The 71,041-nt window shown below is 41.9% G+C and overlaps 1 protein-coding gene and 4 long non-coding RNA genes across 14 annotated transcripts; 2 read left to right on the top strand and 3 right to left on the bottom strand.

Annotated features, from left to right (window-relative positions):
• Positions 1 to 9,222: 9,222 nt before the first annotated feature.
• LOC139606035 (uncharacterized) lies at positions 9,223 to 47,166 on the top strand. Of its 6 annotated transcripts, XM_071457994.1 has the most exons (13): positions 9,223 to 9,347; positions 43,003 to 43,050; positions 43,272 to 43,298; positions 43,387 to 43,491; positions 43,638 to 43,655; positions 43,878 to 43,925; positions 45,387 to 45,413; positions 45,502 to 45,606; positions 46,070 to 46,105; positions 46,195 to 46,266; positions 46,393 to 46,440; positions 46,530 to 46,643; positions 46,744 to 47,166. In XM_071457994.1, exons 2-12 carry the CDS (start codon positions 43,009 to 43,011, stop codon positions 46,599 to 46,601), a joined length of 600 nt encoding a protein of 199 aa, XP_071314095.1. In that variant the 5' UTR covers positions 9,223 to 9,347; positions 43,003 to 43,008; the 3' UTR covers positions 46,602 to 46,643; positions 46,744 to 47,166. The 6 variants fall into 6 exon arrangements, with proteins under 6 accessions (XP_071314095.1, XP_071314100.1, XP_071314098.1 ...); XM_071457997.1 differs by lacking the exons at positions 9,223 to 9,347; positions 43,003 to 43,050; positions 43,272 to 43,298; ... (3 more) ...; positions 45,387 to 45,413; positions 45,502 to 45,606 and adding exons at positions 39,241 to 39,380; positions 40,444 to 40,479; positions 40,569 to 40,616; positions 40,738 to 40,779; positions 40,898 to 41,017 and having other exon boundaries at positions 46,518 to 46,643; XM_071458000.1 differs by lacking the exons at positions 9,223 to 9,347; positions 43,003 to 43,050; positions 43,272 to 43,298; ... (3 more) ...; positions 45,387 to 45,413; positions 45,502 to 45,606 and adding exons at positions 39,544 to 39,603; positions 40,444 to 40,479; positions 40,569 to 40,616; positions 40,738 to 40,779; positions 40,898 to 41,017 and having other exon boundaries at positions 46,518 to 46,643.
• On the bottom strand, positions 15,040 to 39,570 carry LOC139606036 (uncharacterized). 4 transcript variants are annotated; one of them, XR_011684533.1, is made up of 5 exons: positions 39,039 to 39,174; positions 37,479 to 37,585; positions 16,386 to 16,477; positions 15,969 to 16,034; positions 15,040 to 15,860 (listed from the first exon to the last, which is right to left on the bottom strand). It is a non-coding gene; the product is annotated as an uncharacterized lncRNA (long non-coding RNA). The 4 variants fall into 4 exon arrangements; XR_011684534.1 differs by having other exon boundaries at positions 37,475 to 37,585; XR_011684535.1 differs by lacking the exons at positions 15,040 to 15,860; positions 15,969 to 16,034; positions 16,386 to 16,477 and adding an exon at positions 36,360 to 36,581 and having other exon boundaries at positions 37,475 to 37,585.
• LOC139606154 (uncharacterized) lies at positions 19,307 to 19,842 on the top strand. The gene is made up of 2 exons (XR_011684559.1): positions 19,307 to 19,587; positions 19,713 to 19,842. It is a non-coding gene; the product is annotated as an uncharacterized lncRNA (long non-coding RNA).
• LOC139606037 (uncharacterized) lies at positions 29,169 to 33,648 on the bottom strand. Of its 2 annotated transcripts, XR_011684537.1 has the most exons (4): positions 33,520 to 33,648; positions 31,980 to 33,294; positions 31,800 to 31,844; positions 29,209 to 31,070 (listed from the first exon to the last, which is right to left on the bottom strand). It is a non-coding gene; the product is annotated as an uncharacterized lncRNA (long non-coding RNA). The 2 variants fall into 2 exon arrangements; XR_011684536.1 differs by lacking the exon at positions 33,520 to 33,648 and having other exon boundaries at positions 29,169 to 31,070; positions 31,980 to 33,500.
• Positions 41,728 to 42,621, bottom strand: LOC139606038 (uncharacterized). The gene is made up of 2 exons (XR_011684538.1): positions 42,514 to 42,621; positions 41,728 to 42,326 (listed from the first exon to the last, which is right to left on the bottom strand). It is a non-coding gene; the product is annotated as an uncharacterized lncRNA (long non-coding RNA).
• Positions 47,167 to 71,041: the final 23,875 nt, after the last annotated feature.

Here is a 71,041-nt window from a genome sequence, read left to right on the forward strand (position 1 = left end):
CTCGTTAAACTGTCTGTTCCTGATGAGAGGAGCTGCTGTGATTGGCTTTATCGAAGCGTCCCGTAGATCCACTTTGCTGCTGAAACATATGCTTGAGCAAGAATCAGTGAAAGTGAAAATCATTTGATCATTATGTTGGGCGTCATTTTGGTATTGACATGATTCTAGAGGCGGAAGGAGCGTGCGTAAAAGCCACAATTACTGCCATGAGGCAGTTACAATGATATATAGTGTTCAATTGACTGGGGAAAAACAATGATTGCCACAGCCGAGAGAAACCAAAAGACTAATAATACAATCACAAATAAAAACAACTACATAAACCACAAGGAAACAAAACAGCAGTGGCAGTCAATGTCTCTCCTGCCTCATTATTGCGCAGTCACCACACGGCTGGCTCAACACATGGCAAAGGGAATCGCTGTAACACTGGACCTGAAACAGAATAAAGCACACAGCAGCAAAGCCTCGACTTCAAAGCAAAATGAGCGGGATCCTCCTTTGATACGTCCCTGGCTTGGTGACGTCACATTCGATATGACTACTTCACCCTCGGAAGATTTTAAATAGGAGCCGTTTCTGCCATAGGTCTCATTCCACACTCCCAGAGAGGACACGCGTCTGTGACGTTTGTCGCTTTTCAGCGTTGCCGGTCTCAGACGTGGTCCGGACCAGAGCGTTCATGAGTCCTCTGTGGGAGCTTGTGGTGGGCAGCCCTTGAGGAGCACCGGGACACTTCCCAGTTGCCTCAGTGTTGAGTGTTGCCTTGGCCTGCGCCGCGACACGGGCCTGCTCCCTGTTGGTGTCCCATCCAACTCACGCGACAGCCTGCGGGTCCTCGGAACGCAAAGCTCCTCGCAAAAACAGAGCATACACTCTTACACAAAAAACACAGGGGAAAAACACTTACAAGTCAATAATACGGCCAGGACCTCAGGAGCTCAACTTATACTTAAACGTATACTTTTGTCTGTGGAGGGAGGTTTCCTGCTGAAGTGTTGGCTCGTTAAACTGTCTGTTCCTGATGAGAGGAGCTGCTGTGATTGGCTTTATCGAAGCGTCCCGTAGATCCACTTTGCTGCTGAAACATATGCTTGAGCAAGAATCAGTGAAAGTGAAAATCATTTGATCATTATGTTGGGCGTCATTTTGGTATTGACATGATTCTAGAGGCGGAAGGAGCGTGCGTAAAAGCCACAATTACTGCCATGAGGCAGTTACAATGATCTATAGTGTTCAATTGACTGGGGAAAAACAATGATTGCCACAGCCGAGAGAAACCAAAAGACTAATAATACAATCACAAATAAAAACAACTACATAAACCACAAGGAAACAAAACAGCAGTGGCAGTCAATGTCTCTCCTGCCTCATTATTGCGCAGTCACCACACGGCTGGCTCAACACATGGCAAAGGGAATCGCTGTAACACTGGACCTGAAACAGAATAAAGCACACAGCAGCAAAGCCTCGACTTCAAAGCAAAATGAGCGGGATCCTCCTTTGATACGTCCCTGGCTTGGTGACGTCACATTCGATATGACTACTTCACCCTCGGAAGATTTTAAATAGGAGCCGTTTCTGCCATAGGTCTCATTCCACACTCCCAGAGAGGACACGCGTCTGTGACGTTTGTCGCTTTTCAGCGTTGCCGGTCTCAGACGTGGTCCGGACCAGAGCGTTCATGAGTCCTCTGTGGGAGCTTGTGGTGGGCAGCCCTTGAGGAGCACCGGGACACTTCCCAGTTGCCTCAGTGTTGAGTGTTGCCTTGGCCTGCGCCGCGACACGGGCCTGCTCCCTGTTGGTGTCCCATCCAACTCACGCGACAGCCTGCGGGTCCTCGGAACGCAAAGCTCCTCGCAAAAACAGAGCATACACTCTTACACAAAAAACACAGGGGAAAAACACTTACAAGTCAATAATACGGCCAGGACCTCAGGAGCTCAACTTATACTTAAACGTATACTTTTGTCTGTGGAGGGAGGTTTCCTGCTGAAGTGTTGGCTCGTTAAACTGTCTGTTCCTGATGAGAGGAGCTGCTGTGATTGGCTTTATCGAAGCGTCCCGTAGATCCACTTTGCTGCTGAAACAAATGCTTGAGCAAGAATCAGTGAAAGTGAAAATCATTTGATCATTATGTTGGGCGTCATTTTGGTATTGACATGATTCTAGAGGCGGAAGGAGCGTGCGTAAAAGCCACAATTACTGCCATGAGGCAGTTACAATGATATATAGTGTTCAATTGACTGGGGAAAAACAATGATTGCCACAGCCGAGAGAAACCAAAAGACTAATAATACAATCACAAATAAAAACAACTACATAAACCACAAGGAAACAAAACAGCAGTGGCAGTCAATGTCTCTCCTGCCTCATTATTGCGCAGTCACCACACGGCTGGCTCAACACATGGCAAAGGGAATCGCTGTAACACTGGACCTGAAACAGAATAAAGCACACAGCAGCAAAGCCTCGACTTCAAAGCAAAATGAGCGGGATCCTCCTTTGATACGTCCCTGGCTTGGTGACGTCACATTCGATATGACTACTTCACCCTCGGAAGATTTTAAATAGGAGCCGTTTCTGCCATAGGTCTCATTCCACACTCCCAGAGAGGACACGCGTCTGTGACGTTTGTCGCTTTTCAGCGTTGCCGGTCTCAGACGTGGTCCGGACCAGAGCGTTCATGAGTCCTCTGTGGGAGCTTGGGACACTTCCCAGTTGCATCATTGTTGCTTGTTTCATTCCTGCAAACTTCAGAAACTGAAAAGTTTCACAAACATCACACAAGCGTTGATTCTGACCACGATTCAATCACACTGAGTCATTTTCAGTTGTTTCAGGCCTGCAGACCTCACAAACTGAAAAGCTTGACAAAAAACACAGAAGTGCTGATTCTGACCAGTATTCACTGACACTGAGTGGTTTTCAGTTGACTTTTTTCTAAAATTTGTGTGTCATTCCTGCAAACCTCAGAAACTGAAAAGCTTCACGATAAACACAATAGTGTTGATTCTGACCACTTTTCACTCACACTGAGTCATTTTCAGTTGACTGTGCTTTAAAATTACTGTTTCATGCCTGCAAACCTCAGAAACTGAAAAGCTTCACATAAAACACACTGTTATGTTAGAAACCAGAGAACACAAATGCACTCCAGGCCTGAATGGGGCAAAGTTACAAGTGATGATGTTAATGAGCTCTTCTCTGGTGAAAGAGCTCCGGAAACCATGGGTGTTATTTCTGCCATAGGTCTCATTCCACACTCCCAGAGAGGACACGCGTCTGTGACGTTTGTCGCTTTTCAGCGTTGCCGGTCTCAGACGTGGTCCGGACCAGAGCGTTCATGAGTCCTCTGTGGGAGCTTGTGGTGGGCAGCCCTTGAGGAGCACCGGGACACTTCCCAGTTGCCTCAGTGTTGAGTGTTGCCTTGGCCTGCGCCGCGACACGGGCCTGATCCCTGTTGGTGTCCCATCCAACTCACACGACAGCCTGCGGGTCCTCGGAACGCAAAGCTCCTCGCAAAAACAGAGCATACACTCTTACACAAAAAACACAGGGGAAAAACACTTACAAGTCAATAATACGGCCAGGACCTCAGGAGCTCAACTTATACTTAAACGTATACTTTTGTCTGTGGAGGGAGGTTTCCTGCTGAAGTGTTGGCTCGTTAAACTGTCTGTTCCTGATGAGAGGAGCTGCTGTGATTGGCTTTATCGAAGCGTCCCGTAGATCCACTTTGCTGCTGAAACATATGCTTGAGCAAGAATCAGTGAAAGTGAAAATCATTTGATCATTATGTTGGGCGTCATTTTGGTATTGACATGATTCTAGAGGCGGAAGGAGCGTGCGTAAAAGCCACAATTACTGCCATGAGGCAGTTACAATGATCTATAGTGTTCAATTGACTGGGGAAAAACAATGATTGCCACAGCCGAGAGAAACCAAAAGACTAATAATACAATCACAAATAAAAACAACTACATAAACCACAAGGAAACAAAACAGCAGTGGCAGTCAATGTCTCTCCTGCCTCATTATTGCGCAGTCACCACACGGCTGGCTCAACACATGGCAAAGGGAATCGCTGTAACACTGGACCTGAAACAGAATAAAGCACACAGCAGCAAAGCCTCGACTTCAAAGCAAAATGAGCGGGATCCTCCTTTGATACGTCCCTGGCTTGGTGACGTCACATTCGATATGACTACTTCACCCTCGGAAGATTTTAAATAGGAGCCGTTTCTGCCATAGGTCTCATTCCACACTCCCAGAGAGGACACGCGTCTGTGACGTTTGTCGCTTTTCAGCGTTGCCGGTCTCAGACGTGGTCCGGACCAGAGCGTTCATGAGTCCTCTGTGGGAGCTTGTGGTGGGCAGCCCTTGAGGAGCACCGGGACACTTCCCAGTTGCCTCAGTGTTGAGTGTTGCCTTGGCCTGCGCCGCGACACGGGCCTGCTCCCTGTTGGTGTCCCATCCAACTCACGCGACAGCCTGCGGGTCCTCGGAACGCAAAGCTCCTCGCAAAAACAGAGCATACACTCTTACACAAAAAACACAGGGGAAAAACACTTACAAGTCAATAATACGGCCAGGACCTCAGGAGCTCAACTTATACTTAAACGTATACTTTTGTCTGTGGAGGGAGGTTTCCTGCTGAAGTGTTGGCTCGTTAAACTGTCTGTTCCTGATGAGAGGAGCTGCTGTGATTGGCTTTATCGAAGCGTCCCGTAGATCCACTTTGCTGCTGAAACATATGCTTGAGCAAGAATCAGTGAAAGTGAAAATCATTTGATCATTATGTTGGGCGTCATTTTGGTATTGACATGATTCTAGAGGCGGAAGGAGCGTGCGTAAAAGCCACAATTACTGCCATGAGGCAGTTACAATGATCTATAGTGTTCAATTGACTGGGGAAAAACAATGATTGCCACAGCCGAGAGAAACCAAAAGACTAATAATACAATCACAAATAAAAACAACTACATAAACCACAAGGAAACAAAACAGCAGTGGCAGTCAATGTCTCTCCTGCCTCATTATTGCGCAGTCACCACACGGCTGGCTCAACACATGGCAAAGGGAATCGCTGTAACACTGGACCTGAAACAGAATAAAGCACACAGCAGCAAAGCCTCGACTTCAAAGCAAAATGAGCGGGATCCTCCTTTGATACGTCCCTGGCTTGGTGACGTCACATTCGATATGACTACTTCACCCTCGGAAGATTTTAAATAGGAGCCGTTTCTGCCATAGGTCTCATTCCACACTCCCAGAGAGGACACGCGTCTGTGACGTTTGTCGCTTTTCAGCGTTGCCGGTCTCAGACGTGGTCCGGACCAGAGCGTTCATGAGTCCTCTGTGGGAGCTTGTGGTGGGCAGCCCTTGAGGAGCACCGGGACACTTCCCAGTTGCCTCAGTGTTGAGTGTTGCCTTGGCCTGCGCCGCGACACGGGCCTGCTCCCTGTTGGTGTCCCATCCAACTCACGCGACAGCCTGCGGGTCCTCGGAACGCAAAGCTCCTCGCAAAAACAGAGCATACACTCTTACACAAAAAACACAGGGGAAAAACACTTACAAGTCAATAATACGGCCAGGACCTCAGGAGCTCAACTTATACTTAAACGTATACTTTTGTCTGTGGAGGGAGGTTTCCTGCTGAAGTGTTGGCTCGTTAAACTGTCTGTTCCTGATGAGAGGAGCTGCTGTGATTGGCTTTATCGAAGCGTCCCGTAGATCCACTTTGCTGCTGAAACATATGCTTGAGCAAGAATCAGTGAAAGTGAAAATCATTTGATCATTATGTTGGGCGTCATTTTGGTATTGACATGATTCTAGAGGCGGAAGGAGCGTGCGTAAAAGCCACAATTACTGCCATGAGGCAGTTACAATGATCTATAGTGTTCAATTGACTGGGGAAAAACAATGATTGCCACAGCCGAGAGAAACCAAAAGACTAATAATACAATCACAAATAAAAACAACTACATAAACCACAAGGAAACAAAACAGCAGTGGCAGTCAATGTCTCTCCTGCCTCATTATTGCGCAGTCACCACACGGCTGGCTCAACACATGGCAAAGGGAATCGCTGTAACACTGGACCTGAAACAGAATAAAGCACACAGCAGCAAAGCCTCGACTTCAAAGCAAAATGAGCGGGATCCTCCTTTGATACGTCCCTGGCTTGGTGACGTCACATTCGATATGACTACTTCACCCTCGGAAGATTTTAAATAGGAGCCGTTTCTGCCATAGGTCTCATTCCACACTCCCAGAGAGGACACGCGTCTGTGACGTTTGTCGCTTTTCAGCGTTGCCGGTCTCAGACGTGGTCCGGACCAGAGCGTTCATGAGTCCTCTGTGGGAGCTTGGGACACTTCCCAGTTGCATCATTGTTGCTTGTTTCATTCCTGCAAACTTCAGAAACTGAAAAGTTTCACAAACATCACACAAGCGTTGATTCTGACCACGATTCAATCACACTGAGTCATTTTCAGTTGTTTCAGGCTTGCAGACCTCACAAACTGAAAAGCTTGACAAAAAACACAGAAGTGCTGATTCTGACCAGTATTCACTGACACTGAGTGGTTTTCAGTTGACTTTTTTCTAAAATTTGTGTGTCATTCCTGCAAACCTCAGAAACTGAAAAGCTTCACGATAAACACAATAGTGTTGATTCTGACCACTTTTCACTCACACTGAGTCATTTTCAGTTGACTGTGCTTTAAAATGACTGTTTCATGCCTGCAAACCTCAGAAACTGAAAAGCTTCACATAAAACACACTGTTATGTTAGAAACCAGAGAACACAAATGCACTCCAGGCCTGAATGGGGCAAAGTAACAAGTGATGATGTTAATGAGCTCTTCTCTGGTGAAAGAGCTCCGGAAACCATGGGTGTTATTTCTGCCATAGGTCTCATTCCACACTCCCAGAGAGGACACGCGTCTGTGACGTTTGTCGCTTTTCAGCGTTGCCGGTCTCAGACGTGGTCCGGACCAGAGCGTTCATGAGTCCTCTGTGGGAGCTTGGGACACTTCCCAGTTGCATCATTGTTGCTTGTTTCATTCCTGCAAACTTCAGAAACTGAAAAGTGTCACAAACATCACACAAGCGTTGATTCTGACCACGATTCAATCACACTGAGTCATTTTCAGTTGTTTCATTCCTGCAGACCCCACAAACTGAAAAGCTTGACAAAAAACACAGAAGTGCTGATTCTGACCAGTATTCACTGACACTGAGTGGTTTTCAGTTGACTTTTTTCTAAAATTTGTGTGTCATTCCTGCAAACCTCAGAAACTGAAAAGCTTCACGATAAACACAATAGTGTTGATTCTGACCACTTTTCACTCACACTGAGTCATTTTCAGTTGACTGTGCTTTAAAATGACTGTTTCATGTCTGCAAACCTCAGAAACTGAAAAGCTTCACAAACATCACACAAGTGCTGATTCCGACCAGTATTCACTCACACTGAGTGGTTTTCAGTTGACTATCTTTGAAAATGAATATTTCAGGCCTGCAAACCTCAGAAACTGAAAAGCTTCACAAAAACGACACAAGTGCTGATTCTGACCACGATTCACTCACACTGAGTCATTTTCAGTTGACTGTGCTTTAAAATTAGTGTTTCAGGCCTGCAGACCTCAGAAACTGAAAAGCTTCACAAAAATCACACAAGTGTTGTTTCTGACCAAGGCGTTCAAATGATTTCATGACCACAGAGGTCAGGGCAATGGGTCTGTAGTCATTTAGTCCCGTGGGCCTTGGTTTTTTGGGTACAGGGATGATGGTGGAGGATTTGAAGCAGGCTGGCACGTGGCAGGTCTCCAGTGAGGTGTTGAAGATGTCCGTGAACACTGGAGACAGCTGATCAGCACAGTGCTTCAGGGATGATGGAGAGACAGAGTCAGGACCGGCTGCTTTGCAGGGGTTCTGCTTCTTAAAAAGCCTGTTGACATCTCTCTCCAGGATAGAAAGAGACGTTCCTTTGGTAGGGGAGGAGGGGGGTTCTGATGTGGCTAGTTGTGGAAGTGCCAGGGCCCTTGCTGAAGTGGGCGAGGAGAAGCTGGTGGTCTGGAGGTGGTGGCTGGACTCACGGGGGTTGGTGTCAGGCCTGTCCCATTGTCTTTCAAAGCGGCAGCCGTTGGCCAGACGGAAGTCGTTAACGGAGTGGGGGGGGGGTTTAGGTTTGTAGTTAGTGATCTGTCTGAGCCCTTTCCAGACAGAAGCAGAGTCGTTGGCTGAGAACTGGAGCTGAAGTTTCTCAGAGTACAGTCGTTTAGCTTCTCTCACCGCTTTGCTAAACCTGTACTTGGACTCTTTAAACTTGTCCCTGTCCCTGCTCCTGAAAGCTTCCTCCTTTTGCCTCCTGAGCTGACTGAGCTTAGCTGTGAACCAGGGTTTGTCATTGTTATAACTCACCCTTGTACGTGATGGGATACAGCAGTCCTCACAGAAGCTGATGTATGACGTCACAGCCTCTGTGAACTCATCCAGACTGAACACCTCCCAGTTAGTGCAGTCCAAACATGCCCGCAGATCCTCTATGGCTTCACTGCTCCACTGCTTCGATGTCCTCACAGCAGGTTTACACAGTTTTAGTTTCTGCCTGTATGTGGGAATCAGGTGGACCATCACATGGTCAGAGTGGCCCAGTGCAGCCCGGGGGACGGCGTGATCAGCACCACTGATTGTGGGGTAACAGTGGTCCAGAGTGTTCCCCTCTCTGGTCGGGCAATTAACAAACTATCTGTATTTGGGCGGTTCGTGGCTGAGGTTACCTTTGTTAAAGTCACCAAGGACAATAACTACGGAGTCCGGGTTGGTCCACTCCACACAGTATCTGCTGTGGCCTGTGGTGGGATGTAAACACCGACCAGAATGAATGAAGTGAACTCACAGGGGGAGTAGAAGGGCCTGCAGTTTATGATGAAAGTCTCCAGGTCAGGAGAACAGTGCTGCAGGATCACTGTCACGTCTTTGCACCAGCCACTGTTTTCATAAAAACACATTCCTCCACCTTTCATTTTGCCGGACTGAAGAGCTGGAAGCCGGCCATCTCCAGCGCAGAGTCTGGATCGATCCACACAGCCACATCTCCGTGAAGCACAGAACGGAAGATGAAGAAAAGTCTCTGTTCTTCTGCAACAGTAGCTGAAGTTCATCCAGCTTGTTGGGCAGTGAACGCACGTTGGAGAGAAAGATACCTGGGAGCGGTGTGCAGAGTGCGCGCTGGTGGAGACGCACCACAGCACTGGCACTTTTTTCTCTCCTCTGGCGTTTCACTGCGAGAGCAACGGTCAGTGCACCTTTGACCAAAATGTCCAACAATTCCACAGGTGAGTCGAGAAAGATGGGGAAAAAAATCCACTGGAGTTGTTTCTCTTATGTTAATGAACTCTTCTCTGGTGAAAGAGCTCCGGAAACCAAGGCAGACAACTGAATTTACAAAGAAAATAAGGCAAAAGAGTGCGCACCAAAACACAGAGGCAGCCATCCGCAGCGCCATGGCAACATAAGCGAACATAAGTGACACACGGTTTACTCACCACTGCTTTGTTTAATATTTGTGACTGAGGCTAATACTAAGATGTGTCCTCTGTTTTCATGTGATCTGCATCTTCACCCCCACTCTCAATGATGGACTCCAATCCTGTGATGAGCTCCAAGCTGAGGCTGGTTCATGACCCCGACCATCCAGGAAGAGGCAAAACTCATCTGTGACCAAGACTACGAGGACATTTGTTGCTCTGTTTATATTTGTATTAATGTAAAGATACATTTGGTGGACATTTGTTCATAGTTTGCTTGCTTTAATGATGAGTATTGTTGATGAACTTCTTTTATTGTCTAAAATCTAAAATCTCAAAAACAAAGTGGATATGTTAAAGTGTCAGACTTGGGTTTGGGTTGTTATATGAACACTTGTCTACACTGTGCATATAGTTTGCTGACTTTATATGATAAACTCTTATTTTCAAAAATAAAATCTCAATTTGAGTGGATGTGTTTAAAACTGATCTGTGTCTTTGTTTCACATGATTTAAAATCTCATCTCTTTATAGATCCCCTTCTGTCTGTTTTCTACACTGACCTCCACAAATGTTACCTGCTCACCCTCCAACCTCACCTCTCACCACACACATGCTAATATGGCTGCAGCCACATCTTTTGTTTGGGTTAAAGGCTGCCTGCTCATGCTCTGTGTGCCTCAGGCTGTGACAGTTGGTTACAGACAGCTGTCTTTCAGAACTTCACTGACATTTGTGGTTTATACTACACCACAAACACATGGAGTATTTTGTCTGGTAGTTGACACAAGAACTCAGGTTTATGGCCTCTCTTTTCTGCTGACCTTTGACCTTAGCATTTTTGGCAAATCTTAATGTACAGACTTTTTTTTATTAATCAGCCTGTGGAATCACAGTGTCTCAGACCAGACAGAAAAAACTTAGGTTGAATAAACTTCATGATGACAGTAATGACAAGAAAGCAGAAACCGTCTGTCCCAGCCCCTGCCTCTCGGCGCCCCCTCGATGCTCTTAGCTGAAATGTTTGTGTTACATTTACAAAATCAAACAAACACACCAGAGCTGACACAGGAACTCAGTTGATGACCTGTCTTTTCTGCTGGCCTCTGACCTTTGTATTCTTGGCAATGTCGAACATGTCTTTCAAATGTACAAAGATCAGCCCTGTTGTTACAGAAACAAATTGTTTCCCTCAGCCAGGAATAGTGTAAGGACTCTTCTTCAGTTTTCTTCTGAACTGGGACTATGACTTATCGTGGCAAACGCTGATCCTGACCCTGATCAAGAACGAAAGTCAGACTGAAGAAAAAAGAAGCTGAATCAGTCATAGTTGAGACTGGGAGAAAGTCCTCCTCCATTCACCCCATACAGTCAGGTCCATAAATATTGGGACATCAACAAAATTATCATCTTTTGGTTCTAAACACCACCACAATGGATTTGAAATGAAACGAACAAGATGTGCTTTAAATGCAGACTTTCAACTTTAATTTGAAGGTATTTACATCCAAATCAGGTGAACGGTGTAGGAATTACAACAGTTTCTATATGTGCCTCCCACTTTTTAAGGGACCAAAAGTAATGGGACAAATTAACAATCATAAATCAAACTTTCACTTTTTAATACTTGGTTGCAAATCCTTTGCAGTCAATTACAGCCTGAAGTCTGGAACGCATAGACATTACCAGACGCTGGGTTTCATCCCTGGTGATGCTCTGCCAGGCCTCTACTGCAACTGTCTTCAGTTCCTGCTTGTTCTTGGGGCATTTTCCCTTCAGTTTTGTCTTCAGCAAGTGAAATCCAATCAAATCAAATGACTTTAATGATCCCAAACTGGGAAATTGTTGCGTTGCAGCAGCAGCATAACTTACAATATATACAATACGATACAGAAAGTAACAAAAAAGAATGTACAATATTTCAATAAGGGCACAATAAGGGCTGTTAGGGCTGAGAGTGTATTTACACTATTTACACATGAAGGGCTGTGGTGTTGTCTGCACCACTGGTGTTGGCATACAGCAGATCCAGGGTTTTATTGTCTCTGGTGGGGCAGTCAACATACTGGTGGAAAGCTGGTAGTAGCCTGTCCAGTGTGACATGGTTGAAGTCCCCAGTTATGATGGTGAAGGCATTGGGGTCTGAACCCGTGTAACGGTGGAGGTGATGACGTCACAGACAGTCACTTCATCGGCTGTTGGGGGGAGGTAAACAGCAATAACAATGGCGGACGTGAGCGCCCGTGGCAGATAATACGGCCGCATTCCCACAGCCAGCAGTTCAATGTCCGGGCTACAGAGACGTTCCTTCACGTGCACATGTCCGGGACTACACCACTTCTCGCTCACGTACAGTGCAATCCCTCCTCCCTTCCTCCTCCCGCTGCTAACAACGTCCCTGCCCGCCCGAACAGTGCTGAAGCCGGGTACCGCCACGCTGTGGTCCGGGATGTGCGAGTGCAGCCATGTCTCAGTGAAACACAACACACTGCACTCCCGGTATTCCCTCTGAGTGTTAACCAGCGCGGCGAGCTCGTCCGTCTTATTCCCCAGAGACCTCACGTTCCCCATGATAATCGCCGGTACAGCTGGGCGACATCTCCTCTTCTTCGCCCTCAGCTTGGCTCCAGCTCTGCACCCCCGGCGCCTCCTCCGCAGCTCCTCCGGGATCACTGGCCTCGCTTCGGGCAGCAGCTCAGGTTTGCACAGCGCGATCAGCTGGGCCCGAGAGTAAACAATGCCGGCACCGTCGCGTCTGTTACCCTCCGTTGCTATGGATGCCAACAGCAGCCAACAGCAGCCAACAGCAGCCAAACAGCAGCCAACAGTAGCCAACAGTAGCCAAACAGCAGCCAACAGTAGCCAACAGTAGCCAACAGCAGCCAAACAGCAGCCAACAGTAGCCAACAGCAGCCAAACAGCAGCCAACAGTAGCCAACAGTAGCCAAACAGCAGCCAACAGTAGCCAAACAGTAGCCAAACAGCAGCCAACAGTAGCCAACAGCAGCCAACAGCAGCCAAACAGCAGCCAAACAGTAGCCAACAGCAGCCAAACAGCAGCCAAACAGCAGCCAACAGTAGCCAAAAGACGGCCAGAAAAGTTTAAAAAAAGAGAAAAGTCATTGTCTCTAGTGATTTGACAATGACTGACAGAAAATGTACCCGTGGACAGGACGGAAATAAAAAAGAAAGTACAAGAAAGTACAAAAACAAAAACAAAGGAGCCGCTGCAACAAGCTGCCACTTAGAACGGCGCCATCTTGGGAAAAAAATGTCTGAATTGGCTGAATATGAGCAGATAATATTGCCCAAAACACTTCGGAATTCATCCTGCTGCTTTTGTCAGCAGTCACATCATCAATAAATACAAGGGAACCAGTTCCATTGGCAGCTACACATGCCCACGCCATGACACTACCACCACCATGCTTCACTGATGAGGTGGTATGTTTTGCATCATGAGCGTTTCTTTTCCTTCTTCATACTCTTCTCTTCCCATCACTCTGGTACAAGTTGATCTTTGTCTCATCTGTCCATAGGATGTTGTTCCATAACTGTAAAGACTTTTTTAGATGTTGTTTGGCAAACTCTAATCTGGCCTTCCTGTTTTTGAGGCTCACCAGTGGTTTACATCTTGTGGTTGAACCCTCTGTATTCACTCTGGTGAAGTCTTCTCTTGATTGTTGACTTTGACACACATACACCTACCTCCTGGAGAGTGTTTTTGATCTGGCCAACTGTTGTGAAGGGGTTTTTCTTCACCAGGGAAAGAATTCTTCGGTCATCCACCACAGTTGTTTTCCGTGGCCTTCCGGGTCTTTTGGTGTTGCTGAGCTCACCGGTGCGTTCTTTCTTTTTAAGAATGTTCCAAACTGTTGATTTGGCCATACCTAATGTTTTTGCTATCTCTCTGATGGGTTTGTTTTGATCTTTCAGCCTAATGATGGCTTGCTTCACTGATAGTGACAGCTCTTTGGATCTCATATTGAGAGTTGACAGCAACAGATTCCAAATGCAAATAGCACACTTGAAATGAACTCTAGACCTTTTATCTGCTCCTTGTAAATGGGATAATGAGGGAATAACACACACCTGGCCATGGAACAGCCGAGCAGCCAATTGTCCCATTACTTTTGGTCCCTTAAAAAGTGGGAGGCACAAATACAAACTGTTGTAATTCTTACACCATTTACCTGATTTGGATGTAAATACCTTCAAATTAAAGCTGAAAGTCTGCAGTTAAAGTACATCTTGTTCGTTTCATTTCAAATCCATTGTGGTGGTGTTTAGAGCCAAAAAGATGAGAATTGTGTCAATGTCCCAATATTTATGGACCTGACTGTATGTTGCATTTAACTCACTATCAACATGTTGGAGTTGTAAACCTGATCCAGTGTTTAAACATTACACACCAAATTAAAACTTTCACTTCTAAAAGTAAGTTGAAAAAAAAAGAGATACATTTTAAGGTGAAATCTTTCCAAATGAGGGGGTTGAGACATGTGGTGATATAAAAACAATGCAGAATGTGTGTGTCTGTGGAGCTTCTGTGGAGGTGCTTTGCAGTTCTTTAAAATCACAGGGCCAGTGGCTGAGTCATAAGCCTGGGTGCTGGAGCTCTAATACAGGGGAGGAGAAGCATGTGTGTGGCTGTGGAGGTCTTATGGAGGTGCTGTGTGGCCCTTTAACATCACAGAGCTTCTGCTGACCTTTGACCTTTTGCATTTTTGGTAATTGCAAGCATGTCTTCTTAATGTACAGACGTGTTTTATTCATCAGCCTGTGGAATAATAGTGTCTCAGATCAGACAGAAAAAACTTAGGTTGAATAAAATTCAAAATGACATTAATGACAAGAAAGCAGAAACCCTCTAGTGTTGTCAGTGGTGCAGCGGGACCTTGTGTGGGCAAGTGATCAAAAATAGTCTTGTATTTCATGCTGGAAAAATCTGGAAAATGTTTGTGTTTGTGACATTTACAAAATCACAAACACACCAGAACAAAAGTTAAAAAACATACCTGAAATTGAACTATTTGGAAAGCCTTGAGTCTGTCCTGAACCATCAGTGTTTATGAAGTTCTAACAGCTTTTGTTTTAATAGGAAAGAATATAACAATGCAAAAATAAGTGACATTTTAGTACTGACTATGTATAACTCCTAGCAGCACAGGGCTGATGGTAATGGCACTGGGGGGATAACGTAGCTGCTGTAAGTTTGCCATTCTAGCAGGACTGACCAGGCAAACGGCAGCCAGTGTCTTCACCTCATCATTTTCTCCTGGTTTACAGGAATTTATTATCTGTATACATGCCCAGTGCAGCCGGGTGTGTTACATATGCAGACATTATTTTGTAAGTACACTACAGGCCAATAGTTTGGAAGCAAGGGCAATACAGGCCAAACATTTGGAAGCAACTTCAAGTGTCTATTCACAATGCCTTTCTTAAAAACCAGTATGAGTTCTTTGGATTCTGGGATGTATTTACCGCATGATCAGACTATGCTTTCATTGATATGCACCATTTTCCTCAATTTACCTTTAGGGATACATTGATGTTACCAGACCATTACTGAATAAATGTTAACAAAAGAAAAGAAAGTTTGCATTATTCACTTTAGCTCTTTGGCTTTTGAGGGTTTGCATACAAAAATCCCAATAAATCTCAACTGTGTTCATATCTCTGACAAACTACCACAGAAATGGCTAGAAAGAAACAGCTGAGTAAAGAAACAAGAGTACAGATTTGTACATTAAGGGAAAGAAGGATACACTGAAAGAGAAACTGCAAAATGCCTAATGGTGTCCAACAAAGGAGTTCACTACACCCTGAAGAGACTAAAGGAAACTGGAAGTTATGATGATAGAAAAAGGTCTGAAAGAAAGCGGGTTACTACAAAAGCAGAGGATAAACATATCATTGCCAGTAAGAGAGATCGGCAAAAAACAGCACCACAAATGAGGAAGGAAATCAACATGACAAGGTCAAAACCCATATCTCTGATGAATGTGAAAAGACATTTGAGAAAGGCTGGTCTGAAGGCAAAAAAACACTACTATGGGGATGTTTTGCAGGTGATAGAGTAGGAGATTTGTTTGAGGTAAAGGATATCGTCAAGAAGGAACAGTACCACTCCATCCTCCAGTATCATGCAGTTCCATCTGGACTAAGACTTGTGCGCAAAAGTTTGTTTTGCAGCAAGATAATGACCCTAAGCATTATTCCAAGCTCTGTCGGGGTAACCTAGACAAAAAAGAAGAGGAAGGTGTTCTTCGAAAGATGGTTTGGCCCCCTCAGTCTCCAGACCTCTCTCCAATTGAGCTTGTGTGGGACAAATTGGATCGATCAGTCAGAAAAGTGCGTCCCACGAATCAGCAGTCTCTCACTGATGAACTTAAGAAAGCTTGGAAAACAATTCCTGTCACATACCTTAAAAAACTTGTGGAACGAATGCCTCGTATATGCCATGCTGTTGTTAAAGCCAGAGGAGGTTACCTTGAAGAAAGCAAAGTCTAAGCAAGAAAAACCCAAATACCTACAGTAAAAATGTATTCTGATAAGTGACTCTTTATATAATAATCATGTTTATTTTGTTGCAAAGTATACCAATGAAACTATGATCTTTTTTCTACAAATTTGATCTTGCTTCCAAACTTTTGGCCTGTAGTGTACATACCTGGTGTCTTTATGCAATGCAGTAGGCAAGTAGGTTCATTTCACAATGTTTTAAGGCCTTATCTTTTCTGAAGTTTAAAGCCAATTGGTACCAAGAGGAACCCCCATCTATTCCAACTTTGATCATCCCCTTAGTGAAGATAGGTAGGTAGATACGGTAAATTAACATACCAAGTATTCCCTCACCAGCTTCTCTGGATCTTCGTTCAAGTAGACACATGTACTTTGAGGATGCATTCTCGTCTCACATCAATGCTGTCAGTCTGCAGACTAGAGAATATGTAAAACAACAAAAAACTTTTCAGAAACACTATCTCAACCAAACAGCAGAGTGGATGAGGAGGTCACAACATTAAAAGCCATTTGTTTTCAATATACACTTTTGCAACTTAATGTTTATTGTTCGAGTTTAAGCACTTTAAAGTTATCATTTGAATATTGTTTGAATCTGGATAGTTGCCTAGTTGGATGTAATCTGTTTGATTTGATTATTCAATAAAAAAAATACAAGTTCAATACTACATTACCCACAATGCTGTGTGGTTTTCTACCCAGAATGCTTTTCCCTACCATGATATAGGATGCTGTTCATGAGTGATTCCTGCAGTAAACGTTTCTTCTTTTATAACACAGTCCAGTTGCCCATTTTTTGCTGGCTAGGTTGATAGAACATGCATTTTTAAGCAATCCTAACTGTTGACTGCACAATGGAAACTTTTTTTTATTTTGTGCTTAAAAGTGCATTGTTGCACTACAGATAGTGTTAGATGCACAGAGAGCTGTGGCTACTTCTGTTATCACAGACTTATCCGTTGTGGGACTAGGTTTCTGAAAAACACCTTCAAGAATGTTCATGGAGAGGGGCAATGTTGCTGAACTTAACAAGTAGTGCAGTTCTTCTAAGAACTCGTTCATCTTTGTGCCTGGCACGTGTGCAAAATGCTCTAACTTGAGCAGTGCTGCAGCAACATTTTGCTCAATTACTTTGGACAAGTTCTTAGTTACATGCACGTCACTACCTGAACATGCACTGTCTGCTTCAACTGCCGAGTTATTGTGGTCACATGAATCTTCCTCAGGATTATCAGAGGATTCTTGTGAAACTTCAGTACTTGTAATGACACCTGGCTTGAAATCTTTCAATGTGTGTGGGTTGTGTTTCCTGTTCTTGTGTGAGTGAAATGTTCCATATATATTTGTTTGAAAACTGCAACCCCAAAACATACAAGTCACAGTTTCATTACTCCTCAGATGAGTGCCAATGTGTACAAAATAATCCTCCTCTGTCGGAAGATTGTGACAAGAGCACAAATGACAACTGAATGTTGACAATTCCAGCGGCTCCTGAGAGTTTCGTTTAGGGTGGATTCTACTTAAATGCATGTGCAAAGCATTCCATGTTTTAAAAGTACACGGACAGTTTGAGTGTGGGCATGGGTAACGCAGCATTTTTACACTCCTGGTATAACCACTGACATAACAAAACCTAGAAGGACTTTGTTATGGCACATGCACGCAAATCAACATGTTGCTAGGCAACGCAGTGATTGTTGACGTCCCTCGGGAGGGAGAGTAACAGTTTTATTGTTCTCACCTGTCTGGACGTCATTTTGTGCCTCATGCACTGCAAAGTCCTCCACAGTGTGCTCCAGGTTAGAGTTAGAGTCATGTTGATGTCAGCGTCCACTCAGCCTCTGTCCTGCTGCGCTCCTCAACATGTTGAACATTTAGAGCTGAATGAGACTGTCCACTCACACCCTCACTGACGGTGAAACACTCCTCAATAAACTCCCAAGTCACCGCTGGAGGATCCACGCAGGACAATTCAACATTTACCGTATTAGCCGGACCCGGCATGCACCTGCAATACTAAAGATGTGTTTGATTTTCGTCACTTGATATGCCTGCTGGGCAGTGCACAAACCAGCAATTAAAAACGGTAGATACGACCTGTTTTTACAGTCTATGTCCGAGACACAATAATGTTTACTTTAGACCATAATGGCATTGTCTTTAGTTTTATTGCATTGTTGTGTATTGTTTTACTGTTAGCTACTGCTAGCACCGCCCTGGTGCAGCTAGTAAACACACACACAAAAATGAATGAAATTAAACTTAAAAACACACAAACTCACCACAATTTAATAAAGGGTGGAGGTAGGGGGGAGGTGACAGTCCCCAGTGAGGGAGTCCTGACTAAGAGGTAGGTTCTGACTCAGCTCAGACAAATTCATCTTTGGCTGTTTGACAGAAAAAAGGGCCAGGGTTGTGGCAGGCAGCAGGGTTCCAGTATGGACCTGAAACACAAGGAAAACAGGGACGGGTCAGAGGTCAAATCATGCCTTTAAATTTAGCCTCTTCTTTCAGTCTAGCATTGTCTGATTTAGTTGAGTGAAATATCAAAATAAACCTTAGATCCAACCTTCTATGAATGTAATGAAAACAAAATCTAAATAAAAACACTGAACACTGAACAGAGAACTGTTTACTTACCTTGTTTTATTTACTCCTTACCTGCTTTAAGTAAAGAATGCTGCACATCAAATGAAAGCTTCGAACATCTTGGATTAAATACACGTTACATACGCGCCTTGTGTCGCAGCCGCTTTGCAGAGAAAAGAGAAAATCCTCCTCCATTCAGCCCATGTGCTGCATTTCACTCACTATCAACAAGTTACAACAAGCCCCGCCCCTTTCTCTGACATCACACTGTGTTTGGTAAACCCAATGAAGTGTAGTCAGTGCTGCAGCGGGACCTTTTGTAAGTGATCAAAAACAGTCTCGTATATTGTGCTGGAAAAATCAGAATTATTGACATCATACATCAAATTAACCCTCACATTTTGTACTTTCCAACAAACACAAACCTTCAAAGCTAACAAAACCTGTAAAATCTGTAACAAAATCAGACAAAGTCAAAGGAAACACCCGGAACAAAAGCTAAATAAGATGACATCTCTTTTTCTTCTCATTTACAGCTAATGATGTCTCACAGCAGTGGACAACCGTGGACTGTAAATATACTTTCTTCTGGGTTAAAGGCTGCTGCTGCTGCTGCTGCTGCTGCTGCTGCTGCTGCTGCTCCTGCTGCTGCTGCTGCTGCTGCTGCGGCACATGTCAGGGTGTGACAGTAAGTGAAGTGCTTAGTGACTGGTGTAACTTAGGTAATGGTCAAGTTACAGCTGTCACTGAGAACTCTGCTTGGCCATGAACACCATGAAGGATAACTAAATGATTTCTAACAAAGACAAGAACCATCTGATCCATTTATCAGCTGTTGTCTTTACTTCTTGTTCTCACTGACAGGTCACAATGTCAGATGACAGCCCCCCAGGCAGATGAGAGATGAGATCGGGGGCAGTGGGGACCACCTGTAAGTCCACCTTAAATTAATTCACTCATCTGTGTTGTCTCACCTGAGTTTGTTTGTATTCTGTGAAACCTGTGTTTCTACACTGTGGTTTTCCCATGTCAGCTTTGTATTGTACCATTTTACAGGACAGTGAGGACGTCCCCCGACCCGCTCCACCTCCTTTATCACCTCCACCTCCTTATCAACCTCCATCACCTCCACCATCTTGTTACATGGAGAGGAGGAACAGGAGGAAAATAATTATTAATATTTTATTTTATTTAAAAAGCCATATTTGTCCTGTTTCATTTCATACATCCTGGCTGTTTAGAAAGAATCTGATTTACTTCTGAACTGGGGCCATGACTTATTTTAATACTGATCCTCACCATGATCAAGAATGGAAGACCGAGTTTCAAAGAACAACATAAATCTGTCAATCAAACATCAGCTCACATATTCGAGACTTGGAGAATATCCTCCTCCATTCAGCCCATGTGGTGCATTTTACTCACTATCAACAAGTTACAACAAGCCCCGCCCCTTTCTATGACATCACACCCTGGTATAAAGCTGTTATAGTGCTTGTTATTGGTACTAGGAGCAAGTGTAGATATTTTTCATGTTGCTCTTGTTAACCTCTGGTGTTTAAAAGATTAAAATGCCAGAACAAAACAACTCAAAATATAGCCTGTGAATATTCTCATTTGTCCAGGTCATAGTATCTCAAAGGAGTTTTAAATCGAAAGGAACTGGACCAGTCCCAGCCTGGTCAGGTGCAAGAAAGAACTGATGAAGCTCTTGGATGAGAGGTGAAACGTCTTCCTAAAGGCATGATCTGACCTCTGACCCTAACCCAGGCCCTGTTTTCTTTGTGTTTCAGGTCAATACTGCAACCCTGCTGAGTCTGGACATACCTCTCAGTATGTTTGTGTGTTTTTTGTATATAGTTCAGAGTGGTAAGTTTCATTTTGTTCATTTTTTATACACATTATGTTCTTTTTTTGAGGTCAGTGGACCACACACCTGTATTTTTCCTTTTGTTTTATTAGATTTGTCTGATTTTATGTTGTAAACAGTTCAAATTCATTCATTTATTCATTCTTGTGTTTTTTTTTTTAATTAAATGTTCTTAAATAAAATAAAAAAAATTCAACACCAGCTCAGTCTCAGTCATTTATTATTATATTATTTGTTCTGGTAAAGGACCATTTTAATCTCACCTGAGAGAGGATGCAGTTGTTGTCTGTCACCTGTTTGTTCACACATGTTGATAGTGAGTAAAATCCAGTCTCAACTATGTGAGCTGATGTTTGATTGACAGATTTATGTTGTTCTTTGAAATTCTGTCTTTCATTCTTGATCATAGTGAGGATCAGTATTAAAATAAGCCATGGTCCCAGTTCAGAAGTAAATACGGGCAAAGGTAAATCAGGAAGACATGTTGGAAACGACGAAGAATGCAAAAGTCAGAGGGCAGCAGAACAGAGTGGTCCTAATCCACAGTTCCTGGGTAAGTATTTTTTGTTAGAAATCATTTATTTGTCCTCCCATGTGTTCTTCTGGGTTAAAGGGAGCTGCTGCTGCTGTGTAAGGAAAGAGGAAAGAAATGGAAATAAAAATGCATCTCAATTTACTTCTGGGAAGCCATTTTTCAGGATTGAAGAAAGCAGGTGAACTTTACTGAGACCGCACTTTAAGGCAAAACAAAGAAAGAACATGAACAGGGGTGCACCTTCTGTTAACACCCACTATCATTACAGGAATTCATTTGTATTGAAAAGGGTTAAAAAAAATTAAAACATTAAAATCACAATAAATGAGAATTAAATATTTAATTGGCATATAAAGAGTTAAAAAGGGCATGGAATAAATTTTATAATACAATAAAAACAACAATATACAATACATACGATATAACAACACCAAAACCTAAAATACTGACCGTGAAAACCCAATATACAGTTAGGCCCAGAAATATTTGGACAGTGACACAAGTTTTGTAATTTTAGCTGTTTATGAAAACATATTCAGGATACAATTACATAATCTATATGGGCTTAAAGTGCAGACTCTCAGCTGTAATTTGAGAGTATTCACATCCAAATTGGAGCAAGGAATTACAGCTCTTTAATACGTAGCTGCCTCTTTTTCAAGGGACCAAAAGTAATTGGACAATTGACTCAGAAGGCTGCAAAAAAAAAATAACCTGTCATCAATTAAGCAGTTAAAAGGTCTGGAGTTGATTCCAGGTGTGGTGTTTCCATTTGGAAGCTGTTGCTGTGAACACACAACATGTGGTCAAAAGAGCTCTCAATGGAGGTGAAACAGACCATCCTGAGGCTGAAAAAAAAGAAGAAATCCATCAGAGAGATAGCAGAAATGTTATGAGTGGCCAAATCAACAGTTTGGTACATTCTGAGAAAAAAAGAGTGCACTGGTGAGCTTGGGAACTCAAAAAGGCCTGGACGTCCATGGAAGGCAACAGTGGTGGATGATCACAGAATCCTTTCCATGGTGAAGAAAAACCCCTTCACAACATCCACTCAAGTGAAGAACACTCTCCAGGAAGTAGGTGTATCAGTATCTGAGTCTACCATAAAGAGAAGACTTCATGAGAGTAAATACAAAGGATTCACCACAAGGTGCAAATCATTAATCAGCCTCAAAAATAGAAAGGCCAGAATTGACTTTGCCAAAAAACACCTGAAGAAGCCAGCCCAGTTCTGGAACAACAGCATTCTTTGGACAGATGAGACTAAGATCAACCTGTACCAGAATGATGGGAAGAAGAAAGTCTGGAGAAGAATTGGAACAGCTCATGATCCAAAGCACACCACATCTTCTGTAAAACATGGTGGAGGCAGTGTGATGGCATGGGCATGCATGGCTTCCAATGGCACTGGGTCACTTGTGTTTATTGATGATGTGACAAAAGACAGAAGCAGCCGGATGAATTCTGAAGTGTATAGGGATATACTTTCTACTCAGATTCAGCCAAATGCAGCAAAGTTGATTGGACGGCACTTCACAGTACAGATGGACAATGATCCAAAACATACTGCAAAAGCAACCCAGGAGTTTTTTAAAGCAAAGAAGTGGAATATTCTGCAATGGCCGAAAGCAGAAAAGAGAGAGAGAGAAAGACCAGGAACAGCTGTGTAGGTCATGGTGTTATCAATAATAATGACAGGTAACAGTGGTTAATAGTAAAGATGAGTAGTGGTGGATCTGGATCCTGCTGCTCCCGAGGCAGAGAGACCTGCAGAATGAGGACAGAGAGAGGGAGAGAGAGGAGAAGCACAAACTACGGGAGAGAAGAAAAATACAAAGTTAATGGCATGAAGTCATCGAGAGAGAGAGAGAGAGAGAGAGAGAGAGAGAGAAAGAGAAAGGACAGTTTTAAGCCTGGTCTTAAAGGCAGAGAGGGGGTCTGCCTCCTGAACCCACACTGGGAGCTGGTTCCACAGGAGAGGAGCCTGATAGCTGAAGGCTCTGCCCCCCATTCTACTCTTACAAACTCTGGGAACCACAAGTAGACCTGCATTTAGAGAGCGAAGTGTCCTGCTATATTTTCTAATACATGAAATCTGAAAAAAAAAACATCAATCCAATGAGTTTTTTTTTTTTTTGTTATGTGAAGAAAAAAAAACCTCTTCAAGATAGAGAAGGACAAGGGAAAAATGTAGAAATAAATTACCACAAATATGACCTAATATGAGTGGCTAGGGTTAAGATCAGCGCCTGGGGACGGCCACAGGGGGGCGTTGCTCTCTAGGGCTAGGGTCAGACAGAGGTAGGTATATGGGTGAATATGGCAAAGGACTCTCAGCAGTTTGACTCTCATTAGCATACTAGGCCTGTGATTGGTCAGAACAGCTGTAGCTTCTGTGGAGCAGGGCGGAGGTGTGAAACTTGGTTTCTGGGGAGGTCGGCGCACCTCCAGCGGACTGCTGCCGACACCTGATGCAAATGTTGATCGTTTAGGGGGATTTCATGCTCAATGAAAGAAGTCAAAGAAAAAAAAAGTGTCAGCAGAATGGCTTTGGGAGCACATTTCAGGCCACTTTGAGTGGACTGGGATGAGTTGGTAGTGTGGCGTTTGGCGGCGGTGCTTTGTCATGTGTCCTGTTGTCAGAAATCGCTATAGTCTGCAGATTGTAGCAAGATCTGACAGGCGCGGTCAAGTGACTTTAGATATGGCGGCGTCGTTGGGACTTCCTCTGCCACAGGAAGTGTTCCTTCAAAATAAAACGACGCAAAGCTCGACGATGGTTTGCCCAGCTCCACCGTTCTGTCCTAACAGGTGAGTGGTCAAGACGAGCCACGGCACGTTTAGTTTGTTTACAAGAGCTAGAAATGTTCATGATTTCATAAAAAAACAAATCAAATGAGGTTAAGAGTAGGCCATTTCTGCTTGAGATGAGGAAAGAGTGAGGTTTAAAAGAAATAAAAATATGAATAACACAATTGGTTGGCATTAGGCACTCTCTCCTCTCGGGTTATGTTTAGGAAAGACGCCATGTGATGGTCAAAAGAAATAAAAATAGAAATAATAAAATACCCCATACAATTGGAGAGGTCAAAGGTCAACTCCAGGTTTATTTGAGCCTGTCTAATACACTCTCCCACAGCTGTTGAAAGGAGTCCTGGCTCAGCGGTGTGAGGGACCCGTTTTCGTTTTTTATCAAAAGAAAAATGATATGATTCATTATTTTTAAATTTGTTTTTAATTGTTTTGTGTGTGTGTGTGTGTGTGTGTGTGTGTGTGTGTGTGTGTGTGTGTGAGAGAAAGAGACAGAGAGTGAGTGAGTGTTTGTGTGTGTGTGTGTTTGTCTGTGAGAGAGAGAGAGAGAGAGATATGTTGGTAAAATTCCTCATCTTTTCATCTTTTCATTATTCTAGGTTGTGGCCAGCAGCAACAAAAAGAAGCGCTGCTGAGCGTGTTGGCCCAAGATGGATAGAAAAACACAATATACATGCATCAAGTGCAAGAAATGCATGCAAAACACACAGCAAGTAACTGTGCCACTCATGTGTTGTGTAGGCTTGTATGAAAAGGCAATGTGTTCAGTGGGGCTGATGTGTTGACATGGTTACTGTACAGAGTTGAAGAGATGGTAACTCTTGTGATTAGTGGCCCCGTGTCTCCATCTGTTGGACAAAACAAATCATTGCATCCACCTTGGGAAAAAACAGCAATCATTCAACCTGCAGTTACAGATCAGTAAAAAGCACTCATTTTAGCCTCAAAACAGCCCATGAAATTGAAATACAGTCAATTTAAGCCCAGCTCTAATGTTAGCTGAAGGCAAGGTTCCCTGAAAGCAAGTATTTGCTTGAGGTCAATGGTTTTGAGGTTTTAATGTTGTATGTTGTATATTGTATGTATTGCATGTTGCTGTTTTTTATTGGATTATAAAATGTATTCCATGCCTTTTTTTTAAAACTCTTTATGTGCCAATTAAATGTTTAATTCTCATTTATTGTGATTTTCATGATCCCAAATCAATTTGGAGGTTGTGCAGCTATCGTGTGTCCACAGCAATGAACAAAATGATTTATTGAAACCTGCGTGCTAGAAGAAAAATAAGGCCAATATATTTTTGATGTATCGGCACTGGCAACTGCTTTATATGTCACTTCTGTTGTGAAATCCTCCCTAATGAAATGTATGTAAAGCCCTGATATATTTTCTAATACATGAAATCTGAAAAAAAAACATCATCCAATGAGTTTTTTTTTTGTTATGGAAAGAAAAAAAAACCTCTTCAAGATAGAGAAGGACAAGGGAAAAATGTAGAAATAAATTACAACAAATATGACCTAATATGAGTGGCTAGGGTTAAGATCAGCGCCTGGGGACGGCCACAGGGGGGCGTTGCTCTCTAGGGCTAGGGCTGGGGTCAGACAGAGGTAGGTATATGGGTGAATATGGCAAAGGACTCTCAGCAGTTTGACTCTCATTAGCATACTAGGCCTGTGATTGGTCAGAACAGCTGTAGCTTCTGTGGAGCAGGGCGGAGGTGTGAAACTTGGTTTCTGGGGAGGTCGGCGCACCTCCAGCGGACTGCTGCCGACACCTGATGCAAATGTTGATCGTTTAGGGGGATTTCATGCTCAATGAAAGAAGTCAGAGAAAAAAAAAAGTGTCAGCAGAATGGCTTTGGGAGCACATTTCAGGCCACTTTGAGTGGACTGGGATGAGTTGGTAGTGTGGCGTTTGGCGGCGGTGCTTTGTCATGTGTCCTCTTGTCAGAAATCGCTATAGTCTGCAGATTGTAGCAGGATCTGACAGGCGCGGTCAAGTGACTTTAGATATGGCGGCGTCGTTGGGACTTCCTCTGCCACAGGAAGTGTTCCTTCAAAATAAAACGACGCAAAGCTCGACGATGGTTTGCCCAGCTCCACCGTTCTGTCCTAACAGGTGAGTGGTCAAGACGAGCCACGGCACGTTTAGTTTGTTTACAAGAGCTAGAAATGTTCATGATTTCATAAAAAAACAAATCAAATGAGGTTAAGAGTAGGCCATTTCTGCTTGAGATGAGGAAAGAGTGAGGTTTAAAAGAAATAAAAATATGAATAACACAATTGGTTGGCATTAGGCACTCTCTCCTCTCGGGTTATGTTTAGGAAAGACGCCATGTGATGGTCAAAAGAAATAAAAATAGAAATAATAAAATACCCCATACAATTGGAGAGGTCAAAGGTCAACTCCAGGTTTATTTGAGCCTGTCTAATACACTCTCCCACAGCTGTTGAAAGGAGTCCTGGCTCAGCGGTGTGAGGGACCCGTTTTCGTTTTTTATCAAAAGAAAAATGATATGATTCATTGTTTTTAAATTTGTTTTTAATTGTTTTGTGTGTGTGTGTGTTTGTCTGTGAGAGAGAGAGAGAGAGAGATATGTTGGTAAAATTCCTCATCTTTTCATCTTTTCATTATTCTAGGTTGTGGCCAGCAGCAACAAAAAGAAGCGCTGCTGAGCGTGTTGGCCCAAGATGGATAGAAAAACACAATATACATGCATCAAGTGCAAGAAATGCATGCAAAACACACAGCAAGTAACTGTGCCACTCATGTGTTGTGTAGGCTTGTATGAAAAGGCAATGTGTTCAGTGGGGCTGATGTGTTGACATGGTTACTGTACAGAGTTGAAGAGATGGTAACTCTTGTGATTAGTGGCCCCGTGTCTCCATCTGTTAGACAAAACAAATCATTGCATCCACCTTGGGAAAAAACAGCAATCATTCAACCTGCAGTTACAGATCAGTAAAAAGCACTCATTTTAGCCTCAAAACAGCCCATGAAATTGAAATACAGTCAATTTAAGCCCAGCTCTAATGTTAGCTGAAGGCAAGGTTCCCTGAAAGCAAGTATTTGCTTGAGGTCAATGGTTTTGAGGTTTTAATGTTGTATGTTGTATATTGTATGTATTGCATGTTGCTGTTTTTTATTGGATTATAAAATGTATTCCATGCCTTTTTTTTAAAACTCTTTATGTGCCAATTAAATGTTTAATTCTCATTTATTGTGATTTTCATGATCCCAAATCAATTTGGAGGTTGTGCAGCTATCGTGTGTCCACAGCAATGAACAAAATGATTTATTGAAACCTGTGTGCTAGAAGAAAAATAAGGCCAATATATTTTTGATGTATCGGCACTGGCAACTGCTTTATATGTCACTTCTGTTGTGAAATCCTCCCTAATGAAATGTATGTAAAGCCCTGATATATTTTCTAATACATGAAATCTGAAGAAAAAACATCATCCAATGAGTTTTTTTTGTTATGGAAAGAAAAAAAAACCTCTTCAAGATAGAGAAGGACAAGGGAAAAATGTAGAAATAAATTACAACAAATATGACCTAATATGAGTGGCTAGGGTTAAGATCAGCGCCTGGGGACGGCCACAGGGGGGCGTTGCTCTCTAGGGCTAGGGCTGGGGTCAGACAGAGGTAGGTATATGGGTGAATATGGCAAAGGACTCTCAGCAGTTTGACTCTCATTAGCATACTAGGCCTGTGATTGGTCAGAACAGCTGTAGCTTCTGTGGAGCAGGGCGGAGGTGTGAAACTTGGTTTCTGGGGAGGTCGGCGCACCTCCAGCGGACTGCTGCCGACACCTGATGCAAATGTTGATCGTTTAGGGGGATTTCATGCTCAATGAAAGAAGTCAGAGAAAAAAAAAAAGTGTCAGCAGAATGGCTTTGGGAGCACATTTCAGGCCACTTTGAGTGGACTGGGATGAGTTGGTAGTGTGGCGTTTGGCGGCGGTGCTTTGTCATGTGTCCTGTTGTCAGAAATCGCTATAGTCTGCAGATTGTAGCAGGATCTGACAGGCGCGGTCAAGTGACTTTAGATATGGCGGCGTCGTTCGGACTTCCTCTGCCACAGTAAGTGTTCCTTCAAAATAAAACGACGCAAAGCTCGACGATGGTTTGCCCAGCTCCACCGTTCTGTCCTAACAGGTGAGTGGTCAAGACGAGCCACGGCACGTTTAGTTTGTTTACAAGAGCTAGAAATGTTCATGATTTCATAAAAAAACAAATACTGATAAAGATAAGTTAATCAGATTTGATATAGAGGTGTCGATTAAAGGAAAAACTCCTTGCTGGAACGGGGTCTAGAAGACAAGTTGATGGTTTAGATGAAGAAACTGTTGAAGTGAGCTCAGGGAGATGTACAGGAGAGAAACAGTCAAAATATAAACCAGTTACAGTGGACTCTGAGGCTGTTGAACTGGACAGTACATCTGAGCCAGCTGTGGGGAGGAGATGGTGAATTTTTTCTCTAACAGAGACAATTTTATTTGTAAAGAAGCTCATAAAGTCATTACAACTGAGGGCTAAAGGAATAGATGGATCAACAGAGCTGTGGCTGTCTGTCAGCCTGGCTACAGTGCTGAACAGAAACCTGGGATTGTTCTTGTTTTCTTCTATCAATGATGAATAATAGGATGTTCTGGCTTTACGGAGGCTTTTTTTATACGCCAATAGGCTGTCTTTCCAAGCCTTTAGAGATTCTTCCAGGTTGGTAGAACACCACCTTCTTTCTAGTTTCCTTGAATTTTGCTTTAAAGCTCGTGTTTCTGAGTTGTACCATGGAGCTAGCCTTCTCTGACTCACCACCTTCTTCCTCAGAGGGGCCACAGTATCTAGAGTTGCACGCAGTGAGGCTACAGTCCTGTCAACAAGATCATCAACCTGTGTGGATGTGAAGTTAAGAGAGCTGTTCCCTACTGCATTGATACATGGCAGTGGGCTAAGTACTGATGGGATTCTTTCTTTAAATTTGCTAATGGTATTGTCAGAGAGACACCTGCTGTAATGGATTTTTTTCCCAGATGCTGTGTAGGCCATGACTGAAAACTCAAATGTTAACAGAAAATGGTTAGGCGTGATTACAGCCGGTTCAAGCCTGAGAGTTTCTCCGTGCGGCTGATCCCCCTCTCCTAACTGATCACACCCGTGTTGTCGACTGGCATTTCTTCTGACGACTTCCAATCCCTCTCCTTGGGTGAAGAAGACTTAGTTCCACTGTGATCTCAGTCTGCTTTGCCTACCTTTGGTTCCTGTTCTACTCTCAGCAGTGGTACTTCCCTGGATTTGCATTATTCTCTATTAGGCATACCATCAAAATTCACCAAGATGATTCCAAACGGTTATTTAATCTTTGAGGATGAGAGTTTCCTGAATGCTCTGAGAAAGAGTGGTCAGTTCTGTGATGAAAGACCAAGCAAAGGGGCTTAATATTTCATTTTGGTGCTGGGGGCTGTTTGTCCTATGGGTGGAAGGACCGTGCACCTTCCTTCCCCTTTAATCAGAGTTATAAGTTATAAGGAGAAATAAAAATATGAAATGACATCTTTTACACCTGTTGCCAGTGCTGCTTTTGAATAAGCTCTTGTCCCCTAACCCTAATCCTCTGGGTGAATTTTTCAAAGTCTGGGGACCTTCAGTTTGAATTTTAGAATGGGGACTTTAGGGATCTTATTAGGGGCCCTAAAGAGAGGACTCAAGTAGGTTTTTGGGGATTTGGGGCCCCTTTGGGTGCCGGTTCTGGCCCCAGGGGCCCCAGGAAGAAAGACCTGCCGAAGGGGCTTAATATTTCATTTTGATGTTGGGGGCCTTTAGCAACTTCTGACAACAGGAAACCTGAGTAAGAGAGCATGTGTGTCCGAGGATGACCTCATTGCACTAGGATTAACACACTTGTCACAAAGTGTGTGTTAGAAGCGTCTGTAGTAGTGGTGCGGGGTTCTGCAGTGCAAGGGCAGGTCCACATTTTCACTCACCCATTTTGCCCTATTCACTTTGAATGGCGGACATTTTGACCGATATATCCCGAAAGAAGCATCGTAGAGCCACGCAACCAAGTCCCATCTACCCATTTTCGGGGTCATTGAACATGTCTGTCTTGGTCCCATGTTGATATGACTTTCCCTTCAAAGGTGATATAGTTCGACCACTTCCAGTTGACGTAGCGCAACGTACTCTGTACCAGTGGAAAGGCTGTCCTCCAATTAGAAGACTGTTAGAAGATGTCTGAGCCCAATAAGTACCGAGAGTGGATACTGGAAACAATCGACTCTCTCCAGTTGAGAAAAGCCCGTCCTGATCTGGAGAGGATTTGTCGAATGGTCCGGAGACGACATGGGTCAGACCCGGACCGAACCAGGAGGAGAAACTGATTCAAAAGCAGACGGTGCTCAAAGTTAGCTACAAGGGTATATCATTCGGTATATCATACCGAAATACGGCGAAGGTGCGGAGGACAAGCAGAAAGAAGAGTGAATTAACCCTGCATCTCTACAGTGACGCACAACAATGGGCCTGACATGCAGTGCTCACAGCTGTCGTCATCATCACTGGTTGCTTCTCCTACTACCAAGAGGCCAAGAGCTCCAAAATCATGGAGTCCTTTAAGAACATGGTGCCTCAGGTAAATATGCATTTGCACAAAAGAAACCAACTTATGTGTACCTTGCAGCCATGAGCAGAAACATTCACATTCTTGCTTCTTTTTGCATGCAACATGTTGGGTTTTTTTTTTTTTTCTGTTTCTTAATAGGTGGATAACTCCTTCCTGACAGGCCAGTCAGAACCTCAGAGCAGGTCACTATGGCGATAACATTACATTCTCTTATTAACAGTGGCTTGATTTAAACCCACCAAACTGAGCAGAGTTACAAACTTTAAACTTATACTTTTCTCTTGGCTAAAATGTTACAGTTAATAGTAGTTTTATCTTAAATAAATAGACAGATTTTGTTGCCATAAATGATATTTAATAACATTGTATCTCTTTTCTTTTCCAAACCAGACACAGCGCGTGGCATCGTTATCTGCACAGGAGACCGCAGTCATGGGTCGTATTGCTACTCTGACTTCTGGCCTGGAGACTGGCAAAACCCCCATCGCTCAGGAGATCGAGCACTTCATCCACATCATCACAGGTGTGGCCGTCTTCTTGGGTGTTAACAAAACCCTGGAGGGTGGTTTTACTGGGAAGCCAATGTGAGGTCAGCACATGACAGAAGCAGTAAGGAGACAAACCTTAAATGGGATTTACAATTTTGATGTTTTTAAAAAATATATTAAATTTATTAATATTTAATAAATTTAATATAAATAGTTGTAAATAGTTCATTTAATTTAATTTAATTAAAGTTTGCTACTTTGTTTAATTGTTTTTGATTGAATTATTTTAAATGTAATTGGTTTTATTAAAATCTTTTTTCAACACCAGCTCAGTTTCAGGCATTTATTAAATTTTTTTTTTTTTTTTTTTTTTTGTTCTGGCATTTTTATCCTTTAGACACCAGATGTTAACAAGAGCAACATGAAAAACTACACTTGTATATAGTAACAAAAACCAGCACTGTAACAGCTTTATACCTGGGTGTGATGTCATAGAAAGGGGCGGGGCTTGTTGTAACTTGTTGATAGTGAGTAAAATGTACCACATGGGCCGAATGGAGGAGGATTTATCTCCCAGTCTCAACTATGTGAGCTGATGTCTAATTCAGATTCTTTCTTAACAGCCAGGATGTACGAAATGAAACAGGACAAATATGGCTTTTTAGATAATATTTATAATTTTCCTCCTGTTCCTCCTCTCCACTTAACGAGATGGTGGAGGTGATGGAGGTCGATAGGGACAGGTTTCACAGAATACAAACAAACTCAGGTGAGACAACACAGATGAGGGAATTAATTTAAGGTGGACTTACAGGACTGTGGTCCCCACTGCCCCCGCTCTCATCTGACATTGTGACCTGTCAGTGAGAACATAGAGTGATAAAGTATTTTATTTTTACCTTTATCTATTATCTTTATCATCAGTGGTAAATGAAAAAACAAGTTTCAACATGTTTCATATTAAGTACAAATGTCTCCTGCATAATTCTTACCAAGCTTGGTGGAGGTGGTGGAGGAGGTGGAGGTAGTGAGGTTGGTGGAGGAAACAGCTAAGTCAGTGTGTAAAGGGTTGGGTCAGTGTGGCCTCAGTCTGCTGATATTCCTTCAGCTCCTGGGCATACTGCATCTTGTCCCACTCCGCCTCGTCCAGATAGCGCTGTTTGTCATTTGGGGCTAATCTTGTCCTCTCTGCTCCAAGTCTCTTGGTGATTTCTGGGTTAGGATTAGAAAGTTTGGTCGTCGGGAGGGTTACTGCCTCCAGGGTTAGGCTTTTTATTTATTTTTTTTTAGGGGAGCGGCCATGTTGCTCCAGCCTCGCTCAGCCTCCCTCTGTAGGTGAGCAGATGTTTTTTTCCTGTGATGCCCACTAGGTACAACTGGAGATAGATAGATCGATAGATAGCCAAATTAGCACAGACACAACGTTTAGAAGAACACTTTTAATATTGTCAATATCAGGTATATTTCACAGCAGGGTCAGAGGTCAAATCATGCCTTTAAAGTTAGCCACTTCTTTCAGTCTAGCATTGTCTGATTTAGTTGAGTGACATATCAAAATAAACTTTAGATCCAACCTTCTATGAATGTAATGAAAAAATCTAAATAAAAACACTGAACTATTTACATACAACTATTTACCCAGCTTGTTTTATTGACTGCTTACCTGCTTCAATCCAAGAATGCTGCACATCAAACAAACTTCTAGATTAAGTTCGGTGTCTCACCTATTTTCCGCACGTAGTGTGTGCACCTTAGAGCGAAAAGAAAACACTCACCACACACATGCTAATATGGCTGCAGCCACATCTTTTGTTTGGGTTAAAGGCTGCCTGCTCATGCTCTGTGTGCCTCAGGCTGTGACAGTGGGTTACAGACAGCTGTCTTTCAGAACTTCACTGACATTTGTGCTTCATACTACACCGCAAACACATGGAGTATTTTGTCTGGTAGTTGACACAGGAACTCAGGTTATGTTTTTGCGATGTCAGATTATGTGGGAAATGGCAGGTTGCTCTCAGTGTTGCACAGACAATAACATAGAATCAGTCAAATCAAAACAAATAAAACACACAAACATACTATATATTCAGAATAAAAAACAATTTACAAAGTAAAATAAAAATAAATGGAAACTTACCACAATTTAATAAAGGGTGGAGGTAGGGGGGAGTTGACAGTCCCCAGTGAGGGAGTCCTGACTAAGAGGTAGGTTCTGACTCAGCTCAGACAAATTCATCTTTGGCTGTTTGGTGCTCTGACAGAAAAAAGGGCCAGGGTTGTGGCAGGCAGCAGGGTTCCAGTATGGACCTGAAACACAAGGAAAACAGGGCCTGGGTCAGAGGTCAAATCATGCCTTTAAATATAGCCACTTCTTTCAGTCCAGCATTGTCTGATTTAGTTGAATGACATATCAAAATAAACCTTAGATCCAACCTTTTATGAATGTAATGAAAACAAAATCTAAATAAAAACACTGAACACTGAACTATTTACAGAGAACTATTTACTTGCCTCGTTTTATTTACTCCTTACCTGCTTCAAGCCAAGAATGCTGCACATCAAATGAAAGCTTCGAACATCTTGGATTAAATATGCGTTACATACGCGTCTTGCTTAGCAGCCGCTTTGCAGAGAGAAGAGAAAATCCTCCTCCATTTGGCCCATGTGCTGCATTTCACTCACCATCAACAAGTTACAACAAGCCCTGCCCCTTTCTCTGACATCACACTGTGTTTGGTAAAGCCAATGAAGTGCAGTCAGTGCTGCAGCGGGACCTTGTGTGGGTAAGTGATCAAAAACAGTCTAATATTTCATGCTGGAAAAATCTGAATTATTGACGTCATACATCAAACTAAACCTCACATTTTGTACTTTCCAACAAAGACAAACCTTCTAAGCGAACAAAACCTGTAAAATGTGGAACTAAATCAGACAAAGTCAAAGGAAACACCCGGAACAAAAGCTAAATAAGATGACATCTCTTTTTCTTCTCATTCACAGCTGATGATGTCTCACAGCAGTGGACAACCGTGGACTGTAGTTATACTTTCAAGTAGTTCACAATTTACATTGAAAACTACCATGTACACAGGTTTTACACACCACCCAAACATAGTGCAAATCCTGGAGGTTTATGCCCATAGTGTCCAGTTCCCACATGAGTCTAGCCCAAGAGCGCGGCTTCTGATAGTTATGGAGATGATGGAGGGTGGTGAGTTGTTCCACATCAGTCAGCACAGGCACTTTACTGAAAAGAGTGACTTTTTCACTCTTTTAATGCAGCCAACCCCCGCGAGTCCAGCCACCACCTCCGGACCACCAGCTTCTCCTCCCCCACTTCAGCAGGGGCCCTGGCACCTCCACAACTAGCCACATCAGAACCCCCCTCCTTCTCCCCTACCAAAGGAACGTCTCTCTCTATCCTGGAGAGAGATGTCAGCAGGCTTTTTAAGAAGCAGAACCCCCACAAAGCAGCCGGTCCTGACTCTGTCTCTCCATCATCCCTGAAGCACTGTGCTGATCAGCTGTCTCCGGTGTTCACGGACATCTTCAACACCTCACTGGAGACCTGCCACGTGCCAGCCTGCTTCAAATCCTCCACCATCATCCCTGTCCCCAAAAAACCAAGGCCCACAGGACTAAGTGACTACAGACCCATTGCCCTGACCTCTGTGGTCATGAAATCATTTGAGCGCCTTGTCCTGTCCCACCTCAAATCCATCACTGACCCACTCCTGGACCCCCTGCAGTTCGCCTACAGAGCCAACAGGTCTGTAGACGACGCCGTCAACGTGGCTCTCCATTTCATCCTCCAGCACCTGGACTCCTCAGGGACCTATGCCAGGATCCTGTTTGTGGACTTCAGCTCTGCCTTCAACACCATCATCCCGGCTCTGCTGCAGGACAAGCTCTCCCAGCTGAGCGTGCCTGACTCCACCTGCAGGTGGATCACCGACTTCCTGTCTGACAGGAGGCAGCACGTGAAGCTAGGAAAGCACGTGTCTGACTCCCAGACCATCAGCACTGGATCCCCGCAAGGCTGCGTTCTTTCTCCTCTGCTCTTCTCCCTGTACACCAACACCTGCACCTCCAGCCATCAGTCTGTCAAGCTCCTGAAGTTTGCAGACGACACCACTCTCATTGGACTCATCTCTGATGGCGATGAGTCTGCCTACAGGTGGGAGACTGAGCGTCTGGTGACCTGGTGCAGGCAGAACAACCTAGAGCTTAACGCTCTGAAGACAGTGGAGATGATAGTGGACTTCAGGAAGAGCCTAGCCCCACCCACCCCCATCACCCTGTGCGACTCCCCCGTGGCCACCGTGAAGCATTTCCGCTTCTTGGGAACCACCATCACACAGGATCTCAAGTGGGAGCTGAACATCAGCTCCCTCATCAAGAAACCAGCAGAGGATGTATTCCTTGAGGCAGTTGAAGAAGTTCAACCTGCCAAGGACTATGATGATGAACTTTTACACCTCCATCATCGAGTCCATCCTCACCTCCTCCATCACCATCTGGTACGCTGCTGCCACTGAGAAGGACAAAAGCAGACTGCAGCATATCATCCACTCTGCTGAGAAGGTGATTGGCTGCAATCTACCATCCCTCCAGGACCTGTACGCCTCAAGGACCCTGAGGCGTGCAGGGAAGATTGTAGCTGACTCCTCCCACCCTGGACACAAACTCTTTGAGACACTCCCCTCTGGTAGGAGGCTGCGGTCCTTCAGGACCAAAACCTCTCGCCACAAAAACAGCTTCTTCTTGCTGCTATCAGCCTTATCAACAAGGCTAGAGAGCCCCACTGTCACTGATCCCCCTGTCCCCCTATAGAACTACTGCTCATTCCCGTTACATGCACAGTGTAAATATCTATACAGATTATATTTATATATTATTTACATTGTCTATTTTTTTTTGCACTACATTCCCCATGTCTTTATCATTATTGCAAATATCCCACATCTTTGTTGTATATTTTTTATCTTAATTTTATTTTAATCTTATTTTAATTTTGAACTTGTAAATTCTACCTCTTATTTTAAATAATATTTTAAATTCCTTGTATGTGGAAACATACTTGGTAATAAAACTGATTCTGATTCTGATTCTAAGCATTATTCCAAGCTCTGTCGGGGTAACCTAGACAAAAAAGAAGAGGAAGGTGTTCTTCGAAAGATGGTTTGGCCCCCTCAGTCTCCAGACCTCTCTCCAATTGAGCTTGTGTGGGACAAATTGGATCAATCAGTCAGAAAAGTGCGTCCCACGAATCAGCAGTCTCTCATTGATGAACTTAAGAAAGTTTGGAAAGCAATTCCTGTCACATACCTTAAAAAACTTGTGGAACGAATGCAGTAGGCAAGAAGGTTCATTTCACAATGTTTTAAGGCCTTATCTTTTCTGAAGTTTAAAGCCAATTGGTACCAAGAGGAACCCCATCTATTCCAACTTTGATCATCCCCTTAGTGAAGATAGGTAGGTAGATACGGTAAATTAACATACCAAGTATTCCCTCACCAGCTTCTCTGGATCTTCGTTCACGTAGACACAAGTCCTGTGAGGATGCATTCTCGTCTCACATCAATGCTGTCAGTCTGCAAACCAGAGAATATGTAAAACAACAAAAGAGCTTTCAGAAACACTATCTCAACCAAACAGCAGAGTGGATGAGGAGGTCACAACATTAAAAGCCATTTGTTTTCAATATACACGTTTGCAACTTAATGTTTATTGTTCGAGTTTAAGCACTTTAAAGTTATCATTTGAATATTGTTCGAATCTGGATAGTTGCCTAGTTGGATGTAATCTGTTTGATTTGATTATTCAATAAAAAAAATACAAGTTCAATACTACATTACCCACAATGCTGTGTGGTTTTCTACCCAGAATGCTTTTCGCTACCATGATATAAGATGTTGTTCATGAGTGATTCCTGCAGTAAACCTTTCTCGTGTTCTAACACAGTCCAGTTGCCCATTTTTTGCTGGCTAGGTTGATAGAACATGCATTTTTAAGCAATCCTAACTGTTGACTGCACAATGGAAACTTTTTTTATTTTGTGCTTAAAAGTGCATTGTTGCACTACAGATAGTGTTAGATGCACAGAGAGCTGTGGCTACTTCTGTTATCACAGACTTATCAGTTGTGGGACTAGGTTTCTGAAAAACACCTTCAAGAATGTTCATGGAGAGGGGCGAGTAGTGCAGTTCTTCTAAGAACTCATTCATCTTTGTGCCTGACATGGTGTGGGCATGGGTAACGCTGCCTCTGGCGGTGCTGTAGTCTAAAATGTTTCAGCAGCTCATATCTACCAGACAGAGATACACTACACTCCTTACAGCTCCACATCTCTCCACCGAACAAAATCAAGAGAAATATTTAGCAGACATTCAGCGTTTTAGGCTGGCCACCTACAGGTCAAGCAGAAAATAAAATACAAAGAAACATTCAAATCATGAACCTAATAGAGGCTGATGAGCCCTCTTACTTGCAGTGGCTGATGTGGTTTGAGAGCAGACTCAGGTGCAGTTGGTGAAGTTTGACAGGACACTCTTGTGGTCAGAAGGCAGACAGAGGGCACTTGTGCAGCCACAAATTCCTGTGATGAATTGAGAGAGATCGGTTCATTCATGTCCGATTTAATAAATTGCATTTCTACAGACAGCACCTTTATGCACACAATAAACTATCATTTATAAATAAACAACCTTTTTTTGAAAAATGACAAGAAATAAAAAGAACTGTGGACAACATGGTGTGTGCAACAAATACTATTCAGTCACATAAATGAAACAGCCTGACATTTCTTATAGAATTAGCAGCAAACACACACATGAATCAGAATCAGAATCAGAATCAGAATCAGTTTTATTGCCAAGTATGTTTCCACATACAAGGAATTTGTTCTGGTGATTGATGCAGTTGGAGGTTCTTGGAGGTTCTTGTAAACAACAGGTTTACACAGTTTTAGTTTCAGTCTGTATGTGGGAATCAGGTGGACCATGACATGGTCAGAGTGGCCCAGTGCAGCCCGGGGGACGGCGTGATAAGCACCACTGATTGTGGGGTAACAGTGGTCCAGAGTGTTCCCCTCTCTGGTCGGGCAATTAACAAACTGTCTGTATTTGGGCAGTTCGTGGCTGAGGTTCCCTTTGTTAAAGTCACCAAGGACAATAACTACGGAGTCCGGGTTGGTCCGCTCCACACACAGTATCTGCTGTGGCCTGTGGTGGGATGTAAACACCGACCAGGATGAATGAGGTGAACTCACGGGGGGAGTAGAAGGGCCTGCAGTTTATGATGAAAGTCTCCAGGTCAGGAGAACAGTGCTGCAGGATCACTGTCACGTCTCTGCACCAGCCACTGTTTGCATAAAAGCAGATTCCTCCACCTTTGGTTTTGCCGGACAGCTCTGTGTCGCGATCCGCTCTGAAGAGCTGGAAGCCGGCCAGCTCCAGGGCAGAGTCCGGAATCGATCCACACAGCCACGTCTCCGTGAAGCACAGGACGGAAGATGAAGAAAAGTCTCTGTTCTTCTGCACCAGTAGCTGAAGTTCATCCAGCTTGTTGGGCAGTGAACGCACCTTGGAGAGAAAGATACCTGGGAGCGGTGTGCGGAGTCCGCGCCGGCGGAGACGCGCAAGCGCACCGGCACGTCAGCAACGGTCAGTGACCTCTGACCAAAATGTCCAATAATCCCACAGGTGAGTCGAGAAAGGTGGAAATCCTCTGGAGCTGTTTCTCTGATGTTAATGAGCTCTTCTCTGGTGAAAGAGCTCCGGAAACCAAAGCAGAAAACTGAATTTATAAAGAAAATAAGGCAAAAAAGTGCGCACCAACACACCGAGGCAGCCATCCGCGGCGCCATGGCAACAGGAACCACCAAGAAAGCAAGAGAGGCAGCATTTGTTACACTCCTGCTATAACCACTGACATAACAAAACCTAGAAGGACTTGGTTATGGCACATGCGCACAAATCAACGTGTTACTAGGCAACGCAGTGATTGTTGACGTCCCTCGGGAGGGAGAGTAACAGTTTTATTGTTCTCACCTGTCTGGACGTCATTTTGTGCCTCATGCACTGCAAAGTCCTCCACAGTGTGCTCCAGGTTAGAGTTAGAGTCATGTTGATGTCAGCGTCCACTCAGCCTCTGTCCTGCTGCGCTCCTCAACATGTTGAACATTAGAGCTGAATGAGACTGTCCACTCACACCCTCACTGACGGTGAAACACTCCTCAATAAACTCCCAAGTCACCGCTGGAGGATCCACGCAGGACATTTCACCATCTACCGTATTGGCCGGACCCAGCATGCACCTGCAATACTAAAGATGTTTGATTTTCGTCACTTGGTATGCCCGCCGGGCGGTGCACAAACCAGCGATTAAAAACAGTAGGTACGACCCGTTTTTACAGTCTATGTCCGAGACACAATAATGCTTACTTTAGACCATACTGGCATCGTCTTTAGTTTTATTGCATTGTTGTGCATTGTTTTACTGTTCGCTACTGCTAGCACCGCCCGGGCGCGACTGCCATTTGATTAGTAAACACACACACACACAACTTGTGATAAACAGAGCTACTGTAAGCGACACACTAAGCGACTTATTTCGGTAAGAACTTAGGAAATACAAATGCAGAAAAAAAACCGACTTTTTTATAGTAAGGACAGTAAATGTAATGTTCTTTTTGTTTTCACCCCTGACAATTAGCTATGCACATACAGCAAACTAACCCCCACATTTTGTACTTTCCAACAAGCACAAACCTTCTAAGCTAAAACAACCTGTAAAATGTGGAACTAAATCAGACAAAGTCAAAGGAAACACCCAAGAACAAAAGCTAAATAAGATGTCATCTCTTTTTCTTCTCATTCACAGCTAATGATGTCTCACAGCAGTGGACAACCGTGGACTGTAATTATACTTTCAAGTAGTTCAATTTACTTTAAAAAACTACCAGGTACACAGGTTTTACACACTGACTTTTTCACTCTTTTAATGCAGCCGTGTCCTCCACCAACCTCACCACCTCCACCACCTCCACCTCCACCTCCTCCACCAAGTCTGGTAAGAATTATGCAGGAGACATTTTTACACTATATGAAATATGTTGACACTTTTATTCATTTCATTTACAGCTGATGATAAAGATAATCAATAAAGGTAAAAATACGTTTTCAGTCCCTAGGGTGATTGGATGACGCTCCTCTGTGGAGAACTAGTTGTGTGGACTAGTTGAGTGACATATCAAAATAAACCTTAGATCCAACCTTCTATGAATTATTGACATCATACATCAAATTAACCCTCACATTTTGTACTTTCCAACAAGCACAAACCTTCTAAGCTAAAACAACCTGTAAAATGTGGAACTAAATCAGACAAAGTCAAAGGAAACACCCAAGAACAAAAGCTAAATAAGATGACATCTCTTTTTCTTCTCATTCACAGCTGATGATGTCTCACAGCAGTGGACAACCGTGGACTGTAATTATACTTTCAAGTAGTTCAGTTTACTTTGAAAACTACCAGGTACACAGGTTTTACACACTGACTTTTTCACTCTTTTAATGCAGTCGTTTCCTCCACCAACCTCACCACCTCCACCTCCTCCACCAAGTCTGGTAAGAATTATGCAGGAGACATTTTTACACTATATGAAATATGTTGACACTTTTATTCATTTCATTTACAGCTGATGATAAAGATAATCAATAAAGGTAAAAATACGTTTTCAATCCCTAGGGTGATTGGATGACGCTCCTCTGTGGAGAACTGGAAAGGACAGTAAGTTTAATTTAAATGAATTCAATCGACTTTTAAAAACCATTTGGCCTCATTCACAAACTGTGTGCTAAAGGTTGTAAACGAACTGACTTTTTGTCTTTTTGTCTTGTTTTATTAGTTTATTTTGGAGGCTGTGGCCCTGAAACTGGAGGCCTATGCACAAGGGCCCTGCCACTCACGCCCTCCACCACCGCCACCTCCACCCCCACTTCATCCTCCTCCACCTGCACCAAGCTTGGTAAGAATTATGCAGAAGACATTTGTACTTTATATGAAGCATGCTGTAAAATAATTGAAATGCAGTCTTTGAAAGTCAGTCTTGAATATTTGTTTGATTATAGATGAAGAGGAGAAGCAGGCACTGGAAGAAGTGGGAGAAATTTAGCCCCACAGTGTCTGACATTGAGGAGGAGGAAGAGGATGACGATTAAAAAAAAGAACAAACAAATTAATTGTTATTGAATAAAAGCTATAAAACAAAATATAATTTAAAAGAGGCACATTTGTCCTGTTTCATTTCATACATCCTGGCTGTCAGAAAGAATCCAAGTTAAACCTGTTGCCAGTAACGCCACCTACTGTCACACTCTGATGTACACAGCAGAGCAGCAGCCATTAACCCAGAAGAACACATGGAAGGATAAATAAATGATTTCTAACAAAAAGTACTTACCCAGGAACTGTGGATTAGGACCTCTCTGTTCTGCTGCCCTCTGACCTTTGCATTCTTTGCAGTTTCCAACATGTCTTCCTGATTTACCTTTACCCTGATTTACTTCTGAAGTGGGGCCATGACTTATTTTAATGCTGATCCTCACCATGATCAAGAACAAAAATCAGAATTTCAAAGAACAACATAAACCTGTCAATCAAACATCAACTTAACATGTGTGAGCAAACAGGTGCCAGACAACAACTACATCAACAAGGCTGTTTTTTTTTAAAAAAAAAGAAATAAATAGATAGAAGCATTTGGTTTAATATCAAAGGAAACTGAACTATATACAAGAAATATTAAAGAACATTTAATTTAAAAAAAAACAACAAGAATAAACAAATGAATCAGTCAAGGAATAAGGAATATATTACAATATAGTTTTTGCCATGTCAGATTATGTGGGAAATGGCAGGTTGCTCTCAGTGTTGCACTTACCATAACATAAAATCTGTCAAATCAGATCAAATAAATACAGGTGTGCCGTCCACTGATTCAGAATAAAAAAAACTATTTACAAAGTAAAATAAAAATAAACAGAAACTTACCACAATTTAATAAAGGGTGGAGGTAGGGGGGAGGTGACAGTCCCCAGTGAGGGAGTCCTGACTAAGAGGTAGGTTCTGACTCAGCTCAGACAAATTCATCTTTGGCTGTTTGGTGCTCTGACAGAAAAAAGGGCCAGGGTTGTGGCAGGCAGCAGGGTTCCAGTATGGACCTGAAACACAAGGAAAACAGGGCCTGGGTCAGAGGTCAAATCATGCCTTTAAATATAGCCACTTCTTTCAGTCCAGCATTGTCTGATTTAGTTGAGTGACATATCAAAATAAACCTTAGATCCAACCTTCTATGAATGTAAGGAAAACAACATCTAACACTTTTATTCATTTCATTTACAGCTGATGATAAAGATAATCAATAAAGGTAAAAATACGTTTTCAGTCCCTAGGGTGATTGGATGACGCTCCTCTGTGGAGAACTAGTTGTGTGGACTAGTTGAGTGACATATCAAAATAAACCTTAGATCCAACCTTCTATGAATTATTGACATCATACATCAAATTAACCCTCACATTTTGTACTTTCCAACAAGCACAAACCTTCTAAGCTAAAACAACCTGTAAAATCTGGAACACCCAAGAACAAAAGCTAAATAAGATGACATCTCTTTTTCTTCTCATTCACAGCTGATGATGTCTCACAGCAGCGGACAACCGTGGACTGTAGTTATACTTTCAAGTAGTTCAATTTACTTTGAAAAACTACCAGGTACACAGGTTTTACACACTGACTTTTTCACTCTTTTAATGCAGCCGTTTCCTCCACCAACCTCACTACCTCCACCTCCTCCACCTCCACCTCCACCAAGCTTGGTAAGAATTATGCAGGAGACATTTGTATTTTATATGAAACATGTCGAAACTTGTTTTTTCATTTACCACTGATGATAAAGATAATAGATAAAGGTAAAAATAAAATACTTTATCACTCTATGTTCTCACTGACAGGTCACAATGTCAGATGAGAGCGGGGTAGGCAGTGGGGACCACAGTCCTGTAAGTCCACCTTAAATTAATTCCCTCATCTATATTGTCTCACCTGAATTGGTTTGTATTCTGTGAAACACATGTAAGCACACACCTTTTGCTTTGTGCACTTGTTTTCTGCACAGACTGACACCTTCATATATGTTAGTGAAGTGATTTTACACCATGTATAAAGAACTCAGACATACAGGATGTATTTCAGTGAGTTTTTGATGCTGCTTCCCTTACAGGCCTCCACCATGTGGTTCAGCTGTACTGTAAGTTGAGAACACCTGTCTATAAGCTGTGCCTGTGTTTCTACACTGTGGTTTTCCCCTGTCAGCTTTCTACTGTACCATTTTACAGGACAGTGATTACAGTGAGGACTTCCCCCGATCCTCTGCACCTCCTTTACCACATCCACCTCCTTCACCTCCCTCACCACCTCATGGGGACACAGAGGACGAGAATGTAATGATGCATAATAAAATCACATGTTTCATTCACTAATCTATTTAATTCAGAAAAATACTGAGTAACACATGTTCCAATCAATAATATTGTTCTGGCAATAAAATGTTGAACCTTGAATAATCAATGGTTATGTTTTATTTCAGGAAGGAGACCTTGTGTGGGTAAGTGATCAAAAACAGTCTTGTATTTCTTGTTGAAAAATCTGCCACCTCCTTCTCTTCCTTCACCATTTCCACCTCCGTATCAACCTCCTTCTCCACCACCAGACGTAGAGTGAAGGTGACATATATTAGATGTTAAATTGTTGAAATGACTACATAAAAGACAAAAAGCATCTCATTTATTTATCAGCTGTTGTCTTTACTTCTTGTTCTCACTGACAGGTCACAATGTCAGATGAGAGCGGGGTAGGCAGTGGGGACCACAGTCCTGTAAGTCCACCTTAAATGAATTCCCTCATCTGTGTTGTCTCACCTGAGTTTGTTTGTATTCTGTGAAACACATGTAAGTTCAATTCAATTCAATTCAATTTTATTTGTATAGCGCCAAATCATAATATACATTATCTCAAGGCACTTTACAGGGGCAGGTCAAGACCTTACTTTGTTACAGAGAAAAACCCAACAGTTCCCACAAAGAGCAAGCGCTTGGCGACAGGGGGGAGGAAAAACTCCCTTTTAACAGGAAGAAACCTCCAACAGAACCGGGCTCAGGGTGGGCAGCCGTCTGCCTCGACCGGTTGGGTTTAGGAGAAGATAGAAAGAGGGGGAGGGGGAGGAGAGGGGAGAGAAGAGAGAGAGAGAGAGACCAGGAACAGCTGTGTAGGTAATGGTGTTATCAATAATAATGACAGATAACAGTGGTTAATAGTAATGATGAGTAGTGGTGGATCTGGATCCTGCTGCTCCCGAGGCAGAGATACCTGCAGAATGAGGACAGAGAGAGGGAGAGAGAGGAGAAGCACAAACTACTGAGGAGAGAAAAGGAAACAAAGTTAATGGCATGAAGTCATCAAGAGAGAGAGAGGGAGAGAGAAAGAAATAGAGAGAGAGCGCCCAGTGAATCATGGGAATCCCCCAGCAGTCTAGCTCTATAGCAGCATAACTAAGGGATGGGTCAGGACATACCCGAGCCAGCCCTAACTATAAGCTTTACTAAACAGGACAGTTTTAAGCCTGATCTTAAAGGTAGAGAGGGGGTCTGCCTCCCGAACCCACACTGAGAGCTGGTTCCACAGGAGAGGAGCCTGATAGCTGAAGGCTCTGCCCCCCATTCTGCTCTTACAAACTCTGGGAACCACAAGTTGACCTGCATTTAGAGAGCGAAGTGTCCTATTGGGAAAATAGGGAACTATAAGCTCGCCAAGGTACGATGGTGCCTGACCATTAATGGCTTTGTAGGTGAGGAGGAGGATTTTAAATTCTATCCTGGATTTTACAGGGAGCCAATGCAGAGAGGCTAACACAGGAGAGATGTGATCTCGTTTCCTAGTTCCTGTCAGTACTCGTGCTGCCGCATTCTGGATCAATTGGAGGCTTTTTACTGATTTTTTGGGACATCCTGACAATAAAGAGTTACAGTAGTCTAGTCTTGAGGTAACAAATGCATGAACTAGTTTTTCAGCATCCTTTAGACATAGAATGGGTCTGATTTTAGCAATATTGCGCAGGTGGAAGAAGGCTGTCCTAGAGACTTGCTTTATATGTGAAGTAAAGGACAAGTCCTGGTCAAAAATGACACCCATGTAAGCACACACCTTTTGCTTTGTGCACTTGTTTTCTGCACAGACTGACACCTTCATATATGTTAGTGAAGTGATTTTACACCATGTATAAAGAACTCAGACATACAGGATGTATTTCAGTGAGTTTTTGATGCTGCTTCCCTTACAGGCCTCCACCATGTGGTTCAGCTGTACTGTAAGTTGAGAACACCTGTCTATAAGCTGTGCCTGTGTTTCTACACTGTGGTTTTCCCCTGTCAGCTTTCTACTGTACCATTTTACAGGACAGTGATTACAGTGAGGACTTCCCCCGATCCTCTGCACCTCCTTTACCACATCCACCTCCTTCACCTCCCTCACCACCTCATGGGGACACAGAGGACGAGAATGTAATGATGCATAATAAAATCATTAAAATCATCATCATTCACTAATCTATTTAATTCAGAAAAATACTGATCCAATCAATAATATTGTTTTGGCAATATAATGTTGAACCTTGAAAAATCAATAATTGTGTTTTATCTCAGGAAAGGGACCTTGTGTGATCAAAAATAGTCTTGTATTTCTTGCTGGAAACATCTGAATGATTTCAATAATACATCAAATTTAACCTCACATTTTGTACTTTCCAACAAACACAAACCTTCAAAGCTACAACCTGTGAGGTATAAAGAAGCTGAATCAGACATAGTTGAGACTGGGAAAAAGTCCTCCTCCATTCAGCCCATGTGCTGCATTTATGTCACTATCAACATGTTGGTGTCTATTTACAAAATCAGACAAAGTCAAAGGAAACACCCAAGAACAAAAGCTAAATAAGATGACATCTCTTTTTCTTCTCATTCACAGCTGATGATGTCTCACAGCAGTGGACAACCGTGGACTGTAGTTATACTTTCAAGTAGTTCAATTTACTTTGAAAACTACCAGGTACACAGGTTTTACACACTGACTTTTTCACTCTTTTAATGCAGCCGTGTCCTCCACCATCCCCACCAACCCTACCACCTAGACCACCTTCACCACCTCCATCTTCACCAAGCATGGTGAGAACTTAACAGGACCCATTTTTACTTTACATGAAACATGCTGAAACTTGTATTTGTTTCATTTACAGCTGATAATAAAGATGATAACAAAAAGGTAAAAAAAGATACTTTATCACTCTCTAGGGATGTTCAAAATGGATGATTCTCCTCTCAGGAGGACTGGACAGGACTGTAAGTTTAACTTCATAGAATTCAATTGACTTTTAAAAACCACTTGTCCTCATTCACAAACAGTGTGGTTATATCAGTTTTTCTTGAAGGCCGTGGCCCTGGAGCTGGAGGCCTATGCAGGAGGGCCCTGCTACTCACACCGAGGCCGTCCACCACCTTGACCACTTCATCCGCCACCACCACCTGCACCTGCACCAAGCCTGGTAAGAATTATGCAGAAGACATTTTTACTTTGTATGAAGCATATAGTGTTTTTGAAATTCAGTCTTTGAAAGTCAATCTTAAATATTTCTTTGATTGTAGGAGAGGACAGTTTTGGTGGGTGTGGGAGAAGTTCAGCCCAACAGTCACTGACGTTGAAGAGGACGAACAGGAGGAAAATGAATAAATGAATATGTTTAACTATTTAAAAAGTCATATTTGTCCTGTTTCATTTCTTTCAAACCTCGCCTTTTTCAGTCTAGTATTGTCTGATTTTGTTGAGTGACATATCTAAATAAACGTTAGGAGGAGACCTTTTAAATGAGCACAACAGTATCTATTGTGAATGTTCTGGTGGCTAACAAAACCCTGGAGAGTTTAGGTGACTTTCAACAGGCTACCCAGGCCTCCAGCCAGCCTTTAGATATGCTCCAATATAACCCATTTTATTTCATCCTTACCTGCTTCAATTCAAACATATTACACATCAGATGAAAGCTCAGAGTCTCCTCTTTCCATCAGGTAGTGTCTTTCACAACATTTAGAAGAATACATTTAATATGGTCAATATCAAGGGTCAACTCCAGGTTTATTTGAGCCTGTCTAATACACTCTCCCACAGCTGTTGAAAGGAGTCCTGGCTCAGCGGTGTGAGGGACCCGTTTTCGTTTTTTATCAAAACAAAAATGATTTGATTCATTTTTTTTTTAATTTGTTTTCAATTGTTTTGTGTGTGTGTGTGTCTGTGTGTGTGTGTGTGAGAGAGAAAGACACAGAGAGTGAGTGAGTGAGTGTTTGTGTGTGTGTGTGTGTGTGTGTCTGTGACCTGTCAGTGAGAACAAGAAGTAAAGACAACAGCTGATAAATGAATGAGATGCTTTTTGTCTTTTATACAGTCATTTCAATAATTTAACAAGCATCTGGTAAAAGTCACCTTCACTCTACATCTGCAGATTGACAGTGAGGAACAGGGCTGATTTCAGTGTATTCCAGCTCTGCTTGTTTTGTTCCAGGAGGAACAACTTTATGGAAATACTGGCCAGCCTATTTTTTTAACTTTTGTTCTGGTATGTTTGTCTGATTTTGTAAATGTAACACAAACATTTTCCAGATTTTTCCAGCATGAAATATGACACAGTTTTTGATCTCTTACCCACACAAGGTCCCGCTGCAGCACTGACTTACACTACATTCAATTTACCAAGTGTGTGTGGCCATAAACTAATTCAATACACATTCACTTCATTATAATCTTTTAAACACCAGAAGTTAACAATGAACAAAATGATTTACTGAAACCTGTGTGCTAGAAGAAAAACAACACCAATATATTTGGATGTATCACCACTGGCAACTGCTTTATATGTCACTTCTGTTGTTTAATCCTCTCTAATGAAATGTATGTAAACCCCTGAAGATCAGCTCCTGGGGGAAGGCCACAGGGGGGCACAGTTGGGCTGGGGTCAGAGAGAGGTAGGATAGGTAGGGTTAGGTATATGGGTGAATATAGCAAAGGACTCTCACCGGTTTGACTCTCATTAGCATACTAGGCCTGTGATTGGTCAGAACAGCTGTAGCTTCTGTGGAGCAGGGCGGAGGTGTGAAACTTGGTTTCTGGGGAGGTCGGCGCACCTCCAGCGGACTGCTGCCGACACCTGATGCAAATGTTGATCGTTTAGGGGGATTTCATGCTCAATGAAAGAAGTCAGAGAAAAAAAAAAGTGTCAGCAGAATGGCTTTGGGAGCACATTTCAGGCCACTTTGAGTGGACTGGGATGAGTTGGTAGTGTGGCGTTTGGCGGCGGTGCTTTGTCATGTGTCCTGTTGTCAGAAATCGCTATAGTCTGCAGATTGTAGCAGGATCTGACAGGCGCGGTCAAGTGACTTTAGATATGGCGGCGTCGTTGGGACTTCCTCTGCCACAGGAAGTGTTCCTTCAAAATAAAACGACGCAAAGCTCGACGATGGTTTGCCCAGCTCCACCGTTCTGTCCTAACAGGTGAGTGGTCAAGACGAGCCACGGCACGTTTAGTTTGTTTACAAGAGCTAGAAATGTTCATGATTTCATAAAAAAACAAATCAAATGAGGTTAAGAGTAGGCCATTTCTGCTTGAGATGAGGAAAGAGTGAGGTTTAAAAGAAATAAAAATATGAATAACACAATTGGTTGGCATTAGGCACTCTCTCCTCTCAGGTTATGTTTAGGAAAGACGCCATGTGATGGTCAAAAGAAATAAAAATAGAAATAATAAAATACCCCATACAATTGGAGAGGTCAAAGGTCAACTCCAGGTTTATTTGAGCCTGTCTAATACACTCTCCCACAGCTGTCGAAAGGAGTCCTGGCTCAGCGGTGTGAGGGACCCGTTTTCGTTTTTTATCAAAAGAAAAATGATATGATTCATTGTTTTTTAAATTTGTTTTTAATTGTTTTGTGTGTGTGTGTGTCTGTGTGTGTGTGAGAGAGAAAGAGACAGAGAGTGAGTGAGTGTTTGTGTGTGTGTGTGTTTGTCTGTGAGAGAGAGAGAGAGAGAGATATGTTGGTAAAATTCCTCATCTTTTCATCTTTTCATTATTCTAGGTTGTGGCCAGCAGCAACAAAAAGAAGCGCTGCTGAGCGTGTTGGCCCAAGATGGATAGAAAAACACAATATACATGCATCAAGTGCAAGAAATGCATGCAAAACACACAGCAAGTAACTGTGCCACTCATGTGTTGTGTAGGCTTGTATGAAAAGGCAATGTGTTCAGTGGGGCTGATGTGTTGACATGGTTACTGTACAGAGTTGAAGAGATGGTAACTCTTGTGATTAGTGGCCCCGTGTCTCCATGTGTTGGACAAAACAAATCATTGCATCCACCTTGGGAAAAAACAGCAATCATTCAACCTGCAGTTACAGATCAGTAAAAAGCACTCATTTTAGCCTCAAAACAGCCCATGAAATTGAAATACAGTCAATTTAAGCCCAGCTCTAATGTTAGCTGAAGGCAAGTATTTGCTTGAGGTCAATGGTTTTGAGGTTTTAATGTTGTATGTTGTATATTGTATGTATTGCATGTTGCTGTTTTTTATTGGATTATAAAATGTATTCCATGCCTTTTTTTTAAAACTCTTTATGTGCCAATTAAATGTTTAATTCTCATTTATTGTGATTTTCATGATCCCAAATCAATTTGGAGGTTGTGCAGCTATCGTGTGTCCACAGCAATGAACAAAATGATTTATTGAAACCTGTGTGCTAGAAGAAAAATAAGGCCAATATATTTTTGATGTATCGGCACTGGCAACTGCTTTATATGTCACTTCTGTTGTGAAATCCTCCCTAATGAAATGTATGTAAAGCCCTGATATATTTTCTAATACATGAAATCTGAAGAAAAAACATCATCCAATGAGTTTTTTTTTTGTTATGGAAAGAAAAAAAAAACCTCTTCAAGATAGAGAAGGACAAGGGAAAAATGTAGAAATAAATTACAACAAATATGACCTAATATGAGTGGCTAGGGTTAAGATCAGCGCCTGGGGACGGCCACAGGGGGGCGTTGCTCTCTAGGGCTAGGGCTGGGGTCAGACAGAGGTAGGTATATGGGTGAATATGGCAAAGGACTCTCAGCAGGGTTATGGTTAGGGTTAGGGTTAGGTATATGGGTGAATATGGCAAAGGACTCTCAGCAGTTTGACTCTCATTAGCATACTAGGCCTGTGATTGGTCAGAACAGCTGTAGCTTATGTGGAGCAGGGCGGAGGTGTGAAACTTGGTTTCTGGGGAGGTCAAAAGAAATAAAAATAGAAATAATAAAATACCCCATACAATTGGAGAGGTCAAAGGTCAACTCCAGGTTTATTTGAGCCTGTCTAATACACTCTCCCACAGCTGTTGAAAGGAGTCCTGGCTCAGCGGTGTGAGGGACCCGTTTTCGTTTTTTATCAAAAGAAAAATGATATGATTCATTGTTTTTTAAATTTGTTTTTAATTGTTTTGTCTGTGTGTGTGTGAGAGAGAAAGAGACAGAGAGTGAGTGAGTGTTTGTGTGTGTGTGTTTGTCTGTGAGAGAGAGAGAGAGAGAGATATGTTGGTAAAATTCCTCATCTTTTCATCTTTTCATTATTCTAGGTTGTGGCCAGCAGCAACAAAAAGAAGCGCTGCTGAGCGTGTTGGCCCAAGATGGATAGAAAAACACAATATACATGCATCAAGTGCAAGAAATGCATGCAAAACACACAGCAAGTAACTGTGCCACTCATGTGTTGTGTAGGCTTGTATGAAAAGGCAATGTGTTCAGTGGGGCTGATGTGTTGACATGGTTACTGTACAGAGTTGAAGAGATGGTAACTCTTGTGATTAGTGGCCCCGTGTCTCCATCTGTTGGACAAAACAAATCATTGCATCCACCTTGGGAAAAAACAGCAATCATTCAACCTGCAGTTACAGATCAGTAAAAAGCACTCATTTTAGCCTCAAAACAGCCCATGAAATTGAAATACAGTCAATTTAAGCCCAGCTCTAATGTTAGCTAAAGGCAAGTATTTGCTTGAGGTCAATGGTTTTGAGGTTTTAATGTTGTATGTTGTATATTGTATATTGTATGTATTGCATGTTGCTGTTTTTTATTGGATTATAAAATGTATTCCATGCCTTTTTTTTAAAACTCTTTATGTGCCAATTAAATGTTTAATTCTCATTTATTGTGATTTTCATGATCCCAAATCAATTTGGAGGTTGTGCAGCTATCGTGTGTCCACAGCAATGAACAAAATGATTTATTGAAACCTGTGTGCTAGAAGAAAAATAAGGCCAATATATTTTTGATGTATTGGCACTGGCAACTGCTTTATATGTCACTTCTGTTGTGTAATCCTCCCTAATGAAATGTATATAAAGCCCTGATATATTTTCTAATACATGAAATCTGAAGAAAAAACATCATCCAATGAGTTTTTTTTGTTATGGAAAGAAAAAAAAACCTCTTCAAGATAGAGAAGGACAAGGGAAAAATGTAGAAATAAATTACAACAAATATGACCTAATATGAGTGGCTAGGGTTAAGATCAGCGCCTGGGGACGGCCACAGGGGGGCGTTGCTCTCTAGGGCTAGGGCTGGGGTCAGACAGAGGTAGGTATATGGGTGAATATGGCAAAGGACTCTCAGCAGTTTGACTCTCATTAGCATACTAGGCCTGTGATTGGTCAGAACAGCTGTAGCTTCTGTGGAGCAGGGCGGAGGTGTGAAACTTGGTTTCTGGGGAGGTCGGCGCACCTCCAGCGGACTGCTGCCGACACCTGATGCAAATGTTGATCGTTTAGGGGGATTTCATGCTCAATGAAAGAAGTCAGAGAAAAAAAAAAGTGTCAGCAGAATGGCTTTGGGAGCACATTTCAGGCCACTTTGAGTGGACTGGGATGAGTTGGTAGTGTGGCGTTTGGCGGCGGTGCTTTGTCATGTGTCCTCTTGTCAGAAATCGCTATAGTCTGCAGATTGTAGCAGGATCTGACAGGCGCGGTCAAGTGACTTTAGATATGGCGGCGTCGTTGGGACTTCCTCTGCCACAGGAAGTGTTCCTTCAAAATAAAACGACGCAAAGCTCGACGATGGTTTGCCCAGCTCCACCGTTCTGTCCTAACAGGTGAGTGGTCAAGACGAGCCACGGCACGTTTAGTTTGTTTACAAGAGCTAGAAATGTTCATGATTTCATAAAAAAACAAATCAAATGAGGTTAAGAGTAGGCCATTTCTGCTTGAGATGAGGAAAGAGTGAGGTTTAAAAGGAATAAAAATATGAATAACACAATTGGTTGGCATTAGGCACTCTCTCCTCTCAGGTTATGTTTAGGAAAGACGCCATGTGATGGTCAAAAGAAATAAAAATAGAAATAATAAAATACCCCATACAATTGGAGAGGTCAAAGGTCAACTCCAGGTTTATTTGAGCCTGTCTAATACACTCTCCCACAGCTGTTGAAAGGAGTCCTGGCTCAGCGGTGTGAGGGACCCGTTTTCGTTTTTTATCAAAAGAAAAATGATATGATTCATTGTTTTTTAAATTTGTTTTTAATTGTTTTGTGTGTGTGTGTGTGTGTGTGTCTGTGTGTGTGTGAGAGAGAAAGAGACAGAGAGTGAGTGAGTGTTTGTGTGTGTGTGTGTTTGTCTGTGAGAGAGAGAGAGAGAGAGATATGTTGGTAAAATTCCTCATCTTTTCATCTTTTCATTATTCTAGGTTGTGGCCAGCAGCAACAAAAAGAAGCGCTGCTGAGCGTGTTGGCCCAAGATGGATAGAAAAACACAATATACATGCATCAAGTGCAAGAAATGCATGCAAAACACACAGCAAGTAACTGTGCCACTCATGTGTTGTGTAGGCTTGTATGAAAAGGCAATGTGTTCAGTGGGGCTGATGTGTTGACATGGTTACTGTACAGAGTTGAAGAGATGGTAACTCTTGTGATTAGTGGCCCCGTGTCTCCATGTGTTGGACAAAACAAATCATTGCATCCACCTTGGGAAAAAACAGCAATCATTCAACCTGCAGTTACAGATCAGTAAAAAGCACTCATTTTAGCCTCAAAACAGCCCATGAAATTGAAATACAGTCAATTTAAGCCCAGCTCTAATGTTAGCTGAAGGCAAGTATTTCCTTGAGGTCAATGGTTTTGAGGTTTTAATGTTGTATGTTGTATATTGTATGTATTGCATGTTGCTGTTTTTTATTGGATTATAAAATGTATTCCATGCCTTTTTTTTAAAACTCTTTATGTGCCAATTAAATGTTTAATTCTCATTTATTGTGATTTTCATGATCCCAAATCAATTTGGAGGTTGTGCAGCTATCGTGTGTCCACAGCAATGAACAAAATGATTTATTGAAATCTGTGTGCTAGAAGAAAAATAAGGCCAATATATTTTTGATGTATCGGCACTGGCAACTGCTTTATATGTCACTTCTGTTGTGAAATCCTCCCTAATGAAATGTATGTAAAGCCCTGATATATTTTCTAATACATGAAATCTGAAGAAAAAACATCATCCAATGAGTTCTTTTTGTTATGGAAAGAAAAAAAAACCTCTTCAAGATAGAGAAGGACAAGGGAAAAATGTAGACATAAATTACAACAAATATGACCTAATATGAGTGGCTAGGGTTAAGATCAGCGCCTGGGGACGGCCACAGGGGGGCGTTGCTCTCTAGGGCTAGGGCTGGGGTCAGACAGAGGTAGGTATATGGGTGAATATGGCAAAGGACTCTCAGCAGTTTGACTCTCATTAGCATACTAGGCCTGTGATTGGTCAGAACAGCTGTAGCTTATGTGGAGCAGGGCGGAGGTGTGAAACTTGGTTTCTGGGGAGGTCAAAAGAAATAAAAATAGAAATAATAAAATACCCCATACAATTGGAGAGGTCAAAGGTCAACTCCAGGTTTATTTGAGCCTGTCTAATACACTCTCCCACAGCTGTTGAAAGGAGTCCTGGCTCAGCGGTGTGAGGGACCCGTTTTCGTTTTTTATCAAAAGAAAAATGATATGATTCATTGTTTTTTAAATGTGTTTTTAATTGTTTTGTGTGTGTGTGTGTGTGTGTGTGTGTCTGTGTGTGTGTGAGAGAGAAAGAGACAGAGAGTGAGTGAGTGTTTGTGTGTGTGTGTGTTTGTCTGTGAGAGAGAGAGAGAGAGAGATATGTTGGTAAAATTCCTCATCTTTTCATCTTTTCATTATTCTAGGTTGTGGCCAGCAGCAACAAAAAGAAGCGCTGCTGAGCGTGTTGGCCCAAGATGGATAGAAAAACACAATATACATGCATCAAGTGCAAGAAATGCATGCAAAACACACAGCAAGTAACTGTGCCACTCATGTGTTGTGTAGGCTTGTATGAAAAGGCAATGTGTTCAGTGGGGCTGATGTGTTGACATGGTTACTGTACAGAGTTGAAGAGATGGTAACTCTTGTGATTAGTGGCCCCGTGTCTCCATGTGTTGGACAAAACAAATCATTGCATCCACCTTGGGAAAAAACAGCAATCATTCAACCTGCAGTTACAGATCAGTAAAAAGCACTCATTTTAGCCTCAAAACAGCCCATGAAATTGAAATACAGTCAATTTAAGCCCAGCTCTAATGTTAGCTGAAGGCAAGGTTCCCTGAAGGCAAGTATTTGCTTGAGGTCAATGGTTTTGAGGTTTTAATGTTGTATGTTGTATATTGTATGTATTGCATGTTGCTGTTTTTTATTGGATTATAAAATGTATTCCATGCCTTTTTTAAAAACTCTTTGTGTGCCAATTAAATGTTTAATTCTCATTTATTGTGATTTTCATGATCCCAAATCAATTTGGAGGTTGTGCAGCTATCGTGTGTCCACAGCAATGAACAAAATGATTTATTGAAACCTGTGTGCTAGAAGAAAAATAAGGCCAATATATTTTTGATGTATCGGCACTGGCAACTGCTTTATATGTCACTTCTGTTGTGAAATCCTCCCTAATGAAATGTATGTAAAGCCCTGATATATTTTCTAATACATGAAATCTGAAGAAAAAACATCATCCAATGAGTTTTTTTTGTTATGGAAAGAAGAAAAAACCTCTTCAAGATAGAGAAGGACAAGGGAAAAATGTAGAAATAAATTACAACAAATATGACCTAATATGAGTGGCTAGGGTTAAGATCAGCGCCTGGGGACGGCCACAGGGGGGCGTTGCTCTCTAGGGCTAGGGCTGGGGTCAGACAGAGGTAGGTATATGGGTGAATATGGCAAAGGACTCTCAGCAGTTTGACTCTCATTAGCATACTAGGCCTGTGATTGGTCAGAACAGCTGTAGCTTATGTGGAGCAGGGCGGAGGTGTGAAACTTGGTTTCTGGGGAGGTCAAAAGAAATAAAAATAGAAATAATAAAATACCCCATACAATTGGAGAGGTCAAAGGTCAACTCCAGGTTTATTTGAGCCTGTCTAATACACTCTCCCACAGCTGTTGAAAGGAGTCCTGGCTCAGCGGTGTGAGGGACCCGTTTTCGTTTTTTATCAAAAGAAAAATGATATGATTCATTGTTTTTTAAATTTGTTTTTAATTGTTTTGTGTGTGTGTGTGTGTGTGTGTGTCTGTGTGTGTGTGAGAGAGAAAGAGACAGAGAGTGAGTGAGTGTTTGTGTGTGTGTGTGTTTGTCTGTGAGAGAGAGAGAGAGAGAGATATGCTCGTAAAATTCCTCATCTTTTCATCTTTTCATTATTCTAGGTTGTGGCCAGCAGCAACAAAAAGAAGCGCTGCTAAGCGTGTTGGCCCAAGATGGATAGAAAAACACAATATACATGCATCAAGTGCAAGAAATGCATGCAAAACACACAGCAAGTAACTGTGCCACTCATGTGTTGTGTAGGCTTGTATGAAAAGGCAATGTGTTCAGTGGGGCTGATGTGTTGTCTAGACTGACAGGGTTACTGTACAGAGTTGAAGAGATGGTAACTCTTGTGATTAGTGGCCCCGTGTCTCCATCTGTTGGACAAAACAAATCATTGCATCCACCTTGGGAAAAAACAGCAATCATTCAACCTGCAGTTACAGATCAGTAAAAAGCACTCATTTTAGCCTCAAAACAGCCCATGAAATTGAAATACAGTCAATTTAAGCCCAGCTCTAATGTTAGCTAAAGGCAAGGTTCCCTGAAAGCAAGTATTTGCTTGAGGTCAATGGTTTTGAGGTTTTAATGTTGTATGTTGTATATTGTATGTATTGCATGTTGCTGTTTTTTATTGGATTATAAAATGTATTCCATGCCTTTTTTTTAAAACTCTTTATGTGCCAATTAAATGTTTAATTCTCATTTATTGTGATTTTCATGATCCCAAATCAATTTGGAGGTTGTGCAGCTATCGTGTGTCCACAGCAATGAACAAAATGATTTATTGAAACCTGTGTGCTAGAAGAAAAATAAGGCCAATATATTTTTGATGTATCGGCACTGGCAACTGCTTTATATGTCACTTCTGTTGTGAAATCCTCCCTAATGAAATGTATGTAAAGCCCTGATATATTTTCTAATACATGAAATCTGAAGAAAAAACATCATCCAATGAGTTTTTTTTTTTTGTTATGGAAAGAAAAAAAAACCTCTTCAAGATAGAGAAGGACAAGGGAAAAATGTAGAAATAAATTACAACAAATATGACCTAATATGAGTGGCCAGGGTTAAGATCAGCGCCTGGGGACGGCCACAGGGGGGCGTTGCTCTCTAGGGCTAGGGCTGGGGTCAGACAGAGGTAGGTATATGGGTGAATATGGCAAAGGACTCTCAGCAGTTTGACTCTCATTAGCATACTAGGCCTGTGATTGGTCAGAACAGCTGTAGCTTATGTGGAGCAGGGCGGAGGTGTGAAACTTGGTTTCTGGGGAGGTCAAAAGAAATAAAAATAGAAATAATAAAATACCCCATACAATTGGAGAGGTCAAAGGTCAACTCCAGGTTTATTTGAGCCTGTCTAATACACTCTCCCACAGCTGTCGAAAGGAGTCCTGGCTCAGCGGTGTGAGGGACCCGTTTTCGTTTTTTATCAAAAGAAAAATGATATGATTCATTGTTTTTTAAATTTGTTTTTAATTGTTTTGTCTGTGTGTGTGTGAGAGAGAAAGAGACAGAGAGTGAGTGAGTGTTTGTGTGTGTGTGTTTGTCTGTGAGAGAGAGAGAGAGAGAGATATGTTGGTAAAATTCCTCATCTTTTCATCTTTTCATTATTCTAGGTTGTGGCCAGCAGCAACAAAAAGAAGCGCTGCTGAGCGTGTTGGCCCAAGATGGATAGAAAAACACAATATACATGCATCAAGTGCAAGAAATGCATGCAAAACACACAGCAAGTAACTGTGCCACTCATGTGTTGTGTAGGCTTGTATGAAAAGGCAATGTGTTCAGTGGGGCTGATGTGTTGACATGGTTACTGTACAGAGTTGAAGAGATGGTAACTCTTGTGATTAGTGGCCCCGTGTCTCCATCTGTTGGACAAAACAAATCATTGCATCCACCTTGGGAAAAAACAGCAATCATTCAACCTGCAGTTACAGATCAGTAAAAAGCACTCATTTTAGCCTCAAAACAGCCCATGAAATTGAAATACAGTCAATTTAAGCCCAGCTCTAATGTTAGCTAAAGGCAAGTATTTGCTTGAGGTCAATGGTTTTGAGGTTTTAATGTTGTATGTTGTATATTGTATATTGTATGTATTGCATGTTGCTGTTTTTTATTGGATTATAAAATGTATTCCATGCCTTTTTTTTAAAACTCTTTATGTGCCAATTAAATGTTTAATTCTCATTTATTGTGATTTTCATGATCCCAAATCAATTTGGAGGTTGTGCAGCTATCGTGTGTCCACAGCAATGAACAAAATGATTTATTGAAACCTGTGTGCTAGAAGAAAAATAAGGCCAATATATTTTTGATGTATCGGCACTGGCAACTGCTTTATATGTCACTTCTGTTGTGTAATCCTCCCTAATGAAATGTATGTAAAGCCCTGATATATTTTCTAATACATGAAATCTGAAAAAAAAACATCATCCAATGAGTTTTTTTTTTGTTATGGAAAGAAAAAAAAACCTCTTCAAGATAGAGAAGGACAAGGGAAAAATGTAGAAATAAATTACAACAAATATGACCTAATATGAGTGGCTAGGGTTAAGATCAGCGCCTGGGGACGGCCACAGGGGGGCGTTGCTCTCTAGGGCTAGGGCTGGGGTCAGACAGAGGTAGGTATATGGGTGAATATGGCAAAGGACTCTCAGCAGTTTGACTCTCATTAGCATACTAGGCCTGTGATTGGTCAGAACAGCTGTAGCTTATGTGGAGCAGGGCGGAGGTGTGAAACTTGGTTTCTGGGGAGGTCGGCGCACCTCCAGCGGACTGCTGCCGACACCTGATGCAAATGTTGATCGTTTAGGGGGATTTCATGCTCAATGAAAGAAGTCAGAGAAAAAAAAAAGTGTCAGCAGAATGGCTTTGGGAGCACATTTCAGGCCACTTTGAGTGGACTGGGATGAGTTGGTAGTGTGGCGTTTGGCGGCGGTGCTTTGTCATGTGTCCTCTTGTCAGAAATCGCTATAGTCTGCAGATTGTAGCAGGATCTGACAGGCGCGGTCAAGTGACTTTAGATATGGCGGCGTCGTTGGGACTTCCTCTGCCACAGGAAGTGTTCCTTCAAAATAAAACGACGCAAAGCTCGACGATGGTTTGCCCAGCTCCACCGTTCTGTCCTAACAGGTGAGTGGTCAAGACGAGCCACGGCACGTTTAGTTTGTTTACAAGAGCTAGAAATGTTCATGATTTCATAAAAAAACAAATCAAATGAGGTTAAGAGTAGGCCATTTCTGCTTGAGATGAGGAAAGAGTGAGGTTTAAAAGGAATAAAAATATGAATAACACAATTGGTTGGCATTAGGCACTCTCTCCTCTCAGGTTATGTTTAGGAAAGACGCCATGTGATGGTCAAAAGAAATAAAAATAGAAATAATAAAATACCCCATACAATTGGAGAGGTCAAAGGTCAACTCCAGGTTTATTTGAGCCTGTCTAATACACTCTCCCACAGCTGTTGAAAGGAGTCCTGGCTCAGCGGTGTGAGGGACCCGTTTTCGTTTTTTATCAAAAGAAAAATGATATGATTCATTGTTTTTTAAATTTGTTTTTAATTGTTTTGTGTGTGTGTGTGTGTGTGTGTGTGTCTGTGTGTGTGTGAGAGAGAAAGAGACAGAGAGTGAGTGAGTGTTTGTGTGTGTGTGTGTTTGTCTGTGAGAGAGAGAGAGAGAGAGATATGTTGGTAAAATTCCTCATCTTTTCATCTTTTCATTATTCTAGGTTGTGGCCAGCAGCAACAAAAAGAAGCGCTGCTGAGCGTGTTGGCCCAAGATGGATAGAAAAACACAATATACATGCATCAAGTGCAAGAAATGCATGCAAAACACACAGCAAGTAACTGTGCCACTCATGTGTTGTGTAGGCTTGTATGAAAAGGCAATGTGTTCAGTGGGGCTGATGTGTTGACATGGTTACTGTACAGAGTTGAAGAGATGGTAACTCTTGTGATTAGTGGCCCCGTGTCTCCATCTGTAGGACAAAACAAATCATTGCATCCACCTTGGGAAAAAACAGCAATCATTCAACCTGCAGTTACAGATAATAAAAAGCACTCATTTTAGCCTCAAAACAGCCCATGAAATTGAAATACAGTCAATTTAAGCCCAGCTCTAATGTTAGCTGAAGGCAAGGTTCCCTGAAAGCAAGTATTTGCTTGAGGTCAATGGTTTTGAGGTTTTAATGTTGTATGTTGTATATTGTATGTATTGCATGTTGCTGTTTTTTATTGGATTATAAAATGTATTCCATGCCTTTTTTTAAAAACTCTTTATGTGCCAATTAAATGTTTAATTCTCATTTATTGTGATTTTCATGATCCCAAATCAATTTGGAGGTTGTGCAGCTATCGTGTGTCCACAGCAATGAACAAAATGATTTATTGAAACCTGTGTGCTAGAAGAAAAATAAGGCCAATATATTTTTGATGTATCGGCACTGGCAACTGCTTTATATGTCACTTCTGTTGTGAAATCCTCCCTAATGAAATGTATGTAAAGCCCTGATATATTTTCTAATACATGAAATCTGAAGAAAAAACATCATCCAATGAGTTTTTTTTGTTATGGAAAGAAAAAAAACCCTCTTCAAGATAGAGAAGGACAAGGGAAAAATGTAGAAATAAATTACAACAAATATGACCTAATATGAGTGGCTAGGGTTAAGATCAGCGCCTGGGGACGGCCACAGGGGGGCGTTGCTCTCTAGGGCTAGGGCTGGGGTCAGACAGAGGTAGGTATATGGGTGAATATGGCAAAGGACTCTCAGCAGTTTGACTCTCATTAGCATACTAGGCCTGTGATTGGTCAGAACAGCTGTAGCTTATGTGGAGCAGGGCGGAGGTGTGAAACTTGGTTTCTGGGGAGGTCAAAAGAAATAAAAATAGAAATAATAAAATACCCCATACAATTGGAGAGGTCAAAGGTCAACTCCAGGTTTATTTGAGCCTGTCTAATACACTCTCCCACAGCTGTTGAAAGGAGTCCTGGCTCAGCGGTGTGAGGGACCCGTTTTCGTTTTTTATCAAAAGAAAAATGATATGATTCATTGTTTTTAAATTTGTTTTTAATTGTTTTGTGTGTGTGTGTGTGTCTGTGTGTGTGTGAGAGAGAAAGAGACAGAGAGTGAGTGAGTGTTTGTGTGTGTGTGTGTTTGTCTGTGAGAGAGAGAGAGAGAGAGAGAGAGAGATATGTTGGTAAAATTCCTCATCTTTTCATCTTTTCATTATTCTAGGTTGTGGCCAGCAGCAACAAAAAGAAGCGCTGCTGAGCGTGTTGGCCCAAGATGGATAGAAAAACACAATATACATGCATCAAGTGCAAGAAATGCATGCAAAACACACAGCAAGTAACTGTGCCACTCATGTGTTGTGTAGGCTTGTATGAAAAGGCAATGTGTTCAGTGGGGCTGATGTGTTGACATGGTTACTGTACAGAGTTGAAGAGATGGTAACTCTTGTGATTAGTGGCCCCGTGTCTCCATGTGTTGGACAAAACAAATCATTGCATCCACCTTGGGAAAAAACAGCAATCATTCAACCTGCAGTTACAGATCAGTAAAAAGCACTCATTTTAGCCTCAAAACAGCCCATGAAATTGAAATACAGTCAATTTAAGCCCAGCTCTAATGTTAGCTGAAGGCAAGGTTCCCTGAAAGCAAGTATTTGCTTGAGGTCAATGGTTTTGAGGTTTTAATGTTGTATGTTGTATATTGTATGTATTGCATGTTGCTGTTTTTTATTGGATTATAAAATGTATTCCATGCCTTTTTTTTAAAACTCTTTATGTGCCAATTAAATGTTTAATTCTCATTTATTGTGATTTTCATGATCCCAAATCAATTTGGAGGTTGTGCAGCTATCGTGTGTCCACAGCAATGAACAAAATGATTTATTGAAACCTGTGTGCTAGAAGAAAAATAAGGCCAATATATTTTTGATGTATCGGCACTGGCAACTGCTTTATATGTCACTTCTGTTGTGTAATCCTCCCTAATGAAATGTATGTAAAGCCCTGATATATTTTCTAATACATGAAATCTGAAGAAAAAACATCATCCAATGAGTTTTTTTTTTGTTATGGAAAGAAAAAAAAACCTCTTCAAGATAGAGAAGGACAAGGGAAAAATGTAGACATAAATTACAACAAATATGACCTAATATGAGTGGCTAGGGTTAAGATCAGTGCCTGGGGACGGCCACAGGGGGGCGTTGCTCTCTAGGGCTAGGGCTGGGGTCAGACAGAGGTAGGTATATGGGTGAATATGGCAAAGGACTCTCAGCAGTTTGACTCTCATTAGCATACTAGGCCTGTGATTGGTCAGAACAGCTGTAGCTTCTGTGGAGCAGGGCGGAGGTGTGAAACTTGGTTTCTGGGGATGTCAAAAGAAATAAAAATAGAAATAATAAAATACCCCATACAATTGGAGAGGTCAAAGGTCAACTCCAGGTTTATTTGAGCCTGTCTAATACACTCTCCCACAGCTGTTGAAAGGAGTCCTGGCTCAGCGGTGTGAGGGACCCGTTTTCGTTTTTTATCAAAAGAAAAATGATATGATTCATTGTTTTTTAAATTTGTTTTTAATTGTTTTGTGTGTGTGTGTGTGTGTGTGTCTGTGTGTGTGTGAGAGAGAAAGAGACAGAGAGTGAGTGAGTGTTTGTGTGTGTGTTTGTCTGTGAGAGAGAGAGAGAGAGAGATATGTTGGTAAAATTCCTCATCTTTTCATCTTTTCATTATTCTAGGTTGTGGCCAGCAGCAACAAAAAGAAGCGCTGCTGAGCGTGTTGGCCCAAGATGGATAGAAAAACACAATATACATGCATCAAGTGCAAGAAATGCATGCAAAACACACAGCAAGTAACTGTGCCACTCATGTGTTGTGTAGGCTTGTATGAAAAGGCAATGTGTTCAGTGGGGCTGATGTGTTGTCTAGACTGACAGGGTTACTGTACAGAGTTGAAGAGATGGTAACTCTTGTGATTAGTGGCCCCGTGTCTCCATGTGTTGGACAAAACAAATCATTGCATCCACCTTGGGAAAAAACAGCAATCATTCAACCTGCAGTTACAGATCAGTAAAAAGCACTCATTTTAGCCTCAAAACAGCCCATGAAATTGAAATACAGTCAATTTAAGCCCAGCTCTAATGTTAGCTGAAGGCAAGTATTTGCTTGAGGTCAATGGTTTTGAGGTTTTAATGTTGTATGTTGTATATTGTATGTATTGCATGTTGCTGTTTTTTATTGGATTATAAAATGTATTCCATGCCTTTTTTTTAAAACTCTTTATGTGCCAATTAAATGTTTAATTCTCATTTATTGTGATTTTCACGATCCCAAATCAATTTGGAGGTTGTGCAGCTATCGTGTGTCCACAGCAATGAACAAAATGATTTATTGAAACCTGTGTGCTAGAAGAAAAATAAGGCCAATATATTTTTGATGTATCGGCACTGGCAACTGCTTTATATGTCACTTCTGTTGTGAAATCCTCCCTAATGAAATGTATGTAAAGCCCTGATATATTTTCTAATACATGAAATCTGAAGAAAAAACATCATCCAATGAGTTTTTTTTGTTATGGAAAGAAAAAAAAACCTCTTCAAGATAGAGAAGGACAAGGGAAAAATGTAGACATAAATTACAACAAATATGACCTAATATGAGTGGCTAGGGTTAAGATCAGTGCCTGGGGACGGCCACAGGGGGGCGTTGCTCTCTAGGGCTAGGGCTGGGGTCAGACAGAGGTAGGTATATGGGTGAATATGGCAAAGGACTCTCAGCAGTTTGACTCTCATTAGCATACTAGGCCTGTGATTGGTCAGAACAGCTGTAGCTTCTGTGGAGCAGGGCGGAGGTGTGAAACTTGGTTTCTGGGGAGGTCAAAAGAAATAAAAATAGAAATAATAAAATACCCCATACAATTGGAGAGGTCAAAGGTCAACTCCAGGTTTATTTGAGCCTGTCTAATACACTCTCCCACAGCTGTTGAAAGGAGTCCTGGCTCAGCGGTGTGAGGGACCCGTTTTCGTTTTTTATCAAAAGAAAAATGATATGATTCATTGTTTTTTAAATTTGTTTTTAATTGTTTTGTGTGTGTGTGTGTGTGTGTGTCTGTGTGTGTGTGAGAGAGAAAGAGACAGAGAGTGAGTGAGTGTTTGTGTGTGTGTTTGTCTGTGAGAGAGAGAGAGAGAGAGATATGTTGGTAAAATTCCTCATCTTTTCATCTTTTCATTATTCTAGGTTGTGGCCAGCAGCAACAAAAAGAAGCGCTGCTGAGCGTGTTGGCCCAAGATGGATAGAAAAACACAATATACATGCATCAAGTGCAAGAAATGCATGCAAAACACACAGCAAGTAACTGTGCCACTCATGTGTTGTGTAGGCTTGTATGAAAAGGCAATGTGTTCAGTGGGGCTGATGTGTTGTCTAGACTGACAGGGTTACTGTACAGAGTTGAAGAGATGGTAACTCTTGTGATTAGTGGCCCCGTGTCTCCATCTGTTGGACAAAACAAATCATTGCATCCACCTTGGGAAAAAACAGCAATCATTCAACCTGCAGTTACAGATCAGTAAAAAGCACTCATTTTAGCCTCAAAACAGCCCATGAAATTGAAATACAGTCAATTTAAGCCCAGCTCTAATGTTAGCTGAAGGCAAGTATTTGCTTGAGGTCAATGGTTTTGAGGTTTTAATGTTGTATGTTGTATATTGTATGTATTGCATGTTGCTGTTTTTTATTGGATTATAAAATGTATTCCATGCCTTTTTTTTAAAACTCTTTATGTGCCAATTAAATGTTTAATTCTCATTTATTGTGATTTTCATGATCCCAAATCAATTTGGAGGTTGTGCAGCTATCGTGTGTCCACAGCAATGAACAAAATGATTTATTGAAACCTGTGTGCTAGAAGAAAAATAAGGCCAATATATTTTTGATGTATCGGCACTGGCAACTGCTTTATATGTCACTTCTGTTGTGAAATCCTCCCTAATGAAATGTATATAAAGCCCTGATATATTTTCTAATACATGAAATCTGAAGAAAAAACATCATCCAATGAGTTTTTTTTGTTATGGAAAGAAAAAAAAACCTCTTCAAGATAGAGAAGGACAAGGGAAAAATGTAGACATAAATTACAACAAATATGACCTAATATGAGTGGCTAGGGTTAAGATCAGCGCCTGGGGACGGCCACAGGGGGGCGTTGCTCTCTAGGGCTAGGGCTGGGGTCAGACAGAGGTAGGTATATGGGTGAATATGGCAAAGGACTCTCAGCAGGGTTAGGGTTAGGGTTAGGGTTAGGTATATGGGTGAATATGGCAAAGGACTCTCAGCAGTTTGACTCTCATTAGCATACTAGGCCTGTGATTGGTCAGAACAGCTGTAGCTTATGTGGAGCAGGGCGGAGGTGTGAAACTTGGTTTCTGGGGAGGTCAAAAGAAATAAAAATAGAAATAATAAAATACCCCATACAATTGGAGAGGTCAAAGGTCAACTCCAGGTTTATTTGAGCCTGTCTAATACACTCTCCCACAGCTGTTGAAAGGAGTCCTGGCTCAGCGGTGTGAGGGACCCGTTTTCGTTTTTTATCAAAAGAAAAATGATATGATTCATTGTTTTTAAATTTGTTTTTAATTGTTTTGTGTGTGTGTGTGTGTGTGTGTGTGTGTGTGTGAGAGAGAAAGAGACAGAGAGTGAGTGAGTGTTTGTGTGTGTGTGTTTGTCTGTGAGAGAGAGAGAGAGAGAGATATGTTGGTAAAATTCCTCATCTTTTCATCTTTTCATTATTCTAGGTTGTGGCCAGCAGCAACAAAAAGAAGCACTGCTGAGCGTGTTGGCCCAAGATGGATAGAAAAACACAATATACATGCATCAAGTGCAAGAAATGCATGCAAAACACACAGCAAGTAACTGTGCCACTCATGTGTTGTGTAGGCTTGTATGAAAAGGCAATGTGTTCAGTGGGGCTGATGTGTTGTCTAGACTGACAGGGTTACTGTACAGAGTTGAAGAGATGGTAACTCTTGTGATTAGTGGCCCCGTGTCTCCATCTGTTGGACAAAACAAATCATTGCATCCACCTTGGGAAAAAACAGCAATCATTCAACCTGCAGTTACAGATCAGTAAAAAGCACTCATTTTAGCCTCAAAACAGCCCATGAAATTGAAATACAGTCAATTTAAGCCCAGCTCTAATGTTAGCTGAAGGCAAGGTTCCCTGAAAGCAAGTATTTGCTTGAGGTCAATGGTTTTGAGGTTTTAATGTTGTATGTTGTATATTGTATGTATTGCATGTTGCTGTTTTTTATTGGATTATAAAATGTATTCCATGCCTTTTTTTTAAAAACTCTTTATGTGCCAATTAAATGTTTAATTCTCATTGATTGTGATTTTCATGATCCCAAATCAATTTGGAGGTTGTGCAGCTATCGTGTGTCCACAGCAATGAACAAAATGATTTATTGAAACCTGTGTGCTAGGAGAAAAATAAGGCCAATATATTTTTGATGTATCGGCACTGGCAACTGCTTTATATGTCACTTCTGTTGTGTAATCCTCCCTAATGAAATGTATGTAAAGCCCTGATATATTTTCTAATACATGAAATCTGAAAAAAAACATCATCCAATGAGTTTTTTTTTGTTATGGAAAGAAAAAAAAACCTCTTCAAGATAGAGAAGGACAAGGGAAAAATGTAGAAATAAATTACAACAAATATGACCTAATATGAGTGGCTAGGGTTAAGATCAGCGCCTGGGGACGGCCACAGGGGGGCGTTGCTCTCTAGGGCTAGGGCTGGGGTCAGACAGAGGTAGGTATATGGGTGAATATGGCAAAGGACTCTCAGCAGGGTTAGGGTTAGGGTTAGGGTTAGGTATATGGGTGAATATGGCAAAGGACTCTCAGCAGTTTGACTCTCATTAGCATACTAGGCCTGTGATTGGTCAGAACAGCTGTAGCTTATGTGGAGCAGGGCGGAGGTGTGAAACTTGGTTTCTGGGGAGGTCAAAAGAAATAAAAATAGAAATAATAAAATACCCCATACAATTGGAGAGGTCAAAGGTCAACTCCAGGTTTATTTGAGCCTGTCTAATACACTCTCCCACAGCTGTTGAAAGGAGTCCTGGCTCAGCGGTGTGAGGGACCCGTTTTCGTTTTTTATCAAAAGAAAAATGATATGATTCATTGTTTTTTAAATTTGTTTTTAATTGTTTTGTTTGTGTGTGTGTGTGTGTGTGTCTGTGTGTGTGTGAGAGAGAAAGAGACAGAGAGTGAGTGAGTGTTTGTGTGTGTGTGTTTGTCTGTGAGAGAGAGAGAGAGAGAGAGATATGTTGGTAAAATTCCTCATCTTTTCATCTTTTCATTATTCTAGGTTGTGGCCAGCAGCAACAAAAAGAAGCGCTGCTGAGCGTGTTGGCCCAAGATGGATAGAAAAACACAATATACATGCATCAAGTGCAAGAAATGCATGCAAAACACACAGCAAGTAACTGTGCCACTCATGTGTTGTGTAGGCTTGTATGAAAAGGCAATGTGTTCAGTGGGGCTGATGTGTTGTCTAGACTGACAGGGTTACTGTACAGAGTTGAAGAGATGGTAACTCTTGTGATTAGTGGCCCCGTGTCTCCATGTGTTGGACAAAACAAATCATTGCATCCACCTTGGGAAAAAACAGCAATCATTCAACCTGCAGTTACAGATCAGTAAAAAGCACTCATTTTAGCCTCAAAACAGCCCATGAAATTGAAATACAGTCAATTTAAGCCCAGCTCTAATGTTAGCTGAAGGCAAGTATTTGCTTGAGGTCAATGGTTTTGAGGTTTTAATGTTGTATGTTGTATGTATTGCATGTTGCTGTTTTTTATTGGATTATAAAATGTATTCCATGCCTTTTTTTTAAAACTCTTTATGTGCCAATTAAATGTTTAATTCTCATTTATTGTGATTTTCATCATCCCAAATCAATTTGGAGGTTGTGCAGCTATCGTGTGTCCACAGCAATGAACAAACTGATTTATTGAAACCTGTGTGCTAGAAGAAAAATAAGGCCAATATATTTTTGATGTATCGGCACTGGCAACTGCTTTATATGTCACTTCTGTTGTGAAATCCTCCCTAATGAAATGTATGTAAAGCCCTGATATATTTTCTAATACATGAAATCTGAAGAAAAAACATCATCCAATGAGTTTTTTTTGTTATGGAAAGAAAAAAAAACCTCTTCAAGATAGAGAAGGACAAGGGAAAAATGTAGAAATAAATTACAACAAATATGACCTAATATGAGTGGCTAGGGTTAAGATCAGCGCCTGGGGACGGCCACAGGGGGGCGTTGCTCTCTAGGGCTAGGGCTGGGGTCAGACAGAGGTAGGTATATGGGTGAATATGGCAAAGGACTCTCAGCAGGGTTATGGTTAGGGTTAGGGTTAGGTATATGGGTGAATAGGGTTAGGGTTAGGAAAAGGGGTAGCCTGTCCCCTCCCATGAGGGCCAGGGAACGCACGGGCCTCCCCTCTGGCACCCACCCCTCCCCGGTCCCAAGAAGACCAACCATGGCCTTGGGGTCGAAGGTCAAAGGTCCGCCCACGGGAGCGACCCCTTCTCCCATGGCGGACCAGTTGCCACCCCCCATCCTCATCGGCAAACGCCATCTCAAATGATGGGAGGGTGTGTTTTTAAATTTTTTATATATAAATGAACTTAAATTTTTAATAAAAAACAAAAAAAATAAAAACCAAAACCAAAAAAAATACACAAAAAAAACTCCCTTAAAACAACTTATTTCTTTTTTTCTTTTTTTTTTTTTTTTTTTTTTTTTTTTTTTTTTTTCCTTTTCTTCTTCTTTTTTTCTTTCTTTTTAATAAACTAAAAATGTGCCCTAGCGCGACGTTTCGGCACTATATGTGCCTTCTTCAGGCAAGGGCAATAGAAATAAAAAAGGTTGGCTACCACGCACTAAAAACCGCTGTCCTTATCAAAGCCTAAGCTCCAAATGAGCTTCTCAATGTGTTTTCGCCTTTTTATAGCCGCTCATCGTCTTTTTTAGTTTAATCGTCTTTTTTAGTTTTTATCGTCTAAGTTTTTAGTTTTTCAAATTTAATAAAATTAACCCCTTAAATCCAGATAGTTTTTAAATATAAACCCCTCATAATGAATTTAACCCTATATTTTACTCTTAATGAATTTAAATGAATTAAATAACAATAACAATATTCTATTAATGTCTATAAATCCATGTATATGTTAATCAATTCTAATGATGAGATTTAGGTTAGGGTTAGGTTAGGTAAAAGGCGCAGCACTCTTGGGAGGGCTGCGAAGGGCACGGGCACACGAGGACCCATTAAAAACATTAAAATAGGTCTCTTTTAAGATAGTACCAGGTGCTTAAAATTCACTTAGGGGTGGTGGGGGTTGGGCTGTGGATTCCTTAGTGTTTTAGTATTTTGTTAGGCAATACTGCTCTTTTGCTAGGGCTGGGTTTTGAACCCCAGTCATCTGTTTGGGGGTCCACAACCCTAACCCCTACACCACCGGGGGGACCCAGGAAACCATGATCCATTTTAAGAGGGTTATGGTTTAAAATAATGGTAAAATTCTAAAAAATAAAATAAAAGGAGCTGAGAAGGGATAAAACAAGGGCAGCCGTAAGAATGATGGTAGGATTAGACTGGTGAAATCTTTTTCAGACTGTGGACCCCTATTGGATAGAGGTTACAACCTGGGTTTGAACCCAGGTCTCCCGTGTCAGTGTCCACAGTCTTATCCAGTACACCATCAAGGGCTCCAGTCTCACTGACCGGTAAAGGTCAATGATAGGGTTAGGGTAGGTTGGGATAAGTTGTGGGGTCAAAGGTTGAGGTTAGGGATGAGGTGGGGTGAGGTTATGGTTAGGGTAGAGGTCAGGTCAACGTTAGGGATCAGTAAAACGTTGGTAGGGTGAAGGTGGGGTTATGGTTAGTATAGGGTTGGGATAAGTTGTGAGGTCAAAGGTTAAGATAAGGGTTCAAGTGGGGTGGGGTTATGGTTAGGGTAGAGGTCAGGTCAATGTTAGAGATAAATAAAACGTTGGTAGGGTTAAGGTGGGGTTATGGTTAGCGTAGGATAGTGGAAAGGGGTAAGAAAAGGAGAAAAAAAAAAAAAAAAAAAAAAAAAAAAAAAAAAAAAAAAAAAAAAAGGGGGGGGGGGGGGGGGAACAAAATATGTGGTAGCCAAGTGCCAAAAGCAACTCATGCCACTAGCTGGGTTTGAACCATGGGTTTCTGAACCAAGGTCCTGTGTTTCCACCACTATGCCACCCCAGTATGTCTCAGCAACAGGCGACGGAAAGGGGAGGCTTGTTAAAAACTTCCTTCTGAGTACCGACACCATCTTCTCAACAGGTAGAGCAAAATCAAAGGAGAGTTAAAATTTCATTGGAAAGAATCTAAGATCATAAATTTAACAATTGAATGTGATAAGAATAAATACTAAGATGATAAATAAATATTAATAGGTTAAATACAGAGTGTAAGAAGTATATCAAAAATGAAAGGATACTAACCCAAGACAATTTTAAATTTAAAAAGTGCTAAGGTTGATACATAAAATACAAAAACACACAATATATACAAAAATAAAGTAAAGTTGATTAATAAATACCAAAATTGCCAATGTAAGAATAAAACAAGTGCATGCAATAAAATCGTCATTGAGTTATGTGTCCATATCCTTCACTATATATATACTTACTTGTTGATTTGTGGAAATCATAAGTGATCAAATATATTTAGTTAGTAAATAAATAAATAAATAAATAGATAAATCAATAAACTCTCCTAATTTATCTGCTTTATGTATGCATCTGTTTGAAAGTGGGTTCAATATCCGTCTGCGGAGCACACCTCAAGCTCGAGAAACCACTTCCCGAAAATTTTTTCAAAAATAAAATCCCTGTGACCATAAAGTGCTGTTAGTCAATAAAAGCATAAGTGCATAAAATCACAAATCAAGCAATAATATTCAAATAATCAACACAAGCAATTAGTTATTAAAAAGAAAGGGGGGGGGGGGGGGGAGAGAAGAAGTATTAGTAGTAAGTTAAGAGCTAAAAATATATAAGTGCTCTAGAGGTACACAGGAAAAGAATTAAAAAATGGAGTATCTGTTCAGGGAAGGGCTCCCCGAACTCGAGGCACCGATCCGCAGAGAGGGTCACCAATTTTGCCTGTTAGAAAAGAAAGGGTCATGGTGAGGTCAGGAAGTACATTAAAAGGCTCACAAGTAAAAGGAGCGTTATGGAGTCCATCAATAT

The sequence above is a fragment of the Trachinotus anak genome, unplaced genomic scaffold (assembly GCF_046630095.1).
Source record: "Trachinotus anak isolate AG129_WGS33_773 ecotype Australia unplaced genomic scaffold, CSIRO_AGI_Tana_v1 ptg000021l, whole genome shotgun sequence".
Taxonomy (NCBI): Eukaryota; Metazoa; Chordata; class Actinopteri; order Carangiformes; family Carangidae; genus Trachinotus; species Trachinotus anak.

What these genes read in the sequence shown, in the direction of transcription:
- LOC139606035 (XM_071457994.1), top strand. Translation starts at nt 43,009, where the DNA reads ATGTCAGATGAGAGCGGGGTAGGCAGTGGGGACCACAGTCCT. An exon ending in GCAGTGGGGACCACAGTCCT is followed by an intron (nt 43,926 to 45,386) that starts GTAAGTCCACCT and finishes CTTCCCTTACAG; the next exon opens with GCCTCCACCATGTGGTTCAG. An exon ending in CCATGTGGTTCAGCTGTACT is followed by an intron (nt 45,414 to 45,501) that starts GTAAGTTGAGAA and finishes ACCATTTTACAG; the next exon opens with GACAGTGATTACAGTGAGGA.